General features: G+C 45.3%; 4 protein-coding genes across 4 annotated transcripts in view; 3 read left to right on the top strand and 1 right to left on the bottom strand.

The window, feature by feature from the left end:
* The window catches only part of LOC119823055 (olfactory receptor 2H2-like), a 4,370-nt gene extending 960 nt beyond the window's left edge, over positions 1-3,410 (top strand). The window contains exon 2 of the mRNA XM_038342815.1: positions 3,094-3,410. Coding sequence (XP_038198743.1) covers positions 3,094-3,410 — 317 coding nt within the window. The remainder of the gene's footprint in view (positions 1-3,093) is intronic.
* A 10,127-nt stretch (positions 3,411-13,537) lies between these two features.
* On the top strand, positions 13,538-14,476 carry LOC119823214 (olfactory receptor 2H1-like). Its single transcript, XM_038343074.1, has one exon. The coding sequence runs from the start codon at positions 13,538-13,540 to the stop codon at positions 14,474-14,476; it is 939 nt and encodes a 312-aa protein (XP_038199002.1).
* Positions 14,477-21,322: 6,846 nt separating this feature from the next.
* On the top strand, positions 21,323-22,255 carry LOC119823592 (olfactory receptor 2H2). The gene has a single exon (XM_038343675.1). The coding sequence runs from the start codon at positions 21,323-21,325 to the stop codon at positions 22,253-22,255; it is 933 nt and encodes a 310-aa protein (XP_038199603.1).
* Positions 22,256-29,565: 7,310 nt separating this feature from the next.
* Gabbr1 (gamma-aminobutyric acid type B receptor subunit 1) lies at positions 29,566-56,415 on the bottom strand. Its single transcript, XM_038343676.1, has 23 exons — positions 56,282-56,415; positions 55,781-56,021; positions 54,935-55,138; positions 54,017-54,202; positions 52,842-52,862; positions 51,454-51,614; positions 48,503-48,637; positions 47,994-48,164; positions 46,990-47,091; positions 46,621-46,686; positions 46,002-46,193; positions 39,987-40,229; positions 39,377-39,440; positions 38,170-38,247; positions 35,592-35,742; positions 35,000-35,132; positions 33,733-33,849; positions 33,543-33,650; positions 32,881-32,974; positions 32,159-32,286; positions 30,865-30,993; positions 30,588-30,731; positions 29,566-29,964 (listed from the first exon to the last, which is right to left on the bottom strand). Exons 2-23 carry the CDS (start codon positions 55,860-55,862, stop codon positions 29,791-29,793), a joined length of 2,883 nt encoding a protein of 960 aa, XP_038199604.1. The 5' UTR covers positions 55,863-56,021; positions 56,282-56,415; the 3' UTR covers positions 29,566-29,790.
* Positions 56,416-71,351: the final 14,936 nt, after the last annotated feature.

The following is a 71,351-nucleotide window of genomic DNA, read 5'->3' as shown; positions in this document are numbered from 1 at the left end:
CGAGGGGCCAGAGGATCCAGAACTCAACACGCGGGGCGGGACGCGTCGGTAAAGCAAGTCTCCCAGGTATAATGATTGCTGGAGTTGAGCCCTGAAGTGTTCTGCCTAGCTTTTGTGGTAATTGTGATCTGTGTGTTCCTGTGTTGTTTTTGATTGAGCTGCCAGAAGCCTGGTCAAGAGAGTGCCTTTGTTATTGCGACAGCGCCTAGTCAAAATCAAAAGTAAGTCCGTTGTAGATAAAACGGCTTTTCTCTAAGAAGACTGCCATAAATTAAGCGGCTCCCCGGTAGGGCGCCCGTACATAAGTACACATTAAAAAAGATTGATAACGGTCGTAAAGGACATTGACCAAAACGCACCGTGGTTCGCGGTCTCTGGGGATTTCACCTTGCCTTCATGGAAAAAATTAGGACAGGACTTAAAAAGAGCTAAATATGAAAAAAAAATAGACAACTGCTTACGGGAGGGTGATAATACAGATCTTGTTAGAAAAGGTAGAGAGGCATTAATGACACACCAGGACAACTTATCAAAATCGGAATCAAAAGGGGGAGACTTGGATAGGCCTAAAAGAAAAAAAAAAAGAAAAAAAAAAAAAAAAAAAAAAAAAAAAAAGGATCCAAAAGTTAAGTCCAAAAAAATGGGCCAAAGAGAGCCCTTAGACAAAAAAAAATAAAATATAATAAAATATAATAAAATAAAATATAAAATATAATATAATATAAAAAAATAAAATATAAAATAAAATAATATAATATAATAAAATATATAAAATATAAATATAATATATATAATATAAAAAATATAATCCCCAAGGCCAGGGGATTATTAAAAGGGCTAACAGTAGCCTCAAAGATATTCTAACAAAACAAAAAAGGGGGAATAGCAGAAACAGCATCCCCCAGGGATAAAATTGGCTTGGCATTTTTTACATTTAATTTTTTAATTTTTGATGGTCAAGGCCGAACAGCGGCTGATAGACATGCTAACATGACCCCCGAAGATAAGGGAGTATCTGTTATGTGAAAAGATGTGTTGGATAATAAATGGTATGGACCGGATCCAGTCATTGCGGGATCCGGGGGAGCTGTTTGTGTTTTCCCACAGAGTCAAGAAGTCCCTCATTGGGTACCGACACGGCTGACAAGGAGCCTGAGACCAACAGCTAAAGATGAGGGCTACAACAACATGGATGCTGATCCTGGCAATGGAGACAGCCCTGCTGAACACGAGTCCAATGACATTATGGGTGGTAATGAAGGCCTGGCCCATGCCAATGCCTGTTCATGCTAACTCTTCCATATTGCCCATACTGTTTTCCACCTCCTGCGATCTGGAGGCACCCTGTCTGCCTAACTCAGACGCTAACAGGAGTTGTTTAATGCTACAAAGATAGCCCTAAATGGGACTCTATGCTTCTCCCTTGAGGGGAAGGGATCCTGCACAAGGCTTTTATGCAAGAACTTGACCAATTGGATGGATCCCCTGATGCAGAGTAAAGTTGGGATAGGGTCCCTGGGCACAACATTAGCCCAGGTGATTCAGGGTGCCACCTCAGGGTGAGGAGGGCCCAGTAATGCTACCACCTTGGCCATGAGAGTGGAGTCCATGGTACCGTTGGGAGGTGCATCCACTCCTAAAAATGCCACTCGTTTTAGGGCATCACCACACTGTGTTCCAGATTTTTCATTTCCACCTACATTTACAGCCTGCCAAGCTAAGACTTGGAAAAAGACACAGGTTGCCTATGGGTTCTCCCTATCCCCATCTATGAGGAGATACCTTTATAATCAGTCTAATCAAAATTCTACTATCGGATCAGGATGGTCCTGGTATCAATGGTTGCTCTCTAATGAAGTAGGAGCCACGATGGACATCTCAGCCCTGGCGATGCTACAGTTAACTAAGACTTGGCTCCTTAATGTTTCTGGTAGCATATCAGAGTCACGGGGCTGGAGAGATGGCTCAGCCGTTAAAGGCTAGGCTCACAACCAAAAATATAAGAGTTCATAGCCATGGTTAATCAGGTACAAACGGCGACCACAATTAACGACGTGGTTTCAAGGACAGCTGATACATTAAAAACCCAAAATAAAATCAACAATCATATCCTTTCTGGCATAATAGCTGCCAATCAAAACATAGATTATATACAGACTCGGGTAGATAAATTGACCCGTCTGGTCCAGATCGAATGTGTCTCCTATCAAAAACATGTGTACATTACTTCTCTTATCTTTAACAATTCCAAAAATGAGTCATAAAAAATTGGGGAACTGGTCGCGAAAAGCAGAGCTGTTTCTCCAAAATCAATTGTTCCAGATCACTATCCTAAATAATACTCGTGTCCAGCCCATCACCCTTAAACAGATTTCTGACTGGCTATATTCCGCTTTCTCCTTTTTTAAGGAATGGGTGGTGGTTGGGATATTTCTGGCATGCTGTCTGGGAGGATGCATGGTCTGCTTGTGGCTGATTTGCCGTCTTCGAGCCCAAACGAATAGAGATAAGGTTGCTGTCCTACAGGCCTTAGCCGCCTTGGAGTGTGGTGACTCTCCCCAAATTTGGTTATCGGTTCTTAAGAACCAGTAGGCACTTGTCCTACATAGCCTTTGCACCCCTGTAGGGATTGTTCCCATTGCACCAGGGAAGGTATGCTGAGACAACGCTTGAGATACTGCCTTTGCACCTCCTAGGGGTTTGTCCCATTGCACAGGAGAAGGAGTACCACGAGCCTGGGCCTCCCTTGATCGGCCCCCACATCATGAGGTGGGAGCCAAAACGGAAATAAGACCCCTTGTTGCCTACTTTGCTATAAAAACTAAAAGGGGGAACTGCAGGGAGCCGATTTGCCGGCCACCATCACAAGATGGCGCTGAGCCCCTGCAGGGCCAAGTAAACAACTCCATATTAGGCAAGGCTCTAGACAGAACCTCCCTCAGGCATGACCCGTGTCCACTCTCCCTATATAAGCAGCTGCCGTTTGGTGCTGGGGGCCCCTCGTTTCCAGCTCTCCCCTTAACCAAGAGGCTCCAATAAAGCGTGATTTGAAAAAAATCCTCAACTCGGTGGTCGTTCTTCCCTGCTGGCCAGGGGGGTTCGCCACACTTGTCTCTTATGGTGCTATCACCAGGGCAGTGCTGAGGATAAACTCTACAAAAGGGCGCAGGAAAGCTTTCGGTACTTGTTCCTCCCATCTCATTGTGGTCACCCTCTTCTACAGCTCAGTCATTGCTGTCTATCTACAGCCCAAAAATCCCTATGCCCAAGAGAGGGGCAAGTTCTTTGGTCTCTTCTATGCAGTGGGCACTCCTACACTCAACCCTATTGTATATACCCTGAGGAACAAGGAGGTCAAGAGAGCATTCTGGAGGCTGCTGGGGAAGGATGAGGAATCTGGGGAGAGCTGAGGGAGAAATAGCATGCTTTCCAAATTAAAACAAATTTGAGCCTTGGTGAAAAAAATTGAATTCCCAAGTCCACTTGGATAGGTCTTTCATACCTATCCAAGTCACAATAGTGAGCCTAGCGAGTAACAGGTTATATTGGGAGGAGACTCGTGAGAAGTAGAGAAGCCGAAGAGGAAGAGGAAGAGTGCTAGATATTTCTTCCAAACTGAAGTGTTCTTACCTGGACTGATCCAGGAGGCAGCTCAAGAAATTTAGAAGGAAGTTTATTTTTACAAAACTCAGGAAGGCTATGAAAGTTACAGGACTCCAGTGACTCCTCCTTGAGATAACATAACCAGTAAACAATTGGAAAAGAGAAACCTCTCTAGAATCCCAGCTGCAAGCAAGTTATACACCAGACCCCAATGAGACAACTTACATGAGTTCTTATCCATACTTAAGTGAGGCTTTCAGTGGCAAAGCTACAGCTGCAATACATCTCCCATGCTCTGTAAGAAACCACAATAAACTCCTTAGATGACCAAGCTGGACTCGGATGGAATAATTTGTTTGCCCTACCTTTGGTGCCCTATCTAGGGCTTATTCTCATTTATCTGGAGAGGAGAGAGAGAGGGACAGAGCTAAAGATAGACAGACAGATGGACAGACAGAGAGACAGAAATAGAGGAGGCATCTTTATTTTATATTCAAAATATGGTTAATATTTATTTACTTATGTTTGTTTTCTTTACCACTCAGTTTTTAATTGCATTTGTTTTGTTTGTAGATTCCCAATCCTCTGTGTCCATTTTTTTCTGATTGTCCTTATCTTTACTCTATACTTCATTTGGGAGTTTAGGGGGTTTTGTTATTTCTTTTGTCTTTAGTTTTTTCAAGACAGGGTCTCACTATGCAGCTATAACTGACTGGGAACTCACTATGTAGACCAGTCTGTCCTCAAACTCACACATATCCACCTGCCTCTGTCTCCCACGTACTGGGATTAAAAGTAAGAGCCACTTTAACACAGACATAACCCCCAGAATCTGGAATTTTTTTCATAATTAGAAAGAAGCCAGGAATAATCCCATTAAAAAACAAAGTAACAACAAGAAAAACCCTAATCCAGGGACTTTCCTACTCAAAGACAAGAACATTCAGGGAGTTGGTACTGCTTTTAGAAATGTGATAAACACATCTAGAATGTGATTTCTCTCCCTCCTCTTGTCCCTTCCTACATGGAATTTTTTTCAGGGTCAAACCAGAGACAAACCAGAAACTATTCCAGAGACCCAGATGTCCTCACTGGTAACCTCGGAAAGGAGCTCTTCTTGAGACTGACATTCTTTCCTCCTGAGAGAGTCAGAGGGATACTCTTATTCTGGGTCATAACTCTTCCTCATCTTGTTTTCTAGTGCAAATAAAGACAAAAAAAAACCCAGCTAAAGTAGTAGTTCAATTCCAGGAATTTTGGTGGGTTAAGGAAACAGAAAAAAGAAGCATAGAAATCTTTGCACCTCCTATCCTACTCCAAGCTGAGACAATATCCCAGATGCAGTCAAAGAACCCAGTATGCCTTCCCTAGAGAAAAGCCTTCTTTCTGTCCAGGAATTAAGGTTCATGAGGGAATTTGTCGGAGGTTTGAAAATGAGAATGTTCTAGAAATGCAAAGCAAGCTCAATATAAAATCTACTGCAGGGGCTGGAGAAATGTTTCAGCAGCAAAGAGCACTGGACATTCTTGCAGAAGGACCCAGGTACAATTCCCAGCACCCACTAGTGGTTAAAAACTGTTTCTAGTTCCAAGGGAATCTACACCCTCTTCTGGCTTCCCTAGGAACCAGAAACCCACATAGTGTATTTGCATACATTCAGTCAACGTTCATAAACAAAAAATAAGAACAAATAAATTTTAAACACACACTATCTAATAAATAAATGTTTCTCTTAAAACCTACAGTGAATTCTTTTTAATATTTATTTTATTGTTATTTATATGTATTTGTTTGTGTGTGTGTGCACACACGCACGCACATGCAGAAGTATGTGCAAGTTCATGCAGAGGCCAGACCCTCTGTTCTTTTTTTTAAGTTCAGTGGAGACAGAATGACTAGGTAGGAATCTTGGAAAATCTACCTGAAAATCATCAATATGTCTAAACTAAGTAAAACCCACCAATTCAAGACACTGAAAATAAGCCAACGGCATATAATAAATTTTACTTACTCAAAAAAAAAATTCTCCTGAACCTGAGAAAGAACAGCCTGGGACATGCTAGTCTGGAGTTGGTCCCAACATGCCTCCATGGATAACATGAAACCAGGTTATTCAGGCAGACCACAGGGATCAGAAGTTCTAGTGAGGATGGAGCTGCCTTTATTTGGAACAGACAGGGGTGGGGGAAAGGTAATACATGCTTGGAGGTTAACAAAAGCAGCACGTCAGTGGGAACAACTAGGAAATGTCAGCATGGAGCTGATCTGAGGTTGCAGGGTTGTTTTGATCAAGTGACAGACTGGTAAGTCAGCCAGACATGAAACAGCAAGTTCTAACCAATAAGTCAACCAAAGCTTTAGTCCAGCTCAGCATAACTCTGGTGTCTGCAGTGGCTAAATACGTTGTGCTGTCTCTCTTGATGAAAAACCATTGAAGACTTGTAAGTTGCCTGAACTTGGAAAGCATTCCCCAGGTTACACGTAAGCATGCCAGAAAAGGGTGAAGTCAGACTCGTTCAAAGAGTTTAAGCACAAAACCTTCAACCAACCACCAACTGATCAAAATTAGCTTTTTTTCCCGGAGAAAATCCATAAGAAGCCCACCTTAAAAACGTAATTTGGGTTCATCATGGTGTTTCATATCTGTAAGAGACTCTGTATCAAAGTAAACAATAGAAGCTGAGAGTGTAAACCCATGATAGATAGAACATATGTTTAGCATGCTTGGGACCCTAGGCTCAATTTCCAGTAATAAAAATATAAAATAATGTTTAGAAGTTGAGTTACCTCTAAGTAGAGCTATCAATAGCTACACACAGCAAAGAAAACAAATTTCACAGAATTTGCCCACAAGAGAAATTCAACAAATAAGCACAAACTATCAGAGGTTTCCATCCATATTTGAAGGTTGACTACAATATTCACTTTTTAGTGGTGCCTTGTGGCACATGCCTGTGATCTCAGTGTGGACGCTGGGACAGGAGGACTGTCTGCAGTTCAGAGAAACTCTGTTTCAAAAATTAAAAAAATATAACTAAAAAAAGAAGTGTGTTGAAATTTTTATGGAGATTGCATTGGATCTGTAGATTCCTTTTGGTAGGATGTCCATTTTTACTATATTGATCCTACCAATCCATGATCATGGAGATCTTTTCATCTTCTGATAGCTTCTTCAATTTTTTTCTTATGAACTTGAAATTTTAATCATATAAGTTATTTACTTGCTTGGTTAGAGTAACCCTAAGATATTTTATATTATTTGAGACTACTGTGAAAAGGGTTGTTTTATTATTTCTTATTTCTTTCTTTCTTATGTCTCTCTCAGTCTGTCGATTGTACATAGGAGGGCTACTGATTTTTATTTTTAGTTAGTCTTGTATCTATCCACTTCTCTGAAAATATTTATCAACTGTAGAAGTTCACCGATGGAATTTTTAAGTCATTTGTGTACACTATCATATCATCTGCAAATAACAATACTTTGACTTCTTTTCCAATTTGTACCCCTTGATCTCCGACAGTTGTCTTATTGTTCTAGCTAAAACTCCAAGTACTATATTGAGTAGATATGGAGAGAGTGGCAAAACCTTGTCTTGTTACTGATTGTTGTAAAACTGCTATGACTTTCTCTCCATTTAATTTGATGTTGGCCATAGAATTGCTATAAATTGCCTTTATTGTGTTAGGTATGTTCCTGTGTACCTAAGATCTCCAAAACTTTTATCATGAAGGGGTGTTGGATTTTGTTAGAGGCCTTTTCTGCATTGAATGAGATGATTATATGGATTTTTTTATTTTGTTTATATGGTGAATTACATTTACTCATTTTCAAATACTGAATAATCCCCGCATCTCTGAGATGAAGCCTACTTGATCACGGTGAATGATTTCTGCATCTATGTTCATAAGAGAAGTTAGTCTGTAATTCTCTCTCTTTGTTGAGTCTTTATGTGGTTTGGGTATCAGAGTAACTATGGACTCATAAAATGGATTGGTCAATGTTTCTTCTGTTTATAATTTGTTCAACTATTTGAAGGGTATTGGCATTAACTCTTCTTTGAAACTGCCCTAAAACCATCTTGCCCTTAGGTTTGTTGTTGTTGTTGTTTTGTTTTGTTGGTTTGTTTTGGTTTGGTTGACTGTTTCTATTTCACTAAGGGCTACAGGTCTATTTAAATTATTTATCTGTTCTTGATTTAACTTTGGTAAGTGGTACCTATCAAGAAAATTATCCATTTTTTTTAGATTTTCCAATTTGACAGCTTATAGGTTTTTAAATATGTCCTTATAATTCTCTGGATTTCCTCAGCGTCTGTTCTAATATTCCCTTTTTGTTTCTGATTTTGTTAATTTGGTTATTCTCTCTCTCTGCCTTTTAGCTAGTTTGGATAAGGGTTTGTCTATCTTTTGATTTTTCTCTAAAAACCAACTCTTTGTTCCATTGATTCTGTGTATTACTCTTTTTGTTTCTGTCTGTTCTATTGATTTCATTTCTCAGTTTGATTATTCTTTCTGTCTATTTTTAGGTGTGATTACTTTATTTTTGTTCTAGATTTTTCAGATGTGCTGTTAAACTGCTAGTATTAGATCTAACCCAAGGACTGCCTCTCCCAGGACATGGAGTAAGCTGAAGGCAGACCCACACCTCTTTCTACTGATCCAGTACCCACCCCACCCCGTCTCACCTTTATTCTGTAGATGGAAACCTGCTATGGTGTCCCTTTCCTCCCTGACCCCTGTCCCCAAGGGATCATAAAGACCTCTTCCATCCTTCCTTCCCCCAACTCATGCCAATTACCCAGCTTCTAACACCAGCAAGCCTTGCCTGGGAATATACCAGCTTACCAGGCTAGGAAAATAGGCAACACACAGCCATCCTTGAAAACCCAAAATCCAAGGAACAAAATACTCACCCAACAAAGACAAACTCAGAAATCAGCACCTAGATCTTTAACTATCCCAAACCCAGATGCTGAGAAGCCAGTGCAGAAACACAACAAATAGCTAGGGCAGGATATGTCCACTAGACCCAAGCTACCCCCTCCTCCACGGCGCCATTCATCACTTATGCCCAGCACTGCTGAATAATGCTTGTGGTGGGTCTCCAGCTGTTCATGCAGGACTGTCCTGGATGTGTTGTTGTCAAACCCAAGGTCCCACAGTCTTTTTTTATGCCCACCACAGCAGGCCCTGAATATTCTAATATAGCTGTAGCACAAAATAAAGACTTTAAAACAGCCTTCATGAATATGATAGAAGTCCTTAAAGAGGAAATGAATAAATTCTCTAAGAAATCCAGGAAACCTGGGATAGCTGGCCCTGCCCCTTGCTGGACACTGCAGCTGAAGAGCCGGCCCCGCCCCCTATCGGAGAGCTAGCCCCAGCACTCCGGAGAGATAGCCCCACCCTCACCACAGGCGCGGGAGAGCTGGCCCCAATTGTGTGGGCCTAGGAGAGCTAGCTCTGTCCCTTGTCTGAGGGGGATGATCACAGCAGATTCATAATAATGAGACTGAGACTCGATAGCCAGGGTTAGAGCTATTTCCTGACTCCATTTGTGTGATTCCAGTTATCTCCAAGATCCATGTAGTTTTTGTGTTCGTTAGAACGGATAAGTACATGGGTGCTGACAGGGACAACCACGCCTCCATCTTTTACAGATAGCGTCCACTCAATCTTTTCGTTGCAATATCCTTGAGTTATAAGACTGTTCTGGATTTCCTGACACAGTGGAGGAGAGAATGTAGAATCTAAGAAAATATGAATATTGAAATTACACATTCAGAGGGCTGAGATGACTGCCAGGTATGACCATGGATCCGAACCATCCACAAGAATTTGGACCACATATCCTAACTCTGATGACTAATAGGCAGGATACCTGCCTATGTCAAATGAGGGGTAAATAGATGTCTTTACCTATCTACATATACGCAAGTGTACACACACACACACACACACACACACACACACACACACGTATACACAAACACATGCAATGTGGACTTGAGTGAGTAAATCAGATTGTTTAGATGCAGATGCTGGGTGAAGGGGAGCAGATGTGATCCTTGTCATTTCTACTGACAAAAAAGGAATGGGTGACCTTGTCACTTATTCTAGAAAGGGCTACTGCTGGCACACTCTCTCCAGAGAGTCCCCTGCCCCCTCCACCATAATTACTAGCTAATTGTCTGTGGGCTATGGAACCCTTGGGTCTCAGCTGAATTAATGAGATGTTTCTCTCCATAGGATAGGAGTTCTGGGATCCCTCTCTCCATCACAAACCTCGTCAGGTTTTCCACCACCAGGACCACTGAAAGAGATGCTAACTTCTCTACAGACTGTTTGCTAAAACCTTGCTAGTTAAGAGATACCTCTGTCCCATTTGGCCTTATCTACCCCATAGAAAAGGCACAGACTAGGGTTGGTGAAAGATCAGTTCATTACTGTTTACACATGTGCTCTGGTGTTTACCACTATACTGAGTTAGCCTAGTGGTTTAAACTTTCCTTGTTGACTTCTTCATGTAAAAAGGAAGATAGTAATACATAGAGTTATAAAGAGGCAGAGGTGTGTGGAAAATGATTAGCATCTTGGATGAAGGAATGCAGAGCCCTCATTTACAGTGTTTGCTCTGTTTACACAGTACAAACACTCCTGCCATGGAAGATTTTAGGTAATTATTATTCAAAAGCTACCTCTAAAATCTGAATAGTTAAGAATCAGATAAGTTTGTTCTAGAAAATCACATGAGTGTGTGCTCTAAAGAGAGCCTTTTATAAAGCTTAGCAATTCTTATTACAACCAGAGATCTAGTTGCCCCTTCAGAGACCATCTTTCTTCCTTATTTCAAGTTTCCCTCTTGATGCCTCTGCAGAGACAAGGCACCAATTAAGACTTTCATCAGGGCAATTGCAGGCAACCAAAGCAGATCTTCTTCAGGTGAGGGTAAGTAGAATACTTGCTATTCTCTCATGAAATACTGCTTTCCATGTATCCTCAACAATAGAGCCCCAGATGGGGAGTTAAAAGGGGTGAGGGGCTTTTATCTGATTGCTTTGGGGGTTCTGTTACTTTGGGGGTTTATTTTAGCTCTTGAGGCAAGTGTACCCTAGGCTGGTCCCAAAGAAAATCCACCCATTGCTGCCTCTTGACTGCCAAGATGACAGGCACTAGATACTGCAAAACAGGGTGAGTTTTATCAGCCACATTAAATGACACTGATCTGATGACCTCACTCCCTCATACTTTGGGTAGGAAAAGGCCACCGTCTAGTCTCCTTCTGTTCTCACCCAAGAATTCTCTTGGTCTCAACATTTTTTTTGAGTGGCTGACCTGAGAACCCTTACTTGCCCGAGATAGTTCACTGTAAAAATTCATGGTAAAATTGATAAGATTTTTGCAGGGCTACTATGGAAACCAGATGTTCAGAAAGCTGTTTACTATACTTGGCACAAGTGATGCACTTCACAGTTGTAAAGTACTAATAGCAAAAGGGGGAGATGATCACTCCTTCAGGTGACTAGCTTCCACCTATCCTGATGACCTGGATTCGATCCCATGTATCCTCATGACAGAAGTAAAACAATTCCCACCGCTGCCCTCTCACCTCCACACACACACAAATGAATGCAATGCATTTTAATAAGATTTACTTATTTTATATCATGTATATGAGTATTTTGCTTGCATGTGTGTATGTTCAGTATATGGCTTGGTACCTGCAAACATCAGATGAAGGCATCAGATCTTCAGGAGCTATGAAAGGTTGTAAGACACCATGTGAGCGCTGGGAGCTGACATAGGGTCCTCTCAAAAGAACAAGTTCCCTTAACTGCTGAACTGTCCCTCCAGTCACGGTGCAATGTATTTTTAAAGCAACAAGAGACATGAAAAGACAGGAAATAATTCATGTAAAGTCGAGAATGTTAGCTCCATCTTTGAGGATAGAAAATAGGAAGCCAGGGAGGGGCTCACAGATACCTGGAATGTCTGTTTAAAACCTTAACCTGATTACTGGATACATTAGAGGTTGGATTCCTTATAATTTATACTGTAGAAATTTGCTTTGTTTATACTTTGGTTTGAATATAAAATAATGGTAATAAGAAATATTCTGCAGCCGGGCGGTGGTGGCGCACGCCTTTAATCCCAGCACTCGAGTGGCAGAGGCAGGCAGATCTCTGAGTTCGAGGCCAGCCTGGTCTACAAGAGCTAGTTCCAGGACAGGCTCTAGAAACTACAGGGAAACCCTGTCTCAAAAAAAAAAAAAAAAAAAAAAAAGAAAGAAAGAAATATTCTGCAGAAGCAAAAACAAAAGGGAAAGAAAGGAAATCAGAAGATTATGGAAAGAATGTCGGTGCAGTGAGTGAGAGCCCCGTGAGTGTTCTTCCATTTTAGAATACTTCTGACTGGGCCCCACCCACCCATTGCTTTCCTGTCATCTGCCAGGGCAGAGAACCCTGTGTCCTCAGTTCAGCTTCCAGAGGAGCTGCAACCTCCCTCATCTGTAATGATCTGGCCAGCTGTGCTCCAATATTTCCAGTCCCCTCACTGATGGAGTCTGTGTAGATGAAATTTTCCCCAAATTTTCCTTCCCTTTATAAATTTGGCACCTTCATTCACCTGCACAGTTGGTATTTATATCTAAGTCTTTTGCAACTGTGAGCCACAGTGATTTTTAACAAGCCACTCTTGCCTCCTGCCTGTTAACTTTTCATGAGGACTGAGTGATCAGACCAAAGCTACTTCCTAGCCAGGGCAACTATTTAATAATAGATCGTAAAGAAGCCAAGACAAATGAAATTATCTGCTGTGTATGAATGAAGTCTCCTAAAATAAAAGAAAATGTCTCATACACATAACACATTCTGAGCCAGATTTGGTGGCTCAGACTTATAGTCTCAGCATTCCAGAAGGTGATACAGGAAGATTGCCTGGAGTCAATGGCCAGGCTATACCTTAAACCATATTTCAAACAAACAGACAAAAAGACTCATTCTGTCTCTGATAAGCTATCTTACATAAGAAGATACATAAAATAAATGAAATATATTTCTAGTTATTCCAATAAGTGTTCATTAGGTCAACACAGAAATGATGATACTGGGTGGTCCCCAGCACTAGGGAGGCAGAGGCAGGTGGATCTTTGTGAGTTCAAGGCCAGCCTGGTCTACAAGAGCTAGTTCCAGGACAGGCTCCAAAGCTACAGAGAAACTCTGTCTCAAAAAACCAAAAAAAAAGAGAGAGAAAGAAAGAAAGAAAGAAAGGAAGGAAGGAAGGAAGAAAGAAAGAAAGAAAGAAAGAAAGAAAGAAAGAAAGAAAGAAAGAAAGAGAAAAAGAAATGATGATACTGTGAAACTTACAAAGACACAACCTGAAAATTCATTAAAAAACAATTGGTTTGAATTTACTTTATTTATTTACTTATTTATTTGTAAACTGCAGATCTAAACCACAGTCCATGCTTGGCGAATTTCGGCCTCAGAGGTACATCCATATCCCTAAAACACAGTATTTAACTAGTTCCTCCAAGAGATTCAAAGAATGAGACAACACAGAGAAAAAACAGAAAAGCATTGAGAATACAGGGCATTCGGCACATTTATGCCAATGAGTAAATGATTTGTTTACCCAGTCTCATATTGGCATTCTTCACCCCTAACCAGGAAGTCAAAGACCAGTGTAAGGACCTACCTGGCCTCCACTACATTCTCGGTTTCCTCCTAGCCACTAGACAATGTTTGACCAAGAGAAACAGGCAAAAACAAGGACCTACTTGGTGATGAGCCTGGAAAGGAAGCTTGGGAGACCAGAGGAAGAAGAAAAATATCTGCCTGATATGTCCTGAGAAACTCCTAAAGTGAGTTTTAATCAGACCTCTGATATCACACTGACCTGACAGCTTCATCCCTCCCATTAGACACAAAGGAACATGGCCAACCACACATCCACAATGGGCTTCATTCTCCTGGGCTTTTCTGAACACCCACGCCTCGAGAAGATTCTCTTCGTGGTGGTCTTGTGTTCCTACCTCCTCACGCTCCTAGGAAACACACTCATCCTCCTGCTGTCCACACTGGATCCCAGGCTCCACTCTCCAATGTACTTCTTCCTCTCTAACCTCTCCTTCTTGGACCTCTGCTTCACCACAACCTGTGTGCCCCAGATGCTGGTCAACCTCTGGGGCCCCACAAAGACCATCAGCTTCCTGGGATGCTCTGTCCAGCTCGTCATCTTCCTCTCCTTGGGAACAACCGAGTGCATCCTCCTGACAGTGATGGCCTTTGATCGCTATGTGGCTGTCTGCCAGCCCCTGCACTATGCCACCATCATCCACCCCCGCCTGTGCTGGCAGCTGGCAGCTCTGGCCTGGATAATGGGGCTGCTTCAATCCACAGTCCAGACACCCCCCACCCTCCGTCTGCCCTTCTGTCCCCATAGGCAGATAGATGACTTTTTATGTGAAGTGCCATCTCTAATTCGACTCGCCTGTGGGGACACTACTTTTAATGAGATTCAGTTAGCTGTGTCCAGTGTCATCCTTGTGGTTGTGCCTCTGAGCCTCATCCTTATCTCTTATAGTGCCATCACCAGGGCAGTGCTGAGGATAAACTCTGCTGAAGCATGGAAAAAGGCTCTGGGGACCTGTTCCTCCCACCTCATTGTGGTCACCCTCTTCTACAGCTCAGTCATCGCTGTCTACCTGCAGCCCAAAAATCCCTATGCCCAAGAGAGGGGCAAGTTCTTTGGCCTCTTCTATGCCGTGGGAACGCCTACACTCAACCCTCTCATTTACACCCTGAGGAACAAGGAGGTAAAGAGGGCATTCTGGAGGCTTTTGGGGAAAAATGGGGACTCCAAAAATACCTAACAGAGAAATACTTATGACAGGAGGATTGCTAGGCCCGCGTGGTAGACATATTAAGACTTGTTGAACAAAACTACGGAGAAACTGGTAATTGGGGCATGAACGGGTGATGGGATGGGCACCTGAGTCACCTACTTACGAGCCTTGCTTCAACTCCAGTTCTGCTGGATGTATGGCTGCTCTACTATAGTGAAGGATGTTGTAAGCATGCGCAGTCTCCTATACAGCTTTCAGTTAGTTTAACAGAAAGACACTCATGGTGAGCATTTCTAGCCTTCCGGACATTACGTATCCCACAGTTGGGAGCCTTGTCTCTAACATGTTTCAGTGACTAAGCAGGTCTGAAACATTTCCTAATGGGTACTTTTCTTGCAACTGTAAGGTAACCTTGACCAAGAGCTCTCGAGGTTAAGGATTCCTCCCCACCATTGATATTTCAGTACTTCAGAGCCTCGAAGGTCAGATGTGCAAAGCAGCAATGCACTGGTACAGCAGCCCTTTCCTGCTCTGTGGTCCAGTCCGTCACCAGTAAGTGGTTCTAGGAAGGAAACCCATCACAGAACTCTGCTTCCCCTGTGGTCAAAGCATTAGTGGTTTAATTACCAGTGGTGTTAAATGTGAACACAAGAATTTGTCCTTACTCTGAAGGGAAGTCATGTCAGAGTCCAGACTATCAGATCTCTAACAATTTCAAAAATATGAGGCACCCTAGATCTTTATGGGTTTTATTCCCCACTCTCTGAACTATTATAAATGCCTCCTGTACACTTCTCTCCTGGCTGATCCTGCTTAACCAATACAATTTCAATTAAGTTGATGGTTAAATTTGCCGGAGTTCTAGAAAACAGTTGTTAAACTCAATCATGATTAAAGATTAGGTAATTTTCAGTAGTAACTAATACTTTCAAAGTCCTGTGAAAATACTCCTGTGGCAAACAAACAAGTGATGATGATCCTGACAGAAAATATTTTGTATAAATTCTCAGAAATTTCACATCATGAAGGAAATGTTTTAAAAGCTATAAATAGGCTGCTTATCAACAAGTCTTATTAAAATAAGTCTTGGGTGTTATTTCTAATTTCACTCTTAAAAATAGAAGTAAAATGTTTTATTTTTTAGCAATAATGTGTATTTTAAGTAATGTGTATTTAAAATCAGATTTAAGCAATGAGTTTTGCTACGTGTATTTTAAACCATGTTGAATCAATGGATAGACTGAAATCTCTTTGAACATTAGAGGGGCTAATATTTGTGTGGCTTTTAAACTTTTTTGATTAATGGATCATTGAAAATGTGTTTCTGAAAAGTTTGGAAATTTTCTATTGGTTTCATGCAATAGGTTCATGTAATATAGCTGTGTTCATGTGTGTGTGCATGTATGTGTGTCTGCAAAATTGTAGGGAATCTCTAGAAAATGTTATTTTATGTAGATTTATATTTTTAACATTTTAAAATTTATTTTATATGTATGTGTGAATATGGGAGAGTATATATGTAAACCATGTGTGTGCAGGAGTCCTCAGAGGCCAGAAGAAAGCACTGGATGCCCTGAAGCTGGAATTATAGGCAATTGTGAGCTGCTGTGTGTATGCTAGGATCTGATCCAGGTGCTGTGTAAGATCTATAAGCATTCCTAACTGCTGAGCCATCTCTCTAACTCACCATATTTTTAAATATTTCATGTGAATCATCAATATTTCTGAACACATTTCTAGAACTTTCTTAACTATTTCAGATAATATTTAGATTAGCAAATGTTTCCTTTTCCATATTCTGAAAAATATATTCAAAATATTCATGATAAAATTATCATAATCAGGTTTACAAGTTTGCCCAATTTTTCCTTTCACAGACGGTCATTGTTATCATGTGCCTACAAGTAATATTCTCTTCCTCATATAATCTTGTCGCGTTTACATTGTTACAACTTTCTTCTCAGTCCTAATTTGTGCTTCCCTTCATGCTGTTTTACCAGAGACTACCACATCAGTCCTCTGTCCTAGAGGAGGAAGGAAATGGCATGAAGCTGGGGAAACGGCTAAGCAATAGAAAGTGCTCTTCCAGAGGACTCAAGTTCTGTTTCCAACACACACATTAGGCAGTTCACAATCACCTGTGACTCCAGCCCCAGGAGATCAGGAATCCTCTCCTAGCCTCTGTAGGCATCCCTCTTGCACAACATACATATAAGCAAAACAATATATTATTTTAATTATTTAAAAGAATAGAATTATTATAATAAATCTGTCCAAACAGCATTAAGAAATTAATTTATACAAGCTCAAATTGAAATAAATTCTATTAAAACAAAGATAATAAATATTTAAACTCATGATTTCCCAGTTGTTTTATTTATGCTCTGTGGCTATTTATACCCATGTCTTCTAGACGATAAAATATTACATCATGCACTGATAACAGTGTGTAACTGTGTATTTCCTTCCAATTCTATGTGGTTGTGACATATATCAAAAAGGTTTGTTCGTTTGGTTGGTTGGTTAGCTGTTTTTGGTTGTTTTGTCTTGTTTTTGAGACAAGGTCTCACTATGTAGCCTTGCCTATCCTGGAACTTACAATGCAGATCAACCTGACTTTGAACTCACAGAGATCCAGCTGCCTCTGTCTCCTGAGTACTGGGATTAAAAATGTGCTCCACTATAGCCCCACCATATTGATAGTTAAAAATTGACCACAGTGGAAGTAATTACACGACAGACAAGCATGCTGTGCACATCTTTCATATCAGCATTAGAAAGACTTGCAAGCTTCATGTCATCCCTGGATACAGAGGGAGACCCTTAAACCAAGAAGAAAAGGAGAATGGGATGGAAGAAAAGGGACAGACAGAAGGACGAACAGAGGGAAGAAGGCTGGAAAGTTAAAGTACAGATATTGAATACACACACACACACACACACACACACACACGCTCTATCTCAGGCTGGCTTGCCAGAAGGAAAAGACACTGTCTATGTCCCATTGGGACACAGTTATGAAGGAGTTCTGACACAATCTTGAAGCAAAACTGTAGTGTGAACTTACATCTGTAGTAGGAGGCTGCTTGTTTGTTCCCAGCTGCTCAGCCCCAAAATAACCACACAGAAACTGTATTAATTAAATCACTGCTTGGCCTATTAGCTCTAGATTCTTATTGGCTAGTTCTTCCATCTTAATTTAACCCGTTTCTATTAATCTGTGTATTGCCATGTGAATGTGGCTTACCCACATGGTTCTATCTCGTGTCTATCTCTGGTGGGGGCTACATGGCTTCTCCGTGACTCCACCTTCTTTTTCCCAGCATTCAGTTTTGTCTTCCGGACCTACCTCTATTCTGCCCTGCCAGGCCTAAGATAGATTCTTTATTAACCAATTCACAGCATACAGAGGGGAATCCCACGTCATACATCCATACCTGTAAATCTAACCTGAGTCTGGTCCTTCTTCATGGTAGCATTGAAAAGGGCCTAGTCAGTACAAGACTGTGAAGCAGAAAGTAATGCAGATCTGGGCTCAGGCATGAAAACCCGGAATCGCCACCACCGTTGGATCTACCCCTTAGTTTCCTTGGTGGGATTCCATCATCTCTGAGATACATCTAGGTTTGGAGATAAATGGAGTAGTTAATTTCATGGCTGAAGTAATAGGTGAACTATCTTTTGCATCCTGCTCAGTGCTTTTGCACTGTGATAATCGTTTGGATTACAATACTCTTCTCCTGTCTCTGTAGAGAGGATGTAGGTTCAGGCTTTTACCACTGCTATAACTGTCACTCAACACTAAAGAATCACTGGGGGATCCTGCCAGCTACTAAATATACACATTTGAATTATCTATTCAGAGTTCAAAACTAAGATCCAGATATAACCATGGCCTTGATACATCCACCTTCATTTGAACTATGATAATGGAATATATATTACCATTATGGTGTTTGGTTTACATTAGATGAGGGGTAGACAAATACTCTAAGTCTTCTACAAATCTAGGATTTGATCATCCTGTATTATTACAGTGTGAAATGTTTCAGAAGAATTGAGCAGAAAGAGAAGAATTTGAGAGATGTTAAAAGTATAGTTCTAGCTGGGCAGTGGTGACACACGCCTTTAATCCCAGCACTTGGGAGGCAGAGGCAGGTGGGGCCAGCCTGGTCTACAAGAGCTAGTTCCAGGACAATCCTACTGTTGTACAGAAAAACCTTGTCTTGGGAAAAAAAAGAAAAAGTATAGTTTGATATGGATAAATGAAAGAATTAAGAGGAATGTCTAGATGCTTGTTGCAGGATACTTGATCTCACTGTGATACCACTGTGACAGCCCGAAACTGTGTTAATAAAGTTAACTTTGAATTGGAGGGTGGAGCCAGCAAGTAGCTGACCAGAGAAGTCATAGAAGGAGTAGGGAGGGACTTGGAGATTTCCCATTTCTTTAATCTGGGACATGTGGAGAGAGAGGTGCTTACTGGGTCTCCATTAAGAAAGGGAAGGTCAGCTGCTCACTCCTTCTCCACTTCTTTGATCTATTAGGTTTTCACCCCAATATCTGACTCCTGAGTCCTTATTGGTAATAGAACAACTTACACAAAAACAACAGATGCTGGGTAGGATGGAACAGACGTGGCCCTGGTTATTCCAAATACTATTCTACTGAGAGAGAGGCAGTGGGTGAACTATCGACCTACTTCAGTGGGGACTATTTGCTGTCATGTTCCCTCCAGAGTCCCCTACCTCTCTATCATAATTACTAGCTAATTAATTGTCTGCGGACTGTGAGCCCTTGGGTCTCGGCTGAATTAATAAGCTGTTTTTTCCATAGGATAGGAGTTCTGGGATCCTTTTCTCCACCAAATACTGTGTCAGATGTTCCACCACCAGGACCCCTAAAACAGATGCTAACTTTTCCATGCACTGAGAGAGAAGGCCATTTGTAAAAACCTTGATGGTGAAGATGTCTATGCCTTCTCTTGACCTGATTGTGCAATAGAAAAGACAGAGGATTGTGGTTGCTTACACAACTCTGATTGCTTACAAATATATTCCCTTATCTTATGGATCTAAACCTCCTTTGCTTCAACATCTCATGTTAAGAAGGTGCAGTTATGTGGAATTGTGAGGAATAGTCTTAAGTGTGTGGACACATGTTTAGTAACAAGCTTGACAAGAGGGATGCAGAGCCTTAGTTTGAAGTACTTGCTCCATTTACACAATGTAAACGTTCCTGACAAGGAAGATTCTAGCTAACAAAGGCTTAATAGCTAACTCACAAAACCTGAGAACTATCAAGAGGCACTATGAGCTAGCTCCAACTCACTGCGTATTTATGTGCTCAGAAAACTGCCTACTAACGAATACAAGCATTTCTTACTAATACTAGAAATCTAGCCACCCATTCAGAGCCGAGTAGTCTCCTTATATTCAATTTCTTCCCGATGACTAGGCACCTGTTGAGAGTTTGGTGATAGGCAATCACTAGCCAAAAAGGATATTCTCTGGTTGAAGGTAAGTAAAATGTTTCTCCTCTGTGAAATATCAGATGTGTACTCAACAACCAAGCCTCAACCTGGAAGGCAAGTGTAACCAGGGATTTCATTTGTTTGCCATTGCATTGTTATTTGAGGAGGTTTCTTTAAAAAAAAAAAAAAAAAAAAAAAAAAGATTTAGTGTGTCAGTGTTTGCAGAGGCCAGAAAAGAGTGTTGGATTCCCTGAAGCTGTGTCTATAGGACCTTGTAAATTGCCTGACATGGGTGTTGGGAACAGAACTCTGGTCCTTAGGTTTCATTCCTTCAAGATCAGAGCAGGGGCAGACCATGGTCAGCCACAGTTCCCCAGCAAGAATCCCCTTTCTGCATATCTCTGAACATCAGCTCTGGGAAATGTTCTCTGGAACCTTGGTCCTAATATCTGTTGAATAAGTGACCTGAAACATGCTGTTTACCCCAACAATTCAATCATGGATAAGATTGTAAGATCATTACAAAGAATACTATGGAAGCCAGATGTTCAGATAGCTGTGTACCGTAACCGGTGCAGGGAAACACTCCACAGGTGTAAAATGCTAATAGAAAAAAGAGGAAATGATTACCAGACCTTCACTGGCCCCCCTTCAAATGACCAAACCCTATCCTGGCTTGTAGCACAATGTGGACACCTTAAAATTTAAGAGAAACAAATGCAGAGATCAATAAATGTCAGGACGACAGCTGAGTAGGTATATGCTTTAGTCCCAGGTCTCAGGAGGCAGAAGCAGGCAGATTTCTAAATTCCAGGCCAGTCTGATCCACAAAGCCAGCTCCAGTACAGCCAGGGATACACACAGGAAAAACCCTGTCTATAAATAAATAAATAAATAAATAAATAAATAAATAAATAAATAAATGCCCTGTCTAGAAAAACCAAGAGAAAGAAAGTCAGGAAATTGAAGGAACAATGGCAACTGAAAAAAATGAAAGACAGTAAAGGAACTGACAAGAGAATAATCAAATTAGAAACAGAAAGCTGGTAAGAACACTAGTTGATGCATGAAAGTGGGTCATGAGTCACTAAGGTGTATGCAAAGACAGCAAAGGATGGATAGCTGCTATTTGAAATCAGCTTTCTTTCCCCTCAATCAGAAAGTCAATGAGGATCCACCTGTTCTCAATCACAATCCTGGTTTCCTCTCAGCTACCAGACACTTATCTGCCTGAGGGGAACAGAGGAAGAGGCTAAGTAATGGACCTGCAGAAGGGAGCCTGAGAAACATCAGTCTACCTTGTGTGTTCTGATAAGGACACAGGGTGAGTAAGTCTTTATCAGGCCCCTTATATCACACTGATCTGACAGCTTCATCCCTCCAACTAGACACAAAAGGCCATGGTCAACCACAGCTCCCCAGTGGGTTTCATTCTCCTGGGCTTCTCTGAATACCCACACCTCGAGAAGATTCTCTTTGTGGTGGTCTTGTGTTCCTACCTCCTCACGCTCCTAGGAAACACACTCATCCTCCTGCTGTCCACACTGGATCCCAGGCTCCACTCTCCAATGTACTTCTTCCTCTCTAACCTCTCCTTCTTGGACCTCTGCTTCACCACAACCTGTGTGCCCCAGATGCTGGTCAACCTCTGGGGCCCCACAAAGGCCATCAGCTTCCTGGGATGTTTTGTCCAGCTCTTCATCTTTTTATCCCTGGGGACAACCGAGTGCATCCTCCTGACAGTGATGGCCTTTGACCGCTATGTGGCTGTCTGCCAGCCCCTGCACTATGCCACCATCATCCACCCCCGCCTGTGCTGGCAGCTGGCAGCTCTGGCCTGGATCATTGGCCTGGTGGAGTCAGTGGTTCAGACACCATCCACTCTTCACCTGCCCTTCTGTCCCCACCATCAGGTTGATGACTTCGTGTGTGAAGTCCCTGCTTTGATTCGACTGTCCTGTGGAGATACCACCTATAATGAGATCCAGATGGCTGTTGCCAGTGTCTTCATCTTGGTTGTGCCTCTGAGCCTCATCCTTGTCTCTTACGGTGCCATTGCCAGGGCAGTGCTGAGGATAAACTCTGCAAAAGGGCGCAGGAAAGCTTTTGGGACCTGTTCCTCCCACCTCATTGTGGTCACCCTCTTCTACAGCTCAGTCATTGCTGTCTACCTGCAGCCCAAAAATCTCTATGCCCGAGAGAGGGGCAAGTTCTTTGGTCTCTTCTATGCAGTGGGCACTCCTACACTCAACCCTCTCATATACACCCTGAGGAACAAGGATGTCAAGAAGGCATTCAGGAGGCTGCTGGGGAAGGAAGTAGAGCCCAGCTGACACACACTCTCACAGTATGCTGGAGATTCTGCCTGCCTTTATCAAAGGGTTTATGCAGCCATCCTCCCCCTCTTCAGACCTACCCTACCACTGGAACAGATGAGACAACACAGGACACAAAGATGAGAAATTCGGTAGAGAATAGTTATACGACATGTAGATTACCACAGGAATCAGACTGAGTCTGTCCATCCTTATGTGCCCCATTTCACTGATTTTGCTTTTAATTCCCTTCCCTTGCCAGAATGTCACTATCTTTTTGAAATTTTACTTTCATGTCTTTGTGTGAGTGTATGTGTGGATGTCTGAAGAAGCAAGGAAGAGGGTGTAAGATGCCTTGGAGCTGGAGTTACAGATAGTTAAATTGTCCAGCATGAGCTTTGTAGTTTGAACTCTGGTCTTCTAGAAGAATACAAACGCTCTCAGCTGCTGCGCCTTCTCTTGCCCAGTGACACTGTCTCCTCACTTCCAGTTCTATTTCCCTCTGTAGTTTTGCTGTTTCTCCTTTTCAAGGTTCTTGGTAATTCTTTACGCCTCCTTCTGTTTTATTCCCCAAATATCAGCAAGGGTTGTGGGGAGACTGAAACATAGTTCAGAAACCCAACCGAAAAGCGTTAGGACATTTTTAGCCCCAGTGACTTCAGTCAGACCATTCCCAAATGCATTCTGCCGTCCCATACCGGAACAAAACATTCTAGTATTCTTACCTTGAGGCCAGAAAAAAACCTTGGGGAACAACCTGAACAGCAGTCCTAGTGTTCCCCTTTACCAGGGCTAGACAGGCAGCACACACACACACACACACACACACACACACACACACACACACACACACACACACGGCTTCTCTTTAAGGTGGGTAGGACACTTTGAGCACTGGGATTTGGGTGCCATCTACTGGCCAGATCTGGAACAGCATGGATCTACCAACAAGTCATGTAAGTCATAGGAGGGCTGCTCAGGAGATAATGTAGTTAACGTGATATACTTGGATGTCTTTGTGATGTTTCAGGTACCGTTGAAAGTATTTTACAACCCTTGACCCATTTTATTCTTGTAGCATTACAAAGCTTTTTTCAGAAGCAAAAACTAAAGTTCATTACCATCTCTCAAAGTGCTCAGCCAGGACTGGCATCCAGGAGGGCAGATTCCAACTCTAAGTCCTGCCTTGATATACATAGAGCCTTCCTAGTCCAAGTGAGAAGCCTCATGTATCCTCAAACTAAAGAGGAATCAGTCTTAGCTAGCCATGTGTCCATCCTCAGACTTGCCTCCCTGTTCAAAGTTTCCCAAGTGCCTTAAAGCGCCCTGTGAGAACATCAGAAACAGAAGACAACTTTGGCAAGAAATTTGAACCTGTATGTGCAAGGCTTGAGTCAAGAGGAGTCACCGTAAATTTGAGGCACATTGTGTCTGGTCTGGTTTACTTCCGAGCCTCCAGCAAAGCCAGCCTTTCAAGTCTCACACTACACAATTAACCATCTCCCACCCAGATCTGTACTACAATAAGCCCTCAAAATACACAGCTTTATCTTCTATATTTATATTTTTGAGACAGGGTCTCACTATGTAGCCCAGGCTGGCCTGAAACTCCCACTTCACACTTCTAAATAGTGTCTACCACACCCAGCACAACACACACCTCCTTTTTTGTTTTCAGACAGGATTTCTTTGTTTAGTCCTGGCTGTCTTGGAATTCACTCTGTAGACCGAGCTAACCTCTGCCTGCCTCAGGGCTGGGATTAAAGGTGTGCTCCAGGACTGCCCAGCTAACACAAGTCTCCTCAACAATCAGATTGCTTTGAGCTAAAGGCTATAGGAAATCAACCCCCAAGGCATGCCACCCAGCGGGGAACAAATTTTCCTTTTCTAAAGGAAATTTACATTAGAAAAGGCCTCATTCTTATCAGTGAAGAAGGCACTTACTTAAATCTGCATAACAAGTTTTTATTCACAGGCCTGTTTTACCACACTTTCCCTGATCTCCTTCCTGTAACCCAATTCCCCTCCACCCGCTCACACAGAAATAATAATTTAAAAAAAAACTTCTTTGGGTAAAACCTAACTTGTAATTTCAAAAGTATGCACATAAAGCACATGTTGATAATCTCACATTTGTCTCTTATTAAGCTTTTACCATCCTGCAGGACCTCAGGTAAAGAAAAACCTCAGGCAGGGACCCTATGACAGAGGACTTTCCCCTCTGCTACACACTGCAGAAGGTGCACACCATTTTGCTGCACCAGAGCCTGCCAGGCCCACTCACCTGTATTCCTGTGCAGCTGCCACTGTACTGGAAATCACCTTCCATCAGCGTCTAGTCGCTAAAGCGGTGGTTCTCAACCTTGCCAATGCTACGGCCCCTTAATGTGGTGGCCTCCCAACTATAGCATTATGTCACTGCTACTTCATAACTGCAATTTTGCTGTTATGAATGGTAATGTAATATACATGGTAATGTAATAATATAAATAATGGTAATGTAAATATCTGGTATGCAGAACAGCTGATATGTGAGCCCTGTGAAAGGGTCATTTGATCCCCAAAGGGGTCATGGTCCACAGGTGGAGAACGATGCACAAACTTCCTGTTCCAGGGGAGCTATAGAAGTGGATATAATACAAACGGGTGTCAATGTATTTTTTTGTAAATCACATGCTTGAGAGGCACTTGATGTGGAATCCACTTTTATGACTGCCTTTTGGTTAATGGAACACAAAGGACAAAATAAAGAATTCCCTGCTCTAAAAGCCTTGGTGAATAAGCCAAAATTTGCCTGTCTCATGTGTCCTAAGGTTATGGAGTATTGTGAGGGGAAGCTGCAATTAGCAGAGCCATCTTCAAACAAGACAAGCAGAAAGGGCAGGTCTGGGGTAGCAAATGGCCCTGAAGTCTCCCCAAAGAAGGGCCTGGTGAAATGCTGAATATCAGATGAACAAGACTGGGTTTGATCGGGCTGGGTACAATGATACACACCTGCTATCCCAGCAATCCAGAGGCACAAGCAGGTGGAGTTCTGAGCTTGAGGTCAGCCTGGTCTACATAGTGAGTTCCAGGCCAGTCAGGGCTACTTAGTGTGAGCCCTTCTCAAAAGAGAGAAATACAGAGACAGACAGACACACCTGGGTGATCAAGAGAGACAATGCATGCTATAGTGAACACTGTTGATGTGGCAGAGTCTTCGGTTTGTGTTGATTTCATTCGTTAATAAAGAAACTGCCTTGGCCCATTTGATTGGCCAGACCTTAGGTGGGTGGAGTAGACAGAACAGGAAGAAGGAAGTGAGGTAGATGGCTCAAGCAGATGCCATGCCTCTCCTCTCTGAGCCAGACGCTATGAAGCTCCAGCCCAAGATGGAATCTTCCTAGTAGGGCACCACTTCGTGGTGCTACACAGATTATTAGATATGAGTTAATCAAGATGTGAGTAAGAGGCTGAAACTAATGGGCCAGACAGTGTTTAAATGAATATATTTTGTGTGTTGTTATTTCGGGGCATAAGCTAGCCAGACGGCCGGGAGCCAGGTGGGATGAAAAGCAGGCCTGCGCAGCTCCTCACTACAGAACACTGTCTTTGTAGAAGGCAGATAAGCCTCAGTAAATTATGTTTCCAGATAAACTTGTAATGATATATTTACTCTGTTCTATGTGTGTTTTCCCCAGAGTAACAGTCCAGTCTACTCCTGAAACCTAGCACAGTAGAATGCAGCAGAAACAGTGCTGCATAATTTCCAAGACGTATGTACCAGGCTCTCCCACCTCCAAAGACACTCACCTTTGGAATCCAGTTTACTACATCAGAAGAATCAGATCACAAGGAAAAGCCCTGTGTGGTGGTTTAAGTCCACACCCCAGCCTCAGAGCCTGCTAGTCCCAAACAAAACCCACCTCTAGGGGTTATAAAGGACTTAGAACCTGGCTCTGTGGAAAACCCGCAGGGCGCTGTGTGGTGTGGACTTCCCTCACTGTGGCCTATTTAATGCTTAGCCCACAGAAACAAAGATGTTGCTGTTGTTTAAGCTGTTGTGGGTACCAGGCTACTCAGCAGTCAATGCATAGTCTGGATGTTGGCCCCACTTCCTATTGCCAACAAGGTTCTCCCCCATATGCAGTCTTCTGGCCAAGTAATGAGCCTACAACCTCAGTTTGGGTGGAAAGTTCCATCCCAAGGCCCCCCTCTGGGAGTTGCCCCAGTCCAGACTCCATTTCACTTCCCAGAAAGCCCACCAAACAGTGACCCCTCCCCAGAGGGGCTCAAGACCACTCCCACGGGGTATTTAAACTGACCCCCCAGAGAACAACGTGGTTCTTTGTCTTCCTTTTCAGTCTCCATCCCTGGGGGGGGCTGGAAGGCCACCTGGGAGCGCTAATATCCATTAAACCTGAGTTTTTTTCTAATTTGGTTTGATATGGTATGATTTGGATTATTGTGTCAGCGGAGAGGTTTATATAGTTTCCCTTAGTTATAATAAAAGATAAGTAGATATAAATATTATAACTGTAATTCTTGCTTGACACCGGTTTTCTATATGTAATTTTTCTGTATTAAAGTTAAAACCTTCCTTTTTATTTAAACAGAAAAGGGGAGGTGATGCAGGATTTCCCTCTGTAAGCAGTGATTAACATTGGTTAATAAAAGAACTGCTTTGAGCCTATAGCAAAGCTATAGGAGAACAGAGCTAGGTGGGGAAAACTAAGCTGAGTGCTGGGAGAGAGAAGGAGGAGTCAGAGAGAAGCCATGTAGCCCCACTGGAGAGAGAAGCCGGTACTTTACCTGCTAAGCCACACCACGTGGCGATACATAGATTAATAGAGATGGGTTAATTTAATAGGTTAGAGTTAGCCAATAAGGAGCTAGAGCTAATGGGCCAAGCAGTGATTTAATTAATACAGTTTCTGTGTGATTATTTTGGTTCTGGGCGGCCGGGATGAACAAGTGGCCCCCTGCAACACTTCTGTCAGCTCTGCTATTTGGCTGGGATCCTGCACACTTGCTACAGAGTCTGTCTCACCCTAGGCTATGATGGAACTTCCGACCCTTGATTTACTTACTATTCACACCCCACTGATGTGCAATGCAGTTCTGAGAGGGATAATTTTGGTCTACCCAGAGCTGGTCGGTGCCTTGGGCAATAGTTTCTGAAGCCAACTATTAATTTCTACACTGCAGGTTTCTCTACTCCACAGGTCTCCTCTCCTTTCTCTGAAAAAATTCCACTGCAGGAAGAAGGGGAACTCAAATTAAATCCAATCGGTCCAAGGTAGATAATCACTACGGGTTGTTTTCAAAGAGGGCCTAAGATTTACCCTGCCATGAGCAGGGCAATGAAATGACCAGGCCCTCTAACCCTTGTAGCTTCCATGCAGAGATAGGAAGAACCATCATCACAAAACAAAACAAAACAGTACATGAAAAAGCTTCAAAAAGCCAAAAGGACACTAAGAAATATATATATCCATCCATTCAGGTTTTTTTCTTCCCAGCTTTTCAAACTTTCAGCTTGATCAAAAAAAATCTTCCCAAGACACTCAGAATTCCTTAGAAAATGATTTTTAAGTCTGGAGGCACTTATCTAGAACCTGGCAGTCACTGTTTATTTGTGATTCTTCCTTTCTGAGGAGACTCCTCACATCTGCTCAGCCAACTACTCCAGGACCCCAGACCATGACCACCATTGTCGGGGAATCCAGGAAGCAGCTGTAACAAAGGCTTCCATGGCCCAAGCAGATCCAGGCATCGGAATGCATAATTAGCCTAGCTCTTGTATGCACTCCATGGAGAAATGCATCATCATTACTGTTATTACCAGATTCCCAAATGTGGAGCATAGAGATTAGGAGATATTTCTGCACATGGTACAGGCCTGACATTGGCAGTCTGACTCCAGAGCCCACACTTTAACCACCAACGTCATCACCCACTAATCAGGGCCTTAATCTTGTCCTGCTTTGCCCTGCGAAATCCTGGATGGATCTCTTTGTGCCTCTCCACTTCAATGCCTTTTCATTAACTGCAAGCCTGAGAGCCTGGGCTTCTCCCTTCCTGGCCTGGAGTCCACTCAGTTCACTGGCTGGAGGGTGAGGTGCTGAGTCACACTATTCACTGGTTTATTGAGATTCAGGGAGATCCTTCCCCAAGAGACAACACGGCGTGAAAGGGACACTGCCTCCTGCCCCATCAGTCCATCTGTCCACACCTTCATTTGTTAGGGTGTGGACCTACTCTCCACTAACAGCCTCCAGTCTGTGCCCGTTTCTTTTCCCTTACTTCTGAAAAATAGCAATAATGATAATAAAGAAAAGAAAACTAAGATTCAGTCTTGAGAGATAATTATGAGTACAGACCGAGGGTGGTACACATGAGAATAAAGAATCCAGGGAACATTGAGAGGAAACATAATGCCAGGGAGAGGGAATGGATGGCCCAGAACACATGAACTGGGGAGAATGTGCATGTTGGGTGCACATGACATCAGGGAGGCAGACAACTGTAATCCAAACACTCAGAAGGTGGATAAGACAGAAGACTGCCATTCAGACAGCCAGGGAAACACACACACACACATGATGTTAAGATGCAAATAGGCCAATATACAATGCATTGAGTTGCACAGCTAAAACACAGAAAAATGTGACGTGTGCACATGAGGAAGACAGCATAGTGTGTTCAACACATCAGGCACACTTACCTGAGCACACCACAGCACAGAAAGACGTGACAAGCACACATGAAGAAGACAATGTAGTGTGCCCAACATATCACACACATTTACCTGAGCACACCACAGCACAGAAAGACGTGACATGTGCACATGAGGAAGACAGTGTAGTGTGCCCAACATATCACACACACTTACCCGAGCACACCACAGCGCATATCCACAACCACTGTCATTCTCAGGTGAAGGGTATTCAGAGAGCACAAGTAATGGCAGCATGAGAAAGCACTCAGGAAACACCACACTTGGAGGATGGGGTATGTGTGCTGGGAACCCGGAGCACACGGAGCAGAGGCAAAGAGCATGTGGACCTGGGTAAGAATGATTCTCCTGAAAGAAGCAACATTTAAGGAGAGGAAAATATGGGGATGTGTGGAAGGACAAGGACAATGGAAGGGGATTCTGACGCTGAGAAATGGAGAGGGTCCTGCTAGTGTGGGAAGAACACTTGTGGGGAGACCCCTGCTGCTGAAATTGCAGGAGTTTCCATGATGACTACATGAGACAGGATATAGGAGAAAAATATGGTGAGCTGCCCCTCTGGGGTTACGAGTGAATAGCTTCAAGCAGGGTTCGAACCAAACTGTGAAATAGCTATACAAAATTTTACATGAATGAATAAGAGAGAAAACAGTCTCTTTCCCAGAGTATTGGAGACCCAAATAACTCCAAATGCACAGAGTGACATATATTTATAAGAAGGGGATTGGAGCATGTTCTCCCAGTTGGAGATAGGAGTCCTTGCCCTCCTCCCAGTCCCCCACCCTCTTCCCACACCCATCCCTCCCCTACTGGCCTTATCCTTCTTGATACCCCCTCACTTGTAAAGCAAATGCACTCGACTCCCATCACAGCTAAGTCGGTCAGGGGGCTCCGAGGGTCCCCTCGGGAGGCCTCCAGAGGGGTCTGGGGGTGTTGGGGGGTGGCGCCGTGAGCGGAGCTGTTGCCGAGACTGGAGCTGATGGCGCAGTTCGGAGACACGCTCCTCTTTCTGGAGGAAGAAGCACAATTGGGAGTGTGGGAGGAGGGTGTGGAGTGGAAGGAGGGGGAGGGAGGAGAGGCATTGAAATGGGATGTACGGTGAGAGAAGAAATTAAAATTCGAGTCAAGAACAAAGAAAGCCACAGAATGTAAAGGCACCAAGAGAATAGATCAAGGAAATAAGTGAATTAAAAAACAAAAGGACAATATATAAAGATTGTATCAACCAAGTTGGAATGCCACCCTCCGCCCTCAGTACCACACTGGTCTCTAACTACAGCCTGGACACAGTGGACACTGTGGGCAGCTGCCTAGCACCGATATACTGTGGCCATATGCCTCACCCAGCACCTGTAAGTGTGGGCTAGTAATGGCTCACAATGGGCTCCCCCTAACTACTGCCAGTGGCTGCTCTTTTGCTACAGGAGGGCTGAATCTATAGTCCCCACTTCAGAGCCTCCTCCCCCTCCTCGAGCTAACACTAAATTTTCTTGAGACTGAGTCTCTCTTCTCACACCCCTGCTCCCTTACAGGTTTTATGAGGTCTGTAAATCACCAACACTTGAACCTGTATCTCAGGCTCCACTTCAGACAACCCAGCCTTAGACACGGACCCCGGTAGTCACCACATACCTCAGCAATAATCTTTTCCAATTCACGGTTCTCTTTCTCCAACAGTCGGGACTTCTCTTCCTCATTGTTGTTGGTGGATGACCCTGTCTTCATGGTGTCCTGTGCTTCGGACTGCCATTCCCCTCGGGTGATCAACCTACGCATCTAGGGGCAAAGAAGCTGTGTGAGCGAGTACCTGGTAAAGGGTTGGGAGTAAAAGGCAATGGGAAAACACCATAAGGACAGAATGGAAGTCCTGGTTCTATCTAGGGAGGGCAGGGGGAGAGCCTGGCCTCACCTTGGGCACGAAGAGCACGACCAGAGTAATGTAGGAAGAGAACACAATAGCCAGAGAGGCAAAGGCAAAGGCTGCATCCTGCTGGCTGGACAGAATCATGGTGACAGGAGCAGTGATGAGACACAGGACCTGGAGAGACAGCATTCGGAAGGCTCAGATCCAACATCGCGTCAAGTGGGGTGCAGGGTTTCCTTCCCCAAAGACAGAGTCCGTGAAGATGAACTCCTGGTGAATGCTGCACGAATTCAGGACGATCCTCAACTTTAAATAGCTAAGACCCAGGAATAATCTTCTAAACCAGTTCTCAGCTCTAGATCAATGCTTCCCTCAGGATCTCTGCATTCAGTCCTTAAGACTACTTCACTAGGTAGGTGCGAAATGATATAGTGTAGTGTGACTTCTTTTCAGCTTTTTTCTTATCTGTCTATATTATATATGTGTAGCACAGGAGAACATGTATGTACACATGCATGTGAATGCATGTACATATGGAGGCTAGAGGGAAACCTTAGCTGTTATTATTCCTCCATTCCGGTTTTTCACAGAGTCCTTCACTGGCCAGAGGCTGCCTGGTCACTGAGAACTGAGGACCTATGTGTCTGCATCTCCTCAGCCGACTTGTGGAACTGCCCGCAAGTTGGGCAGCTAACTCTAGGTATGCAGTTACCGTGAGCCATCACCCAAGCTATAGTGGACTTTTTAGATGGCATAAATGCCATTAGCTCCTTCATGCTCCTATAGTAACCCAACAAATGCACAGATTCGCCAAGTGTGATGTCAGCTTTATCAATCTGACATGTCTAGATTCTAAACTCTAGAATCACTCAGGTAATTATAAACGAGGGATTGTCTAGATCATGTCAGCTTAGTCTGTGAGCATATTGGGGGATTATCTTGATTTCTATTGCTAAATGATGTGGAAGGACTCAGTCCCTGTAGAGAGCACCATGAGTAAGCTAGCATGCATTTATTTCTTTTGGCTCTTGGCTCTGAATTACTTGCTCTTAGCTCCTGTGTTGACTTCCCTCATTGTTGAACTGTAACTTGGAACTTTGACCTAAAATAAAACCTTTCTCCTCAAAGTTGCTTTTTGTCAGGGTATTTTATCACAGCAACAGAAATGACAAGTTAGACTTTGGTAGAGTCATTTCCTTTGTCTATTGTGGTGCCATATCTAGAGTGAACTGACATTTTTTCATGTCTCCTCAGGAAAGCAATACAACAATGACTTTATAAATCAGACATTAACCAGTGTTTTATGACAGGACTAACACCAGGTGTCAAGGGAGCTTACCGCAACATTATAGATAGCCATGCCCACAGCCCTGTGGTCGTTGATCTTTTCAGTGGAAACACTTTTGGTCTCATAAGCAAGAAAGATTCCCAGCAGCAGCAGCAGCCCCTTGTAACCATAGAAAATGCCTAGGACAACAGGAAAGTGTCCTGGGCAATAGGACCGTCACACTCCCAACTCAACCCTCCTCTTCCTTGCCCTTCATTTACTTCTGCTTTGTGTAGCTCCTCTGTGCAAAGGAAGCTTTCCTCTCCATTCCAGCCCCTCTGACGTAGCAAATTCTCAGCGTGCCCCCCACCCATATGGCCCAGACCTCACTTCAGCTTCCTACGGAGCAGCTAGAAATGATCCAATGGATGCTACACAGTGTCTCAACTCTTAGCCCATCAGGCAGGAACATGCAATCCTGGCTAAAGGTTTTAGTTCACTGTGTGAATCTGTAGAACAGAGGAATGTTAGACAGGCTGAAGAGAGGCTATGACATCACAGCCTTGGTCCTACTCTCAGGAGCTGGCCAATAACAGATGGGTGGGTCATCTACCTGCACTGGACCTTTGCTGAACATCACTACTCACAGCAAAAGACCAAAGTTCTCCTACTCTATGCAGAGATAAGGGCATTGAAACTGTCTCCAGTGGTCCTTCTCCCTTGGTCTCCTGCTGGTACCCATTCCTCCTGCTTATGCTTCCTCCTTCCCCTCTTCCCACCCACAACCCACACACCAAGCCATGTATTCATCTTCCGGGAGCTGCAGTGTTCCAGCTGGGGCAGGATGGATACATCGATATCTTCCTTTGGTTCCTCTTTGGCAAAAGTCTGATGGAGAAAAGGAGCAAAAAGATGAGTTACCATACTCTTCTCCAGCTCCTGAACTCCCAGCCCTGCCTGTTTTCCCATGAGACTCAGTACTGTACCAAATCCCATGCCAAGCCTGGAGACATTTCCCTGAACACACCAGAAAGGCTTGTTCCCCACCTTCCCCGATGTTTGGAAACCCTACACATCCTCCCATAACACATTACTTCTCTAGATAAACCAAGAGGTTTTGATAGGGCTCCATCTGGGAAAGACAGAAGAACCCTGGATATAAAGAACACTGAGAAGCTCCCTCCCTGAGTAGCTTCCTTTTCTTTTTAAAGTCAGGGTCTCACTATGTAGCCCTGGCTGGCCTGGAACTCACTATGTAGACCAGGCTATGCTCAAACTCAGAGCTCTGCCTGCCTCTGCCTCCAGCGCTTTAGGATTGAAGGTATGTGCTACCTACCACACCTGGCCTTCATTAAGTAACTATATACTTCAAGACCAAACATAGCCCTGAAGTTGCCAAGTTGATAGGCCCTGTTCAGCTTCCTGATCCCAGAAACTCCTCTCAAGTGGTAGATACCTCGATGGTTCGGTGCAAGGGGTCCACAATCTGCCAGATGGCAAGAGTCAAGATATCCATACCCACCAGCAGGCCTACAGTGGCATACAGTTTCCAGGGCTCTAGGGTCTGAGTAGATATCCAGAGAAGACAGGTCAGAAAGCTCTTCTCTACACATGGGATCAAAGACTGGGCCTGGAAAGTCACTCACCTTCCTCCATTCCTTCTTCTCCTCCTTCTTTGTGAAGACAGTGTGGACCCACCAGATCTTGGTGAACATAGAGCCATAGCCCAGACTGAAGCCCAAGCCCAAGAGCCAAAGGCGGGCCTAGAAAGGGAGAAAAGACAATGGCAATAGGTGGGACTGGGCCCATGGGGGAGGAACTGCAGGAAGCAAGGTGAACAGTAACCAGATGAAGATGACAAATGACAGGCAGGACATAGTAAGCAGAGTATGGAGACAAGGAAAGGGGAGGCTGGGACTCCATCCTTCCCTACTGCTACAGCACCAGGGTATTCTTGCTAAAGACTACTGGTCTAGTGCCTACAGTTACCACCTGCACACCTCTGAATGTGCCACAGTATAGCACAACCACTAGCCAGGACCTCACCATCTCTGTGCCCCACCCAGCTACGCCGAACCACTCAGTCTCTCTTGTCTACTCTCTTTCTGATCTCATGCACCATCCTTCAAGGCACAAGCACCACCTCCTTCCTGGGGGCCACTCAGACGTGGACTGTGAGCTGCTTCCCTTCTTCATCCATAGCACTTTCTACAGATCCCTCCTCAGATGTATCTCCTAGTTGTCTCTCTCCTGCTGCATGCTGGTCCCACTAGGAATAGACACGTCCTGAGGGCATGAGTGCATGTGTGTATGCACAGTGTGTGATCAGTGTGTATGTGCACAGTGTGTGATCAGGACAGAAACACAGTGGAGGAAAGAACGCCAGTGGAAGGAACCAGGGAAAGAGTGGATGCTTCGTAACAGTAGAGAACCATTCAAACATCATTGAAGCCAGCCTTTCCCCACAGTCCCAGAAATTCCATGAGCCAAGTGTCCCCAGAGACCCTCCTCCCTCTGCAATGATATGTCCCTTGCCCCGACTCTATCTGTTTTAATTCTGCTTTTATCCTTTCAAACTCCAACCAAGGCTCCCACGGGAAAGCCCAGTTTTGTTTCTTGGCCCACACACCACAAACAAGCCACTATTGTTCGTAAGTTCTATGTGCAGACCCCTCCCTTTGTTTTCAGCGCTTCACCCCTCTCCTCTGCAAGGCATGCCTAGCAACCTTGCAACCAGCCAGGGAACCACAGAATGGAAAAGGTCTGGCACCCAGAAAGAAGGGATGGAGCCAGAGAGAAACCAAAAGGGTGACGCTAGGAGGGAAGGCAGGGAGGGGGAATACTGGTCAGGGAAAGAGAAGAGACAGGAAAGCCATATTCCACAAGGTCTACACTGGCCCACTGTCTACTCACCTGGCAGACAAACGGGAACTGGCCTTTCTTTATGTGGTAACCGTCCAGCCCAAGGGGGAAGACAGCAGCTAGTGCCAGAGAGCAGCCCACGGCAGTCAGATTGTTCAGGTTGGGCTGGGAGTTCTGGATATAACTAAGGCAGAGGCGGAGAGGGTGGAAGAAAGAGCAAAATTACCCACCCCATCTCCTCTAGGGAGGTTTGGCTCTCCAAAAATGCCATTAACAGTACAACCCTATCCCCAGGGTGGATAAAGGAGACAGACTGGGAACAGACAGAAAGATACTCAGGATAGGTTGCTGGACCACCTAGGGGGGCACAGGGCTTCTGCAGCATAAGGTCGTACTGGCATACTCTAGTTAGAGCCCAAGATTGTGCTCTAGGCCTCAAATGTTTTTGTTTTTCTAGCTGATTACTCTGAAGCAAGGGTAGGGGGTCATGCCTAGCACCCCCCCCCCCAATTTCTGAAGAGTCATCACGCCACTCTTTGTGACACATGGCCTTGAGAGTCCCACTTTTCTTACTCTTCAGGAAGTACCGTCAGTACCATGGAGAGGCAGCCAGGCCAAGGATCAAGTCAGAAGAGAGACTTACCGAACGTGGGAGTTGTAGATGTTAAAGGATAGACAGACAACAGCAAGAACAATGCCCAGGCTGGAGAGAACTGAGACGGAGATAAAGAGTTTCTGTGACAGGAAGCGGAATGTCTTGATGACCAAGGTCTGGTCAGCTGGGGGAGACCCTCCTGCATGGCACAGGGAGGAGGGGGGAAGAAAAAGAAGGAAGGACAGTGGCATGAAGGCAGGGTAGGAGAAAGGGGAGAAAGGCAAGCTGCTGGGGGACACTCAGTGTCAGCTGAACACACGAAGCCCTCAAATGCACTTAGGGGCTATGACAGGCAGAAGGCTGGAGGACACTGGGGACCTTAAGAAACAACCAGAAAAGGAGAAGATAGGGTCTGTGCTGAGGGTCTCTTTGATTGATTACATGTTCTTTTTGTTTGTTTTTGGTTTTTGAGACAAGGTTTCTCTGTGTACCCTGTGTCCTAAGACTCCCTTTCTAGACCAGGCTGGCCTGGAACTATCTATCTGCCTGCCTCTGCCTCTTGAGTGCTGGGATTAAAGGTGTATGCTACCACACCTATCTTTGATTGCTTGTTCTTTTTGCTTCTCCATCTTATAGGGAAAAAACGAAGACAGCTAAAGAGGGGAACAGCTGAAATAATCCTATAAAACATCACTTATTGCTCCACTAAAGGTGTAAAAGACAATTACAGAAGCAGAAAGCCAGGAGAGTCTCAAAGTATCCAGTGTGTTCTTCTTCTAACCTCCAGCAAAAAACATAAGAACAACCCTAGCAGGGTAGTATTCCCAAAAAGTGTTTCCAATTACTATTAAGAGAAAGCTCAAATTTGTCGGGAGGGGGGGTTGATGATAAGCAAAACACCTACTTAATTTCAATTTGCTTTGTTTAAAAAAAAAAATTAGAAAGCCAATTTAGGCCAGGCAGCTTTTATAACTGTACAGAATACTGCCCTAAATTCAAGCTACAAAAATAAATAAATAATAAAAATGAAGCAAAGCTTAGACATACTAGCTCACTCAGTAGTTGAAGCAATGCTTGGGTTCTGAGGCAGGAGGACTGACACAACTTTGAGGTCAGATTAATCTACAAAGTGAAAACCTGCCTCAAAATAAGTAATAAAATAAAGTAGGGAGCTGAGGAGATGGCTCAGCAATTAAGAGTACTCTCTGTTCTTCCAGAGGACACAGGTTCAGTTCCCAGCACCCACATCATTGGTCGCAACCATTTGTGATTCCAGTTCCAGGGACTCTGATGCTCATTTCTGGCTCAGGCACACAAATGGCACACATACACACATAAATGTAGGCAAAACACCTATAACATATAAAATTAATTAAACTTAATGAAGCTGGACAGAAAAATGACTCAATGGGTAAATGCAATTGTGATCCTGGCAACATTAAGTTGATTGAGCCGGGTAAAGATGGAAGGAGAGAACCAACTCCACAAAGTTATCCTCTGACTTCCACAAGAACACCATGGCATACTGGCCACACAGAATGAATGTGGACGTGTACACCACACACACATGCGTGTGCGCGCACACACACACATACACAACACACACACACACTTCACTGGGCAAGGCAGGTGGCAGCTGCCTTCAATGGCCTTATCATCCTTCCTCATGAGTAGGAACTTCCTTTTTGCTAACCTCTAGTGTCCCATTTCCTGTCATTTAGCATACCTGGATTAAAAAGTGCGTGCCAGGCTAGGTGTGGGGGCACACACCTTTAATCCCAACACTCAGGAGAAAGAAGTAGAGTTGGAGGGCCATCCTACAAACGAGTTCCAGGACACCTAGGACTATGTAGTGTGACCCCACCACCCCCACCCCCGCCGCCAAAAAAAAAGGAAAGAAAAGAAAAGAAACCCTCAACATAAACCAGGCATGGTAGTATACACCTGAAATCCCAACACTCTTGAGATCCTGAGGCAGGAAGATCATCCTGAGGTCAAGATGAGCATCGGCTTACATAATGAACTCAAGCCCAGCCTGAGGTACAGGATGAAGCCCTGACTCAAAAAAAAAAAAAAAAAAAAAAAAAAAAAAAAAAGGAAAACAACAACAACAAAAATAAAAAACCAGAAACAAAAACTGGTGAGCTGGCTCAAGGCATAAAGGTCCTGATGATCGAGTTCATATCCCAGGACCCACACGGTGGAAGGAGAGGCCTCCTCTGAGTTGTTCTCTGACCTCCACATGCATACAAAATGAATATATAAAACACAAGGGAAAAACAAACAAAACAAATCAAAAAAGCAAAGCACAAAACAGTCCATAAGAAATGAAATTTTGTTTCCTCTACTACAGTTAAGCAGCGACTTTCCTGATAAGGACCTGAAGTCCCTGTTCCTAATGTACCAAGGCTGGAGGAGAGCTTCCATTTCTCACTGCTTCTCATTCACGGCAGCAGAGCACTCTTAAAAACAGGGTGACCCCGGGCCTCCCCTTCCTTCTTGGAGGCGGAGTTCACTCCTAATCCCTGCTGTGACCCCTCTGCTATTCCAACCCAACAGCACTTCCACCCCAGGCCCATTCAAAAGTCTGACAAGGATCGTTCAGAAGGACCAAAGGAGAACTTACCAATCCACTTATCTGTTTTGGACCAGGAAAGGTCATCCTTGGTGCTGTCGTAGTAGCCAATCTTCTTGTAGCTGCCACCTGAACAAAGGACTGGAGTTGTCAAGGGTAGGGAGAAGACACCCTAGGCCACTGACCTAAGCAACCCAAGGACCCAAGGTCTCCTGGACAGGTAACTTAACTTCACAGCAACAGAAGGTGCTTCCCAAGGCAATCTGAATGCATAATATAGCCCTTAAGGCATTTAAGGCTCTTCCCGGAGGAAGGCTCCTTGCACGGCTACCACCTATTGTACTGCCTCACCTGTCCAGCACCGTCTCTCACTTTGATTCTGGCTTCCAAAGCTTTAAGCAACTTCTGTTTAGCCTCCCTCTTGGGATGGACAGAATTAGAGGATCTTTTTTCCCAGTGGCTTTAATTTTAGAAACCTCTCTCCCTTTGGCTTGGGTTCTAATGCCTTGGATAAGATACATCTGTCTCTTAAAGTGCCACTAAGGGAAATGCAGTCACTCCTAAGAAAAATCTTCCAGAATGACCACAGTTAATACAACTTTCCTTCCGAACACCACCTCACACCCACTTCACCCTGGCTAACGTCCAGTCTCACTTGCCCCACATACTGAGAGGATTTGGTGGCAGAGGTGCGGAGAGAAAGAAACTTTTTACAGGAGGCTGAGAAATGGGTCTCTTGGCCACACCACAAGGAGCTGAGTCAGGTGGAACTGGAAGATTAACTCACAAAAGTTCTATAGACTCCTCAGTGCTAAGTTATACGGAAATGCCATCTAGGAAAGACCAGCTATATGTATGACTGGAACATTGTTCTCTCATAGCAAGGAACTGAGAGAATTCCCTTTAAAAATAACCAGCTTCCTAGGTGCAACTTTTCTTAATCTTCAGAGCACACTAAGAGCCCTTAACTTCTCAATCTAGCCTGAGGCAGGCGACTTCTGGGACTAAAACTGAAGCCACTGGGAAGAAAGAACAGCTCTTTTTAATCTGCATCGCCCTTTGAAAGAACAGAATCACTGCAAAGAAAACCTACCCAGGACTGTTCTTTTTATCATTGTTGAAAGCCTGATGAACACAGTGCAAGGCAGGCAAAAAGTACCAGGCAGTCTTGTTGAGATGCACAATTCATCTCCTCCCACGTGAGCACTCAGCCCAGCCCCTGTCTGCCCCTTCCCCAGCCTCTCAGGCCCGAGCTCACCCTGCAGCTGCTCGATAAGTGTCCATGCCATCCGGGAGCCACTGGCATCAAAGACCACATGGCCCTGAGGAGAAACATGTGGAGGAAGGCAGAGGGGATGAAAGCAGGAGGAAAAGAGAACATCAGGGACTCTGAAACCTTCTGTTTTTGATGTAATTGAGCTTCTGAATGAAGGCTATTTATGGCATCTGCTGCATATAGGACACACCCCAGATGCACATACCCTAGATTCTGGAAACAGTTTTCTTTTGAGAAGAAGCTTCACCCTTGAGATCCGAGTGAGACAGTCCCCAGAGAGAGGGACACGAGCAATCACCAAACCTTATTGGGCACTAATTTCCTTACTTTAAAAGGATTGAGGAACTTAATTCTCAAGTTGTTATCTCTTTTAAAAACCCTACACTTCTCATCTGGACCAGGTTGAAAAGCACTAGAAATACAGTAATTCTTTTCATTGTCATTTTTTGTATGGTTCTCTGGTTTGGGGATCCCTCTTTCCATAGTCTATGACTGACTTTACAGAAAAGAAACTGAAAAGAAACAAGAGAATGCATGCATCTAGGGACCCTCCAAGGTGTCCCTTTCCATGACAAAAGCTGCTGTAACTCACAGAAACACCCTCAAAGGATGAGGAGTTCATGGCCCGGTAGATTTGGTCTGTGATGGTCTGGTTGTTGTAGTTAAAGTCCTCCAGACGCACACCCGAACGGCCACCACCTCCAGAGGTCTTGTTCAAGGCCAAAGCCAAAGCCCAGATAGCATCATAGGCCAATGGTGCCTCCTGGAAGCCTCCAGTCTCCTCAGGGTGTCTTTTCAGCCTCTTGGTTAGTTTCTCCACAAATTCCTGGGAGGTCTGGATGAAGGAAGAACAAGAGGAAAGCATTGGAATGTGCGTGGGCACAGGGGGAGAGGCCTCAGTTCTGGCTCAGACACTGTGACTCGAGCGGATGGTTTGTGTTCGTGTTGTCGGGTAGACCATATGTACAGATAAAATCGTTAGCTATACCCATGTGTCTATCTTGGGTTGGAAGCAACAAGACTAAAGCGGAATTAGCTGGGTCCAATGGTCTTAAGAGCGTACAGCTGCTAGCTCAGAACTACAAACAGAGAATGCTAACTCAGAACTATAAACAGAGAAATCTGATGAATAAACACTCTGGAAAATGAATGGCAAGGGAGAGAAGCAGAGACAGAGCCAAGGAAAAGATGGATATTGCAACAAAGAGTGGCAGTGCTGGCATTCTCCCAACCTTCAGACTTTCACAGCAGAGCTGACCCAGGAGCTAACAGCTCCTCCAATTTTGAAAGATCCAGAAAAGGCGACGCCACAGCCTTTCTCACTCTGCCTGCCAACCAGGAAATTGTTCTTTAGGGTGCTAACTTCTTGCTATCCTGGTATGACTTCTGTTTGCTGCCTCCTTAAGACTGGTGACAGTCATCGGAAATACCCTTCACACCATAGAGGTCCGGATTCAGTACTACTCACATGACTCTTGGTACTCAACCTTTTTTCCAAGAAATCTTTAAAAATGGCAATCCTTTAACTCTCATGGATGAAGAAACCTGGCTGTATATATTACAATAGCCATACCTGACTTCATACTTACGGGTGAATGAATTCCTGAATTGCCTCAGAACTGATTTCCTCAGAACTACCTTCCACATAACAGAAAACAATCACACCCTCCCTTTCTTACCACCCAGAAATACATAGGAAAATGTTTAATTTCTTCTTGGCAAAGCATGTGTATGACTTAGAATCACTACAGATAATTATTTGGATTAGAACATTCACAGATATGCTTTAACAAAGGAACGATACATAAATGAAGAACCTTTGCTCCTGGACAATGAGATGACTCAACACATAAAAGCACCTGCTACCAAGCCTGAGCTGGAGTCCTGGGACACATACAGTGGAAGGAGAGAACCAACATCTGAAGGTTTTCCTCTAACCTTTATATGTGCACCTTGGTGCGGCACACATACACAAAATGAATAGATAAAATGTAATTTTTAAAAAATACTGATGGGTGGTGGTGGCACATGTCTTTAATTTCAGCACTCAGGAAGTAGAGACAAGTTAAACTCTGAGTTTGAGGTCATCCTGGTCTACAGAGCAAGTTCCAGGAGAGCCAGGGCTGTGCAGAGAAACCCTGTCTTGGGGAAAATTTTTTAAGCCTTGTTCCCATGCCCCCAAAACATATTTTCCTGTTCAGTGTTTTTAGAAACAGCCTGGGCCTTGAAACACAAAGGTCTAGGGTCAACTACCCTATGACAGGAATAATCTCCATTCATCTCATAAGCATTAGTAACTAGCATCATGCGCAGCTCGTGGTGAACACTAAAAACACCCCTAGAACCCTGTGCACTTCTTATGACACTGTGAAGGTAGACACATGTCACATGTACCCATAGAATGCAAAACATCAACAGCTGGCCCGAATATGAGCCATGGGCTTCGGGTGACAATGGTTAGTTAATGAAGACCAACTGTAACCAATATACTCATACAGTGGTGGAATCTGACAATGGAGAGGTTTAACCAAGGGAAAGGTTATACATGGAAAATATGGGAACTGTGGACCCTTCAATTCTGCTGTGAATCTAAAACAATAACATCTTTAAGCAAAAAGAAAGTCCATTGGATGGATAAGTAGATGAATGGGTTCTAATTCTAATTAAACTACTTGCCTACTAAGAAATCTCAAGCAAGTTATTAAATCTCACTAAACTGGCTATTCGGCTTTAAAATGGGAATAATACTGTGTTAAAGAGCTCCTGTAAGGATTAAGTAAGAACACATAAAATGCTGGGTATGAAGTATATTACACTTCTCCCTGTGAGTTTCCCTGGTTGCACCCGCATCTTTGTTCCCAATGCTCAGGCCTGTAATTCTGGCCCAACACCTAAAATATTACAGGTCTCATTTATTCTAACACATTGTAGTTATATATGACCACTGATCTCAAATTCAAAGAAACAACGGTGGTGGCAGCACCTGTAGACCAAGCTGCTTATGAAGCTAAAGGAACAGGGCGGGGTGGGAGGAGGGCAGGCACAGACACCTGAGTCTGAGACTGTAAGTGCAAGATCAGCCTGGGCAACACAGTAAGACCCACCTCAGAGAGAGGAGAGAGAGTCCACAATGGTATACACCTGTAATCTCAAATTTAGGAGGCAGACAAAAACAGTAGGATCTCAAATTAGAGGCGATTCTAGTGTACACAGCTAACTTCAAAGTTAACCAGAACTACCACATAGCAAGACTCTCATCTCGAAACAAAAAGATGGGCTGGAGAAATGGTTCTGTGGTCAAGAGTGCAGATGCTATTGCCAAGGATCCATGTAACTCCAGCTCCAGGGGATCTGATACCTCTGGCCTCCACTGGCATCTCCATGCACATACTCAAACAAACTTATAAATAATAACATAAAATAAAGACAGAAGAAAAAAAGCAAGATACAAAACTAAGCTCACTTTTTCCTCATACTCCTGCACTCTTCAGTGCATAAGACAGAAAAGTAAACTACATATTTCCAAATCAGCAAATCCTCTTAACCTGTTTGTTCTAATGTCTCCTTAACACCATCCCTCTATATAAAGGAGGAGGAAAAAGAGGCTGATGATGGTAACGTAGGTGGTGATGATGCTGGGAAGGGGTGGTGGGGTGATGGTGATAGCTAACATTTGTATAGTCCTTACTTTTTTCCAGGCACATAAGTCAATGTATTTGATCCTCAAACATTTCAATGAATGGGCTCTATTATTGTATCTATTTTAGAGATAAGGAAACAAAGGCGCAGGGTCCTGTAACTTGTCTGAGGTTACACTGTAGCAAGTGGCAATGCTGGGACTCCAGCCCAGGGTGTCTGGCACCAAAGGCTGAGCTTATTGTGCAGTACCTGGGCTCCTTCTGTGCTGAAAGCCTATGCAGGTACAAGTGCCCACAGACAGCAGAGAACTAACACTTTCTGAGCAGTTAGTCCTTCAGCTTTCAGGCCTAGCCAATCCTCAGTTCAAAGTAAAGATTACATCAGAGAATCACCATATTGGGAAGGGATTAATCTGCTCAGCATGGTATTATCCCTGCTTCTCAGCTCACTCAGGACAGCACAGCTAGCCAAGAAGAGCAACACCAAAAATCATGACGAAACAATCCTTCCCCTTGAGCCGGCAAAGATTATGGTTCTCTCTCTCTCTCCCTCTCTTTCTTTCTTCCTTGATGGAGGGTGTGGGGTTGGATATATATGGCCTTACACCTGTAGCTCAGGCTGGCCTCAAATTCACCATTTCCCAGACATGGTGCTTAAAATTCTTTCTCTAAACCAGGGTTTCTCAACCCCCTCCCCCCGCATGCTACTGACATTCTTAGCAGGACAGTCTTGTTGCTGGGGGCTGAACTATGCATCATAGAACATTTAGAGGTGCCCTCGTCCTCACCCTCCAGACATTTTGCAACCTCTTTTGAAAACCACCGTTCTAAAGTTCTCATGGGTGACCAGATCAGCCGCATCAGAAACTCCAGAAATGAAACCCTCAGGTCCCACCTCAGATCTACAGAAGAGGTTCCGTCACCTAGGTACTAACCTAATTTTCCAGGTGGTTCTGATGGAAATCTGGGAACTGATCCAAACACACCTGAGGCCACGTGGGATGAGGCAATGGTGCACCGTTTCTCTAAGTCTCTACGGTCCCACTCCACCCCTCAGCCAACCCCTTGCCCTGATCCACTCCTTTTGATGCTGCTTGACTTACCCATAATCTTCCTAGTCACCTGAAAAAGCTGCTTTTCTCCTCTATTGAAAAATCTAGGCTTTTCCACGTGACATTTTTAGCTGGGGATTCAAGAAGATTCTGTGTGCCTTTGAAAAAACATACTTTCTCTGAAAACGGAAAACCAGAAAGAACCTCTGCCCCTAACATCCCACCCCGAGACCCAAGATCCCCACCAGCTCTAGGCTCTCGTCAGATCCTTCTCTCTCCTCAGTATCAGGCAGAGTCCTAGGGTGGTAGGCTGTGGACTTAGGACACTAATAAACCTTTCTGACTTTGGTAACCTGCTCCACCATGCTGGGTTCAAGAAAATGACTCAGCTTTCTTGTCCCATGCAGGGGAGTGGTTGACCAGTGTTTCTTTGCTGTAATTTTTAATTAAGATAAATTAAACACAGCATCCCCTTAGAACATTTTGAAGCACAGTTTAGAGCCAGAATGCATGTGGCAGCCCGCCCTTTATCACAATCTACTGCCAGAAGTAGATTCTCAAATCTCTTTTCTCCTTTGCTAAAACACTACCATTATCTGCACAGTATTTGCACATAGAGGTGTAAAGACTTTGGCCAGGCTTTGTGCTTTTCCTTGGGAAATGATGGGGCAGAGCAGGTTGGAGTTCAACACAACAGAGCCATGATCCCAGGACAAGTCACTAAACCTCCCTGGTTCTAATTCTCTAGCTCAAAAGATATAAATAACAAATCTAGTTTAGAGTATTGAGGTTAAGATCCTGAAATTACATAGAGCATATCCTGATTTTCCTCATAAAATTAACCATTATTAAAAGCTTCATTAATTCACCTCTCTGAAATCAGATATTTCACAGCCAGAGTTACATCAGGTATAATAAGCAGACATACATGTTACCTCATTGACCTATTGAAATCCCTGCACTGTGGGGTATGGTGCTGTATACAGAAAGGGTCTCTTCCACACATACCCACACCCACTCCCACTCCAAGGCTCTACACACGGCTACCCTGGTCCTCCCAAATCAGGAGAGAATACCTTCCAGCTTCAAGTACTATCACTAGAAAATTATCTGGGGTTAAAGAATTTCTGAAGTCTCATTTACATCCAAAATCTTTTTTAAAAATTATAAAACTAATATTAAAAACTAATTTCACATAAATCAAAGTGAACATTAACAGTGGGCAGTGGTGGTGCACGCCTTTAATCCCAGCTCTCAGGAGGCAGAGGCAGAGGCAGGAGGATCTCTGAGTTCTTGGCCAGCCTAGTCTACAGAAAGTTCCAGGACAGACAAGGCTACACAGAGAAACCCTGTCTTGAGAAAACCAAAATAAATAAATAAATAAAAAGTAAATATTAAAGCCAGACATGCTAGCACATTTCTTTACTCCAAGTACTCGGGAGGCCTGAGGCAGGGGGATCTCTGTGAGTCTGAGGCCATTGCGAGCAAGTTCCAGACACCCAGAGGTACAAAGAGAGATTCTCAAAAAAAAGGGGGGGGGAGTGAATATTAAGCAACCCTCTGAGGTACTAACATAAGTCACATACACAAATAATAATAAAAAACAATAATAATATATAAAAACACACCTTGCCAAGAGAAGCTCTCTGGAAAAGGTGTGCCTTTGGTGTACGTACAAGCTTCTATATTACCATTAACGCCTCTCCCTCTCTTGGCTTCTCACCAACTGCTCCTTGTCTCCATGGTAACAGCCCTTCCACTTGTCAGAAGCCTACTGTACATGCCACTATTTTCCTCTCTTGCCCAAGGAAATCGCAGCACAGGCCCCTTTCTGCCACCGGACTCCACTGCTGTCCTCTCTTCTTCCCTTCCCCTCCCCTTCCCCTCCGGTGCCAGTTTCCAAGCCCCCACCCTCACCATGTTGGAAATGCTTCGGGTGTTGGCGGGGTTCAGCATGACGATCTCAGTGGTGATGTGGCCCTCCACCGCCTCAGTCATCTCATCCACCGTGCAGTTGATTGACGGGTCATAGGTCTTGAACCAGTTGTCAGCATACCACCCGATGAGGAACCAGACATACTTCTTCCCAAAGAGCCGTTCCTTATAGACCTGCATTTGAAGGGGGAAGGGAGCGTTTGAGGTTTGGTTTTGTTCTGAGGGAGGCGGTGTTATCTCTCTAGATACTGTTTAGCCTCTTGAGAATCAAAAAACAGGACTTTGTTTTTTGTCACTGAAATCAATTCTTTCTCTGCTAACCTAAAAGTTTAATAATATATATTTTTTTTTGAAATCTTCAAATCACAGGGAAGGCTCAACAAGATGCCTTCATTAAAACACAAAAGAGGCAAACGAGAAAGTGTATGTGCACGCTTGAATGTAGACAAGCGGTGGAGTCAGAGCCTACAGACGGGCTTGGTGTTCATTATCACCTCAGGTTATCTGCTATCAATCTGGCAGAAATGCCACAGGGAGGACCCATGAGAAAACCACGCAGAGAGCCCATCCAGCCCCTCCCGGCTCCAGATTCCATATCTACCTCACAAAAAACTTTCCGGGCTTCAGTCTCATAGAAAAGTCCCACGATGATCCGAGCATCTTGACGCTATAAAACAGAAACAGAGCTCCTGAGGGATGCTGAAAGCGCCCGAGGGTTAAGCCAGCGCTTTTGAAGCCTTGATTTCCCAGCGCCAACTGCTTAGTGCAAAAAAAAAAAAAAAAAAAAAAAAAAAAAAAAAATGTTCAATGGGCAGTGGATAAATGTCAACTGGAGATGGAACTAAACCTTCCCAGGAGACTCGGCTGCCTCGCTGAATGAACAACTGCCTCTTCTAGACTCTCCTTTCCAGCTGACCACCTCCCACCACGACCCCTGGGCAGGTGGAGCCCACCACCCCTGCTCGCCCACCTTCAGGTTTTTAACAGGCACAGCTGGATCTGAGAAGAAACTCTGGCGGAAGGTGATCTCGATCCCAGCCTCCTTCACTCGTTCCTCAAGATCATCCAGCGTCTTGGGTGGGAATAAGAAAGAAGGAGGGAGATGGGGTACAGCATACAGGAGAGAGCAGGGCTCATGAGTGAGAACTGGCTGTGAACACACAGCAAAGGCATAGCATCTGAGCCTTGTTCCAACAGCCCCTGGGCCCCATGAGGAAAGGATGGAATAAAGCACCCCCAGTCCAAGATGCATGATGAGCCCTTCCTCAGGGTCTGTATCCAGGGACACTGTCTCATTCACCCCACTCATGACACTGAGAAGAAATTAGAGGAAACAAAAAAAGCAGGGCAGGGTCCAGAATAGACAGAATGATGTCAACTCAAGAGGCAAGTGGGAAGGCAGACAAAAGGATCACAGGAAAAATGGACTGAGTCACTGAGAAAAGGTGGGAAGGGAGGACTAAAGGGTCACTGAACATAATGAGTTCATAGAAAACCCAAAGAGAATGATCAGCCTCCTTCCTTTCAAGTGTGGAGCCCTGCATTTCCTCTCCACCTCTGCAAACTCGCTGTCTCTCTTCAGATTATCTATGAGCCTCTCTCCGTGTCAACTACCAACCCCACACCTTTGTCGTGTGTCTCTTATGTGTCTGCCTGGGCCTTCATCTTCTTCTTTCCCACCCCATCCAGTAGCTCCACACGCAGCTGCCAAGCACCGTCCACCCCTGAAGGCGCTGGAACCCACTGCCTCTCATCTCAACTCGACTTCCATAGAACAGAATCCTATCTGTCTGGGGAACAAAACAAAATGATGGCGAGGATTCCAAAAAATCTAACTCATGTGTTCCCCAGGCTACAGAAAGAACAAGCGCTTCGCCCACTTGGAATGTGTTCACTTTTGATAAACCATCCAGATCTCCCACAACAGAGCAGATGCCCCTGGGACCTCACGTCCCATCTCCTGTCTGGACTCACTGAGGTGAAGACCTCTGTGGTCTGCTGGATGGTGGCAATCTTCTTCCAGCCCCACTTCTCAAAGAGTTTCACCCGGGTGGGATTGTGGAGTGTGGCGGATGGATGTGTTCGGAAGAACGTTGGAAAACGCTGCCGGTTTGACAGGGCTGGTGAGCTGGAGCCGTATGAGAGCTGAGGCAGAAGGATGGGAAGTGTCCATGAAAAGGGAGGATGCCTTTCTTGGCTTGCATTTTCCTCCCAAGTCTTTCTTGGCTTGCATCTTCCTCCCAACTCCCCAAACTTCCCCACCTTTGTCCTAGGAAAAGCGACGTTCAAGAACACACACCATTCCTCATCATGGATCCCCATAGATCCTTCAGGCAATGCTACCAGAAGGCCAACCAGCTCAGATTCTCTGCTGGCCGAGTCCTGGCAGTGGGTCTCTCTCTAGTCTTCTTAAACATAACCACAATCCCTCTACTTAGCATAGCCCAAGAGGAGACGACCCTCCCTCCCACCACCTTGCATACCACAATAAGATTCCACATCCGGGCAGCCTCGGCTACCAGTGTGGACACAGAACTGCAGCCGGGCATGAGGATGATCTTGATGGGGTCATTGTAGAGAAGTTCATACAAGTACTTGGTGGCTTGCCCTGGGTCACACTGAAGGAAGGAGGAGGAAATGAAGCTGGCTCCCAGCCCTCCCACCCCCGCACAGACATACACATCTTGCAGTGCCTACTGTCTTGGACAACCTAGCGCCTTTCTCAATTACTCACTTCCATCATTTTCACCACCTTCTACTTCCTTCCAAGTTTCTAGTTTTCCCTCTTTCATTGAGCTCCCTTCTCTTGTCTTCCATCTGGAACCTTAGCCCTACCCACTATGGCACGTTCTCCCTTCCATATCAATGCCCATTTTTCCCTCCCCTTTTCTGCTCATCCTCAATCATCCCTAAACCTATTCTCTTTGGTCATCTCTGCTCTGCCCCCTGCCCTCCATCCCACGTTTACAGGCTCTGCACATCTGCCCAGAAAGTCTGCAGGAACACACACACATCCCAGAGCCCCAGACAGCTTTCTTAATGAAATTTTCACCTTCAATTTGAGAGAATAGGAACAAGATCAGTAGGGGATCTGCTCAGCACCCCATCCTTTCCTGCTGGGCCCTGACATTTGACAAGTCAATTAGAAAAAGGGGCGTTGAGGAAGACTCTAAAATGAGGAAAATAAATAGAATGGAACCCTCCACAAGTCGAATGACACTAGAGGTGCCTGAAAGAGACGCACCAGGAAAGCTGGAGAGCAAAAGAAAGGTAGGAGGAAAATTGGGGGAGGAAGAACCAGCCGTGGGTCCTCCACTGTCTGTTCCCCTCCTGCTGAAGTATGACATTTCAGAAGCTGCTGGAGCGCCCAAAAGAAGTGGAGAAGAAATGGCAACCAGTGGGGAGTCAGAGCAGAGGGTCACAGGGGACTGGATAGAGTGAACTTAGAGGAAGGGGTTAGAAAGGAAATAAAGAAGGCACCTGGAGTTTGCTTGCTCCCCACTGAGGCCTGACATTTGAGGCACTGTGGGAAGTTGGAGACATGAAGCCCAGGGAGCCAGGGGGAGCTGGCAAATCTGAGCACCCAAAAAATTCACTCTGAATTGCGAACTGCTCTGCTCTCTCGCCCTGTCAAGGGCAGGGCTCACCTGTAGGTTTGGAACACTTCCATGCCTCCTACTTAGCATCCTTACAATTTTTTTTACCATTATGAAGTCCTTCCCAACTTACATTAGAGCAGAGACTGTCCCCAGCTTCCCCCAGCCCCATGAGTGTTCCTCTGCTGACTGTCTGAAGAAATTACTTAATATGAACAATAAGGATATTCAGAAACCTTCAGTTACATAAAGCAGGGCATGTGTGGTCTAATGTGTGTGCCATTTTCTGCTTCATTTCCTCCCTTCCTGTTCTTACATACTCCCCTCCATACCACACTCATCACTGCAAAGTCCCCTCCACGGGGTTCCCCTCTTACCAACCAAGGGCCTAGACCTGTCGTCTGCCACACCCCCTCCTTCACTTCTGCCTTCTCCTAGCCCCCTACCCCAGACTCCCCTGTCTTCCTGCCATGCCCCATCCCAAAGCCTGCTCCGTCTGTCTCTTTCTAGTTCCCCCTCACGGCCAATTATCTGTTTTGCTCTCTAAAGAGATCAAGACCCTCTCTCTTCCTGCCTCCCTACCCTCACATGTCCTGCGCCCTGCGCCCTGCCATTCTTCCCATGGGCATCCTGGGGTAAGCCACAGGCAAGCATTTTTCTGGGCATGGTTTCTGTGGATGAAAACGAAGATATACTACTTGGGATTCCTTCCCGACTAAGGAGTTTGAACTAGTGTTTTAAATGAATGGAGATTCTTGTTTGTTCATGCTTGAGACCCACAGAGAAGGCAACAATCCAAGGAACTGTAAGTTTTCCTCCAAGCCCCTACCAACCCATCCCCTGGCATTCTGCTTGCAGGCTCATTTCTGCCCCCTTTGGAGGTCCACGTCTATTTTTAGGTACATACCAATGTTCCACACACCCCAAGTATAAAATGGCCAACTCTCCCACCTGTACTGTTTTCCCTAATCTCAAGTCTCTGGAGCCACAAATCAGAAAGGACCCAAACCTCCTTCCTTCTGTCCTGTCAGTTCCCACCTGGTAAAGAAATCTTATCATAGACCAATCTCTAACACCAAAATTTCTTCACCATGATCCTCTCCCCTCTATCCTTTTCCCAACCCTACGTGCTGTTTCTCTTTTCAAATCCACTAGGCCATGATAATAAACCCAGAACCCCAAGTTCCACAGGAGGCCCAGGGTTCTTCACTGTCCCCACCCTCCTCCCCGCTTCCTCCCTTCTCCATTCTTTTCTGATCTCCCTGAACACTGACTCTGCACCCCCAATGCTGCTGTAGGAACTCCTTATGGACCCCAATACACTCTCCCAGTGCCGAAGCCCTCCTTTCCCAGAGCCGTAGGCCACACATTCTCACAGGAATCCCCCCACAAGGTAGATGAGGAGTCATGCAGCCCTACCTTGCAGTTTGTTTTGATAAAGTAGAACCCTCTTGTCCCTCAAAATCCTCCCCCTTCTCCTCCTATTCCTTTAAGCCCCAACCTACGCCAAGATTTACCTTGTTACCATGGTAAATGTAAACCCCTGAGCCAGCTGCCCAGCTCTGACGTTCCTTCCAGCCCCCAAACATGGCCAGGGACAGTTTACTCCAAAGGATCAGTACCTAAGACCCCACCACCACCACCACCACCATTTCTGCGAGTCTCCTACTGCCTGCAAGAGAGTCGGCCTTGAGAGCCACTGAGACCTCCCTAAGCTCCTGCACCTCCTGCGCGTCTCAGCCAGTCACACTCGAGAGGGGTCTGCTTCGCAATCCCTAAGAGGATTCACAGCCCTGGCCTCCCACTACCCCAGACACTCTGTCCCTCACCCCGACTACCTTGCTGTCGTGGTGGATAAGCTTGAGCTCGTAGTCCGGCAAGATGTCCCTGCGGCTGTTAACGTCCTCCAGCGCCATCTCTACCGCGGGCTGGCAGGCCTGGCCCCCCGGCCAGCCCCCGCTCATAGGAAACAGCGCCCCGATGTACACTGCACGCCGTTCTGAGGAGGGGTGCGGGGGGACCCTCGGGTGAGGCCGCGGGAGATGGGGGGAGTGGGAGGCCCACACCGAAGCCACCCCAACCGCCATCACCAAAAGAAGCGGCAGCGGCCACCCCACCGGGAGACAGGGGCCCCCCGAACCCATGGCGAGGAGGGGCGGGGGCGGCCTCCTTGAGGTGGGGGCAGCTCAGGGGGGACACTTCTTCTGGGAAAGGCTGCTGGGAGGGCGTCGGGGAGGCGCCTCCATCCCAGATCTCATGGGGAGGAGGGGGCCAGAGCCCCGGGAAGGCAGAGACGTGGGCTTCCTAGGGCCAGGCGGCGCTCGCTCCCGCCACCGCGGACTCTCCTCGCCGACTGACCGACCGACAGAAGGGAGGAGGGAGAAGAGGAGCTAGGAGGGGGGCCTTGACGTCACGGGCTGGGGGCGGGGATAGGAGCCAGCACCGAGGCCCGGAGGGGAGGGGAGAGGAGGGAGAGAGCAAGGAAGGGAGGGGTCTCCTCCGCCGAAGGAGACTGGAGGGGAGGAGACCGACAGGATTTGGAATGTGAGAGGCTAAGCACAGAGCAAAGATGAGAAGCGAAGAGTGGGTTGGATAGGAGGGGCTGGTGACAGTTCTTAAAGGGGGCTATGGGGAGATGGAGCGAAGGACTAAGGGTGGGAAGACCGAGAGTGCTGAGAAAGGTTTTGCAGACAGATACGGGTTGAGAAAGTGAGGACTGGGATCGAGAAGTGAGCATCAGGGGAAGGATAGTGTGGCTGAGGGAAGGCTTGAGGAAGGGTGATGCGAGAAAGGGTCTACCGAGGATGCGAGGCCTCGCATGGGTGGGACCGGTGAGCACGGCCCATGGAATCTCGCCGGTAAAACCTAGGTAGTGGGTGGCAGGAATAGGTCTCCGAGGTCTGAAGGAACCCCACGATGGAGAGACCTGGGATCCCCAGCACACAGCTGCCCCCTACCGGGCTTCGCGCTTGGAAGCTGAGTCCGAGAGGAGCGCGAGCCCGAAGAGCGTGGCCAAGCCGGGAGATGGGAGGGAGCCCGACCCGTGGAAAACCACGATTTGGCGGCAAGAAACAGGTAGGGAGAGGAGGGCGAGGCCGCAAACTAGAATGGGTTGGGGAAGATGAATAATAAGACACCCACAACCTAGGGAAGGAAATCCTGCTGGTGGAGGGTGAAGTTTAGGGATGGGGGCGGCAGTGCACGTGGAAAGGGTTTCTGATCTCACCTGAGTGTGGCGTTCGATTCACTGGCAGCAGGAAAGACGGGGATCAGAGAAGAGTTACCAGTGGCGCCCAGCTTCCCAGGCCTGATCCCCAGCCCCCTCCCACACCTGTTCATGCGGAGCGAAGACTGCGTTGAGGGAAGGGTGCCTGGGGATAAGAGCAAGGCGGGGCTGGGGGTCAGGACTTGGTGTTTTCTTTATTTTTCAAAGGACAACAGAATTTGTGCTAGCAAGTAAAGAAGGTCGGGGTATAGCTTGTTTTGTAGAGTTTGAATGTTATAAATATCTACAGTCTCTTTAAGAGAAAAAAAACTACAAGTACAGTTGGTTTTAAATGATTGCTGTTTAAATACCTTAATTTAGAAAATTCTCCAAAAGTTGGCTAGCGTATTAACACATTCTTAAAGGCTCAAAACAGGGGCTTTGTCAAAATTGAGAAACCTTGAAGCTTAATTTTCATTCCAGGAGAGAAGACAATATACAAGAGTTTGGGTGCCCAGAAAAGGGAGATGTTTGCAGAAATGGACAAAGAGTAGGGCAAAGAGGTGGCAGTCACAAAAGCAATTATTTCCTCAAGGAATGACCAAGGTGGTAAAAGGTAAAGACAAGGCCCATAGCCTTCCCATCTGCCCTTGAGTTGTCCTTATTGTCTAATCATTCTGTCCCCGTTTTTGCCTCTTCCATATGTTTTCAATTCCAGATCTCACCGGTTAAGTTTTCTAAATGTAATGTACGATTTAATTCTGAATATTTACAGCAATTCCATTATAGAATGAATAACGAAGAATCAATTCTAGAAGAGTGATACATAGGGTGTTCTAAGTCTACAGAAAGGGGGTGGGTTTTCCAGGAGAAAAATCTGAGTCATTAAACTTTAAGAAGGTGAGGGAGGGTAACATTCATGAAGAAAAAACAAAAGGCCCAGGACTTGAAAGCAGGAAGAACACACTAAAGGAAAACGGAGTGGAGGGAAACCCAGCAAAGTGAGTACAAAGGATTGTGGGACAAGTCTGAGGCAGGTGCAAGGTGGAGGGTTGGGCTTTCACCTCTGTCTTTCCAAAGTCCCCCCAGCATTCTTCCTAACACCCTTCCTTCCTTCCCCTCTATCCATCCCCACCCCGTTCCCATTCTAGTGCAAGCAATCTCATCAGCTGCAGGCAGGCAGCTGTTCCCCTCACCCTGGCAGTGGGGCTTGGGGGTGCTCCACTGGCCCTGACTACAGATGCTCCGGGAGCTGCCCACCAGATGGAAGTCGGGGTCACATCGGAAATCCACCCGGGCTCCATCCAGAGCTGGGAGGTCCCCACCCGTCAGGAAAACCTTCCCATTTTCCAGGGTCAAATAAGACTTGGAGCAGATTCGGACTGTAGAGAGACAGGAAAATAAGAAAGGCAAGTTGTAGAGGATTTCCCCCTTGCAAGTACAGGGAACTCAGGTTTGGGTCTGGGTTCACAAGTGCCCTGCTCTACAGGAAACCAGGTGTGCAATGGCTATGCCTCCTACCTCTCCCTTTCAACCCAGTCCCAGTATCCACATTCCTACCAGTAAAAAAGAAACAGCAATTCTATTGTAGGAACCCAAGATGGAGCTATAAACACACAAAATAGGAATTGCTCACAGCACCGTAAAGTGGGTAGTTCTCTGCCTTTGAAATGTGTAGATGTATGTAAATTTGGATGCATGATCAGGTTGCTTTTCTTATTATGTCTGGTCTATAATACTACAAAACTGGCTTATATGGTCATTAAGTTGGAGACAAAAGTGTCAGAAAAAAATGTAATGAAATCGTTTTATAACTTGAAAAAAGCCTCACTAATGATCCTCAGAGAACTCAGATGAAAAATCAAAGTTATTTCATCCAATGATCAGTACCCTAATAAAGAGGACGAAGTGGAAGTGCTGGCTGCTGGCTTGCTTCCTCCCACTAACTGCTCACAGCAACACCCCTCCTCCTACATAGTACTCATTCATTAAATGTATTTGTGAGCTTGTTTCCACCGTATTTAAATTGCTGACTTGCTAAATAACTATGGTTGGTTTGCAACTGGGGAAGGAACGACCTGAAGGGGGGAGGGGGCGCTTCCCAGGCTACTCACCACAGCGGCTGGGTGTGTCCATATCCGTCCAGGAGCCGTTGGCCAGGCACTTGCGCACCTTGGGCCCCACCACCTCGCGCTCCCCCCGGCACACATATTCAATCTCATAGTCCACCGGCAGGAAGTTGATGGCCTTCACCTGGTCGCGAGTCAGGCCGCGATACCTGATGCCCCCTTCCCAGGGCGGGTGTATGATCTGGCAACCTGAGAGGAGTGGGGAGGCACAGGGGAACCGTGGGAGCGGGAAGGCAGCGCCGCAGTGGAAGGAGGAAGAGCAGGGTGTGGTCAACGGTAGGGCCCGGGATGGGACAGAAACCCGGTGGGGGTTGGAGGGGAGAAGGTGGGACTGGGGACAGTTAAGAACCCCAAGCTGCAGAACCCAGAGTCATGGGTTAGGGCTAAAGCTGATGCGAGATTCCACCGATAAAGTGTAATGGAGAATAATAGCTAAGAAGAAATCGTAAGGGCTATAATGTTCGGTGGTTAAAATGGGGGAATAGGGCTAAAGAAGGATGTCGGAGCTGAATGAGAAGAGGATCATACAAGCCCATCTGAGCAATGAAGTGGACCACGGAAGGGGGGCGCTGTAGTAATGTGGGGCCCGGAAAGGGAGGTGGGGCTGAGAAGATAATTCGGGGTCACAGAAAAGAGGTGTAGTGTAGCAACGTGAGGCAGAGGAAATGGGTGCTGGTGGTGATGCGGGGTGACAGAAAAGAGGTCAGGAGTAGTGAAGTGGCTGCCAGGCGGTGGGGGTGGGGTTCTGACGCGGGAGTGATGAGGAAAGGAGACGTGCAGGGAAAGGGACTAGAGGGTGGAAGAGGTCCGGGGCGCCGGAGGAGGGTGCACCTTCCGAGGTGGCGTTGGGGGTCTGCGCCCCGCCTGCGCCCAGGGGGCGGAGGAAGAGAGGCACCAGCACCAGCAGCAGCATCTGAGGAAACGGCGGCCGTGAGAGCACGGCGGAGTCCGCCGGCAGCGGCCTGGACCAGCCGACAGACAGACCTCGCTCTGCGCGCCTCACAGGCTCCGACCGCCCGGTTCGGGACGCGGAGGGCGCCCCGCGGAGGAGGCGGGGGCGGAGCCGCACGGGCTAGGGGGAGAGGAGGAGAGAGCTCCTGTCCCCACCCTCCTCCGGCCTCCCTCGGCCCCCCACCCTCCCGGGACTCCACCTCTCTCCACCTCCTCTCCGCCGCCCCGGTGGCTAGCGCTAGCCCAGCTTACCCACGCTCCGAGGTCCGCTGCCCCATCGCTTGCCACTTACACCCGACCCCAAACCCCGGCCCTGCCCTGCGTCCACCGGCCTCCCTGCGCGCCCCTCTCCAAGCCCTGCTCCTGGGGCCCTGCTCTTACCTCGGCGCCCGGTCCCGCTCCCCGGCTCTCCCCGGGCCTCAAGGCCCCAGGCCCGGCCGCTGCTCCCCGTTCTCCCTCCCGGTCCTCCAGCTTCCCCTCCCCCTGTTCTTCTTCCCTAGGAATCCGGGCTCCAGCCAGCCGGGGTCTCTCCCCTCCTTTCTCACTACCCGCAAACCCCACCCCCGTCTCTCCTTCCCCGGGGCGACGGCGGCCGCGAAAGCGCGGAGCCGGGAGGGAAGGAGGCGGCGCCGGGGACCGGGGAAGCTCTCGGGCGGAGGGAGGAAGGAGGGTGCAGGGGAAGACGGGGCGGAGGGAAGGGAGGGGGAGACCGGGAGAGGGCGCCTCCCACAACCCGAGCCCCGGGAGCCGCCCCGGATCCCGGCCCCTCCCTAGACCGCCCACGGCGCGGGAGGGAGTAGAGGTAGGACGGAGGGGACAAGGGGTGCTCACGCACACGGGCGGGCGGGGACTGAGCGCTGCCGAGAGACCTACGGGTTAGATTGCAGGAGACCGGTGGGGGGGGGAGGGGACGGGGGAAGGTGAGGCGACCGGAGCCTAAGGGAGGGGAGCCGGAACGGAGACAGAAGCCTGGATGAAGGTGGAGAAAAGGATGCCTGGACGAAGAGAAGGACGACAGACCTGAATCCTGCCAAAAAAGGAGGGAAGCAGATAGCAAGGGCCTGGAGAACAGACCTTGGAAGAGAAGGGAGAAGCCAGGGTCAGAAGGTGGAGGGGGAGAAAAATGGGGAAGGAGAGTCGGAACTGAGACCCCAGGGTGGCTCTGTGGTCCAGCAGTAAGCTTCTTGCCGGTCAATGGCAAGGGAGCAAAAGACCTGGGGCATCAAGGAAAGACACTGAGGTAGATGGAGAAAGGAGGGGACATAAAGAAAGAGAACCTCCAGGTGAGCTGGAGCCTATATTATCATCCACACTCGGACCAGAACAAATACCAGAGATCCTTGACTAACTGGAGGCCTTGGCAGAGAGGTCTGACAGCCAGGGCGCTTGTGTTGCGGTTGTCCTTAATATTATGATGATGGATGCAAAGATGAGAAAGGGAGTCCTGCTAAGAAAAAAGGAGGGACACTCCTCTGTGGCTAATTCTTCCAGAAAGGTGAGAGGAAACCTCATATTGTGAGATCCAAGCTGAGTCTCTCAACCTTCAGTCCTGTATTAGGAACAAATATTAAACTACAAACTAATTCCCATAGATGGATTACATCACTTTCCTGGGCACGTGACTATAAAGATCAAAATATTTCCCCATCTAAAAGGAGGAAACAAAAGCATAGCAATTTGTAATAAAATAGCAGTGTTTTGGTGCATGAGAGCTCTTTCATTTGAAGCAGGAAGATGCTTAAACATCTCCATAAAATCACAGAGATGGAACTTCTACAACACACACTGATACAGGTGCACAGCCAGTGACTCAAATACCTTCGGCACGTTGCCATCAATGAAGTGACTTCAGGAGATGTTGAGCAACTCTTGGTAGCAAAGTCAAGCTTCCCTAAACTCACACAGAACTGTAATTGTATTCCTAGAAAGTTCGCTGCATATTCAAACCATTTGAAAAAAAAACTATTAAGTTCTAGGCTCAGATAATTAAAGTTTTCACCTACATGAATGTCCTAGGGGACTTCCGAAAATCTGGACAAGAGAGAACTCTCCATCTGGCAGAACGATAGCTTTCACACCTGCTCTGCCCATAAGTAAGTGCACCCCCCTTACACCACTAAAGACAAACAAAAACCCCACAATGTTTTAAATATCACCTGGAGAGAGACAGAGAACCACTGTACTAGACAATAAGCAAAGAAGAGTAAGAAGGATTCCTACCCACTGGGAATGACAGCTGCCCTCCTCTGAAAGGCCTGCCCCCTCAAAAGGACAGAACCAAAGAAATGTTAGTCTAATAACTTACAGACACCCGCAAGAGAAGCTCAGGCTGTCAGAAAGAAGAGCTATCTGGCTCAGGGTCAGGTTTGAAGGCTAGTCCTTCTGTCTGGGCATGTACTTATGTTGGGTGTTACTGTGTGATCCTGGTGAAACTAAGTTCACAAGACCCCTCCTTAGACACAGCAGGACCCTGATACAATGGGACATTTGAGCAAGCGTGCTCGCAGGCATCACAAACCCTTGTATAAACACTCTGACATGCTCACCTCTAGAACACTCTAGCTGCCATTCTCCTCTTTTGTACCTTTTCAATTCTCCGGTATGGTTTCCAGAATTCCTTGAACATACTCCTCAGGACATCTGTTTAGATCCTTCCCCCAAACCACAACGTGTTAGCCCTGCTCTTCTCACAGGTAATGTGTTTAGCGGGAGACACAGTGTTGGGGATGAACTTAGGGCTTCACACATGCTAAGTACTCCATTATACCTCTAGCCCCCCACTTAACAAATACACAAACTTCTCTCTTCTGGAAGGGTCCTTGGGCACAATCTATTCTACACAAGGTGTGCTATCTCCTTTTGCAGATTTTCACCATTTTCCATGGAAACGGGAGTTTCTATTTTGATTCCCTGACAATGGTCAATCTTCTTGTTCATTTTATTTCCCATATTCCCCTTCCAATTCCTTTTCTCCGTTATTCCTCTTCTCCTGCCCACCCCAGAGAGCAGAAAACTTAAAAGTATCAGAAGCCGTGAAAACCTAATAACCAAAGTAGTCTGATTTGACAGCCTATAAAATGTTGGGCTCTTCGGGTAGATGCTATCTGATCCTCACACCACCGCACAAAGCAGATAGATGTTTATGCTCTTACACTGAACTCCTTTAGAGCGATAAAAAGCAAACTGAGGGTAGCACAGCTAGAATCAGCAGAGCCAGTATTTTAACTCCAGCTCATTGCTCTACCTCCAAATTAAGTTTTTAAGATGGTCTCACCATGTGGTCTTGGCTGTCTTGGAACTTGTTGTGTAGAACAGCTTAGCCTTTGACTTGTAGTGAACCTCTAGCCTCTACTACCTATGAGCCGAGGTTACAGTTATGTGCCAAATTCTTTGTGCTGCATTTCAAAATTTAGTTTTGTCCAGCATCATTGTACATGCCAATAAGCCTAGCACTTGGGAGGCTGAGTCTGGGGGATAACTAGTTCAAGCCAGTTTGTGTTCCCAAGCTGCCCTTATTTATTTATAATAAATAAATAAAGTGAGTTGAGAGTTTGCTTTGGGTTTGTTTGTTTGTATGGTTGTATTATTTTTCTGTTTGGAGTATTGTTTTTGTTTTTGTTTTATAGCAGTCTTAAGTATGTAGCCCAGGCTGGTCTCAAACTCTCAAATTTGCTGGGGAACCAAGGATAACCTTAATTGCGTAATCCTTCTGCCTCCACTTCCGGAGTGCCGGGGTTATAGGCATGTGCCACTGATACTGAAACCTGGTTTGGTCTTGGTAAACTCCTTACCATCAAAGCTCACATCCCCACACCATTCTCCTTCAAGGGCTAAAATGCAGCTCTTTCTGCTCTGGGGCAGCATGTGGAGGACAAAATGGCCACACCTATAAGGTGGAAGACCTACCTTCAAGGAGTTTTCTGTCTCATACAACTTGTGCTGTTCAGAAATATGTATGGTCTTACTTATGCTCTGGGCGCCACTGTTTCCCTGTATGTGTGTGTCAACGTAAACCCTCGCAGAGAAGTTTGTGGTGAGTACTACCTATAATCTTAGGTCTTGGGAAGCTTGAGACCAGAGACATGGTATGAGTTTGAGGCCAGCCTGGGCTACAGATGAGTTCCAGACCAGGCTGCTGGACCTCAGTGTCTCACATCCCGTCCCACCCTATCCCTCAAAACCCCCAAAATGTATTGCTGATGTATCTGGAAGTTGGAAGAGAGAAGATTGGGGTTCCACTGCTTCCTCACAGCTGACATCTTTCTAGTTACATCCCTGCTTGTGGAAGAGCCACTGAAGCTCCTCTTCCTACACCCCCTCAAGCTGAGGAATCCAGCCCAGGCCTTGTGTGTGCTAGGCAGTCATTCTCCCACAGAACCAAATCCCCAACCCAAGCGGGCTCTCTCTGTAAAAACACTAATCACCTTTCAAAATGGCCCACCTCTGAACACCACCACATTGTATGCATTGGGTCCTAACATGCGAAGTAGGGAAGCGGGGGACACAGACCATGGCAAGTGTGTGCTCTTGACACTTCTGGCCTCTGCTTCTTTGCTCCAGGACATAGGAAGATTAGTTACTGCTGTTGTGCCTTTGCAGCCAGACACAAGTGAGCCTAGTCTAGAATTCACAAACCTCTGTGAAACAAAGAAACCACATCATGAAGCCCTTTCTCTAACTCACGTGTCCCTGTCCCGGGGGCACTCAGAGCCAATAACCAGGTTACCAAGTTGGCAGTGTGAATTGCCTCTATAAATAATGTCTCTGTGAGTAAGCTCTTATGTAATAAGTGAATGAACAATGTAATTAAGTGTTAGAGTAACCAAAGCAATAATGAATCAGTAGAGCCTATCTCTACAGAATAGATGAGTGTAGGTAAACTCTCCTAGGTCAGACTCAGTTTTTACCAATACAAATTCAGTGAGCATTTATTTATATTCACAGAACTGTGAAACTGTCAGGTTTTTAAATATTTCAAAATAAACTAAGAAATATATATATATGTGTGTATATATAGCTATGTGTTATACATAGCACATAGCTAAGGCCAGAAGATGACTACATGAGTAAAGGTGCTTGCTGCCAAACTTGAAGACTTGAGTTCAATTCCCTGATCCTACAGAGTAGGAGAGAAGTCTCAAAAGTAGCAGGCAGATAGGAAGGCAGGGTCTCCCTCTCACACATACACGGGGGGGGGGGCGGGGAGGGAGGGAGGGAGGGATGGAGGGAGGTAGAGAGAGAGAAAGAGAGATTAAATATATAATTAAAAAGTAAATAAAAATCAAACAACACACCAAACTAATAATACTTAGAGCACCCAGAGTAAAAGCAAAAAAGAAAGAAGTACTCTATTGTTTTCCTATTTTCTTTTCTTTCAGTGTAGAAGATGTACTGAGTTTATTACAGAGTAAAGTGGGGCGCAAGGGATGATACTAGAAAATGTCCACAAGATCCTCTTACGCAGTGCTCTCTCATGGAGCTCTTAGAGTGTGCCTGGCTAGAGGGACCATTGTCATCCTCAGTCCGTAGCTAAAATACTGAGATTCCGGTTGCGTGTTACTACCAACACCATGTTCAGAGACAGGAACTGAATCCTGGAGATGGGCTTTATCCAGAGAGCAGGTTGTATGGGAAAACTGCAGATTGACATTCTAAAGAGCTGTCTTAGAGCCCCTTTCCAGCCAGCAGACTTGATAGACAATGGGAACAAAGACCAGCCAGTCAATCACTGCAGAATGCAGTCTGGTTCCTATGGTTAGGTAATTGGCCTGTCTCTGAAATTCATAGCACTGCCCCCTCCCTCATTATCCTTCTGTGCAGTCCGGTCTGCATGCTCCCAAGGCCTCTGAGCCTTGCATCATCCTTAGGTACCATCTGAGTTAAAAGCACACAGTTTGCTCTCATCACATAGAATATGCTTTATCTGAACTTACAGAACATTGGTAGAGGAACCCTTGTTTATAAAGACTAGAGATGCCTTGGTTAAGAGCATTTGCAGAGGACCTGAGTTTGGTTTCCAGAACCCACGTCAGGCAGGCAGCCCACAGCTGCCTATAACTCCAGTTCCAGGGGATCCAAGGCCCTTTCCTAGCCTCCAGGGATACCTGCATACACATGCATGACTATATGCAGACATACACTCATGTACATAATTAAAATTAAAGTAGCCAACATGGAGCACATACCTTTAATCCCAGCACTCCTTAAGCAGAGGTAGGCTATCTCTGTGAGTTCAAAGCCAGCCTGGTCTACATAAAGAGTGCCAGGCCAGCCAAAGCTATATAGTGAGACCCTATCTCCAAAAAATAATAAACAAATAAACAAACAAACAAGCAAACATATATATCCAAATCCGAAGCCCATAACATGCAGAGTTATACTTCTGCATGAAATATAAAACTCTTCACTTGGGTGGAGTAAATAGAGGCTGTAAATAGCTTGATATATGATTTTGCCACAAAATAAATGCAAGTCTGGCTAGATTTTACCACCAAATATGTGAGAAACAAAATTTCAGTTTTTAGATTATATGGCAAGTTTGGAAATGCAGAAAACTACATGTGAAACTAAGCTTATAAATATGAGAAGTTATCTGCAAATGGATATTTTAGGAGTCAAATGAAAAAAGCCAAGGCAAGAGACTAAAATTTCTATTCAAGGAAACACCATAAAGCTTCCAGCAAGGATCCCACACAGGCCTTGTCTGTGAATTTAACCAAGTCCACACTGGTAAGCCTATCACAGCAAAGCAGACAGGTCCTATCCAGATCCAAAGAACCACATAAGCCATTGGAATCCCAGCAGAGGAGGAAGCCAGGAACAGGTGTGCCACTAGCTCTGCTTAGCAATTGAGAGTAAACAAACACCTGTTGGGTTTACTCTTCTTGCCTGTCTTTCCAAACCGTCACTCTGGAACAACAGTGTGACTCATACAACACCTTCAGCTGCTTTCAGTATTTGTTACACTTGAATCTGTGCAGAAACAGAATACCTTAATGGTGCATAATTTACATTATGTTCTCTTCTAATTCATCCTCCCCCCTCTCTCATGTGTGTGTGTGTGTGTGTCTGTGTGTGTCTGTGTGTGTGTGTGTGTGTGTGTATGATCGGGTGATTGTGTGTTTTGCTGGAAACAGAACCCAGGGCTTTGTACTTATAGCCCAGCACTCTGGCAATGAGCCACATTTCCCAACCCCATTTGTCCTGTTCTTTTGTTTCTTTATAATAATATCCCCACATATCATATGAGAAAACTGGAGCTCAGAAATTTTAAATAGGGCCTGTGAGAGCACTTCACAGGTAAAGTCACCTGTCACCAGGCCTGAAGACCAAATATTGAGGATGCACATGTTTGAAGTAGAGAAGCAACTCCAGCAAGTTTTCTTCTGACCTCCGCATTCCTACACACACACACACACACACACACTATATAGATAAATATCTATGTGAAAATGGATAAATAGATGGATTAATTAAATATGCTAGGGAGACTGACTGCAGAAGCCACTCCAATGTAAGTTTAGCCCTGCAACTGACACAGAAAAAAACTTTCTGACATAGATACGCTATTTCCATTCTATTAATAAGAAACTCAAACTCAAATTTATATGACGTGGGGAGATGAAAATACTGACACCAAGACCCTACTTGACCTGAGGTGCATCCATGGTAAACGTCACCATAGCTCCTAGTCCCTTCCTGGGACATTTCTGTGTATCTGTGGTGCTGCGACCTGAGGTGCATCCATGGTTAACGTCGCCATAGCTCCTAGTCTCTTCCTGAGACATTTCTGTGTATCTGTGGTGCTGCTGTAGATAAATCCACTGGGGTCATGGTTACCTGGCTAACAGTTCTTCTGGGAGTAGATTCAGCTTTCTGTAGAGCGGCCAGCAGTGTGGCTGGGCTGTAAGCGGAGTTCTCCAGCAGATTCCTCTCCTGTTTACCTGAATGTCATCTTTTATAAGTCTTTTCGCCTATTTGCCTCATTTATAGATGCTCTCCAGGATGCTGTCATGCCCGGTATCTGTCTTCCTGCCCAGCAGCTTTTAGGAAACTGAAGCTTCTTCCCAGCATTGGAAGTGGCAGAATCCCTGGGTTCTGAACCACCCATGTGTCCCTTGACCACGTGGTATGATCTTTGATAGCTACACAAGCTCTACTCCACACTGCTGTGCTAATTGTGGCCCATGTTAGATTTCTACTACAGTGAGACATCGCTTACCAAGTAGAGGGCCTAATCAATCCTCCTCCTCCTGTTCTTGGCCCTGATTTTCCTCCTCCTTCTTAGCTCCTCCTCCTCTATTTTGGTTTTGGTTTTGAGGGTCCTCCTTCCTCAGCTTCCTGTGTGCCAGGATTGTAGGTGTGCACCACTGTGTCTGGCTATTATCACTCTGAAAGGATCATGACCCTTGACCTTATCCTAAGCTCTTGCTCCAAAATCAGGAGCATGGGTAGTGAATTTTCACCTGTGCCAGGGTCCAACTTTCATTCTCTGTGGATAAGTATTGCCAGGGGACAAGGAATTGCTGGAACAGAGGAAGGCCTTGAGTTGACGGACCCTAGAAGGGCTGTCTGCCAAAATGGCAGGAGGAATGTACCACACAAGTGTCCCTGAATCATCATCTTGCCATTTTCCTAAAGAAGCTAAGGGTGGTGTTGTTCCTATCTCTACAAGTCTATGAGTCAACGGCACAAAGTCAGCACTGGTTAACGTGTGAGGGATGGGAAGATGAGCTAGACATACCACCCTTACTGAGGACGAGAGCGTGCTTCCTAGACGTTGTGCTGTGGGCAGCTCCAGAGGATCCAGCACATTCGTCTAGCATTGCATACAAGTGCACAAACTCCGTATACATATAATTTCATTTTATACATAAACCTTTTTATTATTTTTTGTACAATCTATTTTGATCTTAGTTTCCCCTCCCCCATGTCTTCCCCACCTCCCTACCCACCGAATTTTATTTTCTTTCTTTTCTTTCTTTCTGTCTGCCTCTGTCTGTCTGTCTGTCTGTCTGTCTGTCTGTCTGTGTCTCCTCTCTCCTCTATCTCTCTCTCTTTAAATAAAAGAAAATCAAAACAAACCCAATAAAGATTAAAAATAAAAACAAAATAAAAAGTGCACAAAAAATGGAGTCTTTTTTTTTGTTTGTTCTCCAACTACTTCTGGACACAAGACTGCCCTGGAGTGTGTGACAGATATACCCAATGACACTCCAGTGGAGAAAACTGACTTTCCCTTTCTCAGCAGACAACAACTGAAAGCAGCTTCTTGCTTAGGGAAAGGGACTTTGTGCCCCCATCTTAGTGCTGGGATTTTGTCTGGTTTGAACCTGAGAGGGCCTGTGTGTGCTGTCATTGTCCCGTTGTGTCTAAAGAACATTGTTTCCATGGAGTCATCCACCACGTCTGAGTCTCCCAGTCTTTCTGTCTCCTCTTCTGCATAGATCCCTTAACCTTAAGGAGAGGGCTTTAATAATGACTTCTCATTTAGGGCTTAGTGCTCCGACGTCTCTCACTCTCCACACACCGTCCAGGGTTTTGTCTCTGTGTTAATTCCCATCTACAACAAAAAGAAGCTTCTCCGATGGAGTTGAGCAGCGCACTAATCCATGAGTACAGTGGTGTGTCATCAGGAGTCCTTTCACTGTTCTGTTCTGTTAGCAGAATTAATAGTTGTAGGTTTTCCCCCAGGGTCTATGACCTGTGTATTTCAGGTTCTGGGTCATGTTTTTGTCAGGCATGGGTTCCATCTTATGGCGTGGACCTTAAATCCAAGAAAAAAAGTCATAAATTACTGTCTTACTCACTGTTCTGTTACTGTAAAGAGACACTATAACCAAGGGAATTCTTATAAAAAGAAAACATTTAATTGGGGATTCACTTACAGTTTTTAAGGTTTTAGCCCATGATCATTGTCTTATGGTTTCTCTTGCTGGGACAAAACACCATGAACCAAAAAGCAAGCTGGGGAGGAAAGGGTTAATTTGACTTATACTTCCAGCTCATGGTCCATCATGGAAGGAAGTCAAACAGGAACTCAAGCAGGTCTGGAACCTGGAGGCAGGAGCTGATGCAGAGATCATGGAGGGGTGTTGCTTACTGACTTGTTCCTCCTGGTTTGCTCACCCTGCTTTCTTATAGAAGCCAAGACCACCAGCCCAGGGATGGCACCACCCACCACGGACTGGGCCCTCCCCCACTAATCACTAATTGAGACAATGCCTTTCAGCTGGATCTCATGGAGACCTTTCTTCAATGGGGGTTCCTTCCTCTCTGATGACTCTGGCTTGTGTCAGGTTGACACACAAAAGCAACCTGCACAATTATCATGGCAGGAAGCAGATAAGTATTCAGCAAGCAGAGAAAGAGCAAGACACACACCTCCAACAAGGGCACACCTCCTAACCCTTCTCAAACATTTCCACTAACTGGTGACTAAGCATTCAAATATATGAACCTCTGAGGGTCATTCTTGTTCAAACCAACACAGTTGCTCCCATTGCATGTGCACCACTATTCCACAAGTCTATTTTGCAGACAGGTTGCTGTTGTAGGTAATGAGGTTTATAGCTAGGTGATGTGATGATTACTTTTCTCTATGGTAGCATGTAGAGTACCTTCTTGCACCATGAATGCCAGTGTATGGATGAAACTTCTAATTGGGCACGGGCAGTATTGCTCCATGTTCGACAACATAGTAAGTTGCATCTTCAGCAACAAGGACCTACCATCAGATTGTGAAGAATAATCAAAATAGCAAGGAACAATAAATAACCTGTGATTTTTTGGAGTGGTATTTGGAACTCCTTTGACTAATAACTAGAAAACATGCAACCCATCTCTGGCACTTGAGGTTTTACTTGGTGACATATACACATAATTTAAGAAGTTTTAAAGCAAGTGTTGACAATAATGCAATAAACTGGATCCTCAAACATAGTTACCATGGGTATATATAAGTAAAACCATTTTGGGGAAAGAATGTCACATTATGTGACAGAGGATATTTTAAGTCCTCTTTCCTGGGTCTCAGTTCAGGTATTCACAGTGAATATGGAAGAGATGTTTCTGTGGAGAAACACTTTGATCGAGGCCAGCCTGGTCTACAAGAGCTAGTTCCAGGACAGGCACCAAAGCCACAGAGAAACCCTGTCTCGAAAAACCAAAAAAAAAAAGAAACACTTTGAGAAGAATGCCAGTCTGGTGACCTAAGGTCTAGGGCCCTAGATCTTGCAAAGACAATAATCGTCTGACTTATGGTCTCTCCACAATCCCTCTAATCTGTGAAATTAGAATAAATATAGCTTATCTACCACTATATATACCATTGTGAAAAATAAACACATTGGCAGAAAATGTGTTTTATGGTCTAAGGCTGTAGAAATCTACCTGACACATATTAGTGATGAATATTTCCTCTGTTGAGTGGCATGCAGATGTTGGTATGCTTTACCATCATTTGGTGGCCTAATAGCCCATTAAGTATGAACTCTGCAACTCTGGTGAGGGATTTTTGTTGTGTCAGGTTCATCTTCTCCATTGAAGTCTTCAGCATCCATGCATTTTCTCTGTGCTCTTGTACAACTGAAAGCAAGAATGTGTGTGTGTGCGTGCGTGCGTGCGTGTATCTTTAAGATAAGGTCTTACTATATACATCAAACTAGTCTCAAACTGTAGGCAACCCTTCTGCCTCAGACACCAGAATGCTGGATTTGCAAGTGTGTGCCCTTCGTGCACAATTCAATTACTTAATTAGCCCATTAGATGGCATTAGTTACAAGGCAACTCTAAATGAGATGGAGCAAGTCTAAAGAGCAAATGCTTTTTCAGTTTTGTTTGTTGTATAACATTTTTTAAAAAATCATTATTATAAAGTCCATATGTTCACTGTGAAAATATATCAAAAACATTAAATGAAATAAAAAAATAAATCATTTCTAGTAAGCTTCAGGACAGCTTCTAGCTCTGATTTAAATACAATTGTAAATTCCTAGTTAAACCCATTTTAGCAGAGCTCTGAAATTTCAGCATGATGACAAAAACCTGTACTCTCAGTATTTGAGAAATAAAGACAGGAAGATCAGAGCTCACATGGAGCTTTAGCTAAAATCCGGTTAGGGCCACCTAGGCTACATTAGACACTACAGAGAAAGTGGTGGGGGGATTGTACGGGAATATTTGAAATGCCTATTCTTTTCAGAATATTGCTACCAGGGTAACAGTAACTAACTCAAAATCACTGTGGTCACATCTACCTCCTACTATATTATCATTCAGCTCAACTAACTGAAATTAAGGTTCTATGCTCTTTAGAGTCCCCTTGCTTCCTCCAGACAGCAGACTAAGCTGATTTAACCTTTGTAGTTCATAACTAAGTCAACGGTGTCATGAGGTATATTAAGAACCTTGCGATGGTATTACTTCTGGAGTCTTAGAAGAGGTTGGCGTAGGTTCTGTTGAAGGGGAGGCTAAAGAATACTAATTCATTTCTTCTGCCTTGGTGTCACATCAAACTCCCAAAATTTCAACTTTTTTTTTCCGAGATGGGGTTTCTCTGTAGCTTTGGAGCCTGTCCTAGAACTAGCTCTTGTAGAACAGGCTGGTCTCAAACTCACAGAGATCCACCTGCCTCTGCCTCCCAAGTGCTGGGATTAAAGGTGTGCACCACCACTGCCTGGCCAAGATCATAGAACTTTTGCCCTTGATTTGTTTGCTAATCTACTTGAGAAATAAACTTACTTAGCCCAGGTTGGCCTCAACCCACTGATGCTGGCCTTGCATCTGTGTTTCTGCATATAATAAAATAGTCCCACACTAACACTGATGGAATTCCCACAGCACATCCGTAATCAGAACTAGGGCTTTCTGCATGCTACCAACTGAGCTATTATACATCCCAGCCCCCAATGAACCATAGGCCCAGCCTCTCATCATTCTTTTTTAATATAATATTTTTGTTAATTCATTGAGGATTTTATACATACATACTATGTATTTTGATTGTGATCACACCCATATCCTCCCAGATCCACCCTGTACACCCCTCATTCATTCTTTTCACAAGTTTATTGAGGTTGAGTGGGTAAAGAAAGGGTGGGGTGGCTGTGGTTCATTCTTCTCAAAAACTTATTGAGTTACATGTCTCTCACTGGCAGGCCCTGAAGAAGGAGAGGATGGGGTAGGGTCAGTATCAAATCTTACCCTCGTAGGCTCTGTGCACACAGTTCTGTGCACAGGTTCTGAATAGTAGTATATCCTTGTTTCTCTGAGAGCCGGGCACACACTTAGCACTTTGTATGTGCCGTGTCTCACAGAATCCTCTGCTTCATGAACTGTGGTATAGTGTTAACCCCAAAGATGGGAGAAGAAAGACCACCGACCCAAATTATCATGGCTAAACTAACTAACGCAAGCAATTAATTAAAGCAAGCTTTTTTATTATGTACACAGGCAGCCTCACTCTAAGACAGGGTTCAAGTGGTCAGCATTGGTTGTAAGGAAGACAAGGCTTTAATAGCTCAGGGTTAGTGTTTTTCCAAATAGGGGGAAATGGGCCAGGTTACAGGAGCAGACCATAACAGGTGGCCAAAATAAGGCAAGATGTAATTGTTGTAGAATATTATTTTAAGACATGTTACATTTCAGCCAGGCAGGCCTTTAATCAGGAAGCAGAGGCAGGCAGGCAGATATCTGTGAGTTCAAGACCACCCTGGTCTACACAGCTAGTTCCAGGACAGCTAAGGCTGTTACCTAGAAAAACACTGTCTCAAAAAACAAGGAAAAAAAAAAGGCTTACTTATGTTTATCTTATGGAACATTTGTTTAATGATGCAAAGTTGTGTTACATTCTTTTGTTGCATTTGTTTAACTCTGTGAAGCTGTGTTACTTTGCCTGCCTAAAACACCTGATTGGTCTAAGAAAGAACTGAATGGCCAATAGCAAGGCAGGAGAGAGGATAGGTAGTGCTGGCCGGCAGAGAGAATAAAAAGAGAAGGGGAAATCTGGAAGAGAGAGAGAAAGGGAAATAAAGGAGTGGCCGGTCACCCAGCTACACAGCAAGTCAGGGAGTAAGTAGTAAAGAGGGGGTCTATAGAAATAGGGAAAGATAAAAGCCCAGAGACAAAAGATAGATGGATTAGCCAATAGGGGCTGGGGAAAAAAGGATAGATGGAATAATTTAAGTTACAAAAAGCTGGCTAGCAATTAGCCAAGCTAAGGCTGGGCATTCATAAGTAAAATAAGCCTTTGTGTGTGATTTATTTGGGAGTTGGGTGGTGGGTCCCCCAAAGAGTAAACAACAGCCAACTAACTACAGGTGGTCTTAACAAGGTAGTCATAGGTAGTTGTGAACCTTTTGAAGCAAAGGCGGAGTTGTTAGATGGTTATAAACAACTTTTCGAAACAAAGACATGATTGCCATTCCTGGAATAGGCATTTTGTAGTTAAGGTTACAGGTGGGGCATAGCCCAATCCTTGAGAAAAAAAAAAAAAACAGATGTTTAATCATAAACAGGAATGAACTTAGTTTGTCTTTACTATAAAGTGGCTTTTAAGCCTATGATGGGGACAGGCTGGCTCTTCAATGGTTTCCCATTTTATAAATGCATGAATTAACATTTCTTTAATCCATGTGCAGGACCCTTTAGCTAGTCTCAGACGTTCCTCAACCAGCTAGAAAGGTGTAGACATGGAATCTGCATCTGAGAATTCCACTTATGACATAAAAAAAAAAACAAGGTCCCTTATATTAGAATAAGAATTCAAAGAGCTCTAGAAATTCCAGGCCACAAAATTACCCCATTATATAGTTTTTCTCCACTAGGAAAATGGACTGGGATGAAGTATAATTAAAAGGCAGAGTGCCTGCCTACTCTTTCAGGTCCTGGGTCGACCCCCAGAAAAGAAAACAGCAGTGAGAGCCTGTAAGGTTCCAAGACGGTCTGCAACTTGACAGCTGCTTAACTTGGAAACCGCCCGCCCACACGGTTGCTGGCGTCAGAGCCATGGTGGTGACTGACAGCTCACCGCCAGTCGGTCCTCCCCAGCCTTGCTGGTCCCCGGGTCCACACTGCACAGAATCAGAAACGAAGAGGACAGTAGAAGAAAAGCAGGTGACCAGAAGCGGCCAGTCTGAAGTGAAAAACCCAGCAAGGTCTTGCCTGGGGGGTGGCGGTCATAGTGACGCTGGTAGACGGTACAGGCCCCTCCTAGCAACCAATTCTGGTGGTCAGGCCACGGACATCATCTGTTGCTGGGCAGACTAGAAGTGTCTTCTGCCCCCTCTCAGCAAGGGCCTGCAGTAAAGATATCCCATTGAAAACTTTCTGCACCCCGATAAACCTCTCTGCCAAGGCAGTATTCCAGATCAGACCAAATCAAAACGAATCAGAAAAAGTCCAGGTTTAATGGATAAAACTCCCCCCAGATGATTTTCCAGTCCCCCAGAGA

Source organism: Arvicola amphibius, chromosome 9 (genome assembly GCF_903992535.2).
Source record: "Arvicola amphibius chromosome 9, mArvAmp1.2, whole genome shotgun sequence".
Taxonomy (NCBI): Eukaryota; Metazoa; Chordata; class Mammalia; order Rodentia; family Cricetidae; genus Arvicola; species Arvicola amphibius.
Note: the sequence above shows the minus strand (reverse complement) of the source record. Positions and strands in the feature narration are given on the sequence as shown.

Bases quoted from the DNA above. Each gene is read 5' to 3' on its own strand.
- LOC119823214 (XM_038343074.1), top strand. From the start codon at position 13,538: ATGGCCAACCACACATCCACAATGGGCTTCATTCTCCTGGGCTTTTCT.
- LOC119823592 (XM_038343675.1), top strand. From the start codon at position 21,323: ATGGTCAACCACAGCTCCCCAGTGGGTTTCATTCTCCTGGGCTTCTCT.
- Gabbr1 (XM_038343676.1), bottom strand. From the start codon at position 55,862: ATGCTGCTGCTGGTGCTGGTGCCTCTCTTCCTCCGCCCCCTGGGCGCA. The intron at 55,139-55,780 runs GTGCACCCTCCT...CACTCCTCTCAG, and splicing joins CCCCAACGCCACCTCGGAAG to GTTGCCAGATCATACACCCG. The intron at 35,743-38,169 runs GTAAGTTCTCCT...TGTGCCATGCAG, and splicing joins CAAAACAGATAAGTGGATTG to GAGGGTCTCCCCCAGCTGAC.